General features: G+C 39.3%; 1 protein-coding gene across 1 annotated transcript; it reads right to left on the bottom strand.

Moving 5' to 3' along the window:
- Positions 1 to 32,501: 32,501 nt before the first annotated feature.
- On the bottom strand, positions 32,502 to 62,549 carry LOC150080463 (uncharacterized). Its single transcript, XM_090380699.1, has 3 exons — positions 62,170 to 62,549; positions 50,326 to 51,247; positions 32,502 to 33,506 (listed from the first exon to the last, which is right to left on the bottom strand). Exons 1-3 carry the CDS (start codon positions 62,547 to 62,549, stop codon positions 32,502 to 32,504), a joined length of 2,307 nt encoding a protein of 768 aa, XP_090236825.1.
- Between the last annotated feature and the right edge of the window lie 9,540 nt (positions 62,550 to 72,089).

Below are 72,089 nucleotides of genomic sequence, written 5' to 3'. Positions count from 1 at the left end.
ACAATTTTGACTTTATACAGGTATATCTAGACTTTTGTAAACCTCTCGATACCGTTGCTCGTGAAAGGCTTCTTTTTAAACTGAAAGAAGCTACAGTTGGTAAGATCCTAGGCTGGATCGTAGCTTGCTAAAAGATAGGACGCAGTGTTGACGTAAGTGGCCAGTCTGTAGGGTTGACCGGCGTAACAAGTAGGTTGCACAGGACTCTGTGCTGTGCCATGATACTTCAAAAAATAAAAAAAAGAAATAATAATAAATAAACTCGGATCGTTTGCATATATGCTCCGAAAAATGGCAACTAAAGTTTAATACTTCTAAATGCAATGTCATGCATTTGGAGGAATCATGAAATCCTTGGGTCACGTATAAGAGAGGGAGAAAAGAAATAAAAAATAATAATAAATTTTCTGTTTATACTCCGGGACGACCAAACGGTCAGAGGAGTTCGCATGATAGATTGAATACAAGAAACAGTACCGTATTCAGCAGTCACGGGGAAAAAAAAAAAGTGGTTCAAGACGAGAAAGACTCTGGTGTTACGATTCCATCTGATGTGATATTTCCATGCAGTATAAAGCGGCTAGAGAAGCACATGGTGACCTGTCTATAATTTATAGAAACTTTGCTAGTGGGGACAAGGACATAATTATCCATATATACAAGATTATGGTTATACCGCATTTGGAATATTGGATTCAGGTCTGGAGTTCGCACCCGAAAAAACAACTTCTGCGAGAAGGTTCGAAGCAGGGCGACTAGATTAGTGAGTAGTGCAAATCGATACATATATGAACAGCTTAGGCATGAAATGCAAAGATTGACAAGTAGATATCTGATGGAGGCGTGTAAGGGGGTTGAGAAAAATGAATGAGAAAGGTCTGTTCGCCCCCGTCGTAGGCGAGACAAGAACTATGAGCATGATTTTAAAATTCAGGAAATTAGGAAGCTTGAATCTCAAGAAATTCTATGGGCAGCGAGACGAGATGTCGAAAACTAGGATAATCTATCTCCCAATGGGGCAGAGGCAATGTCAGGCTACATTCAAAGCGGAATTGGAGTATTAGTGTTAGCATATAGTGCAATGGAGCTGAAAATTTCTTCATTCATTTTACTAATCTCTCTGAGAGTGTTATAAACTTCAATCAGGTCATCTCTGACGCTTCTGGTTGCCATGTTGGGTAGTCCACATTATCGAAATCTTTCCTCGTACTGTCGCTCTTTTGCCGATCTCACCATGCGAGTTCCCCTTCTTTGGACCCTTGAAGAAGCTTGATGATAATAATGTGAGAAAACTTAACAAAAAAAAACTTAATGTTTTATTTTTGGCTGATGCACAAAAAGTCTGTTTCCTTGTATCATTTGGCTCTCACTATATATACAGTATTTTCTTGACCAGACGCGCTAATTAAAAACTGTTTCTGCAAACCTCAGTGTTTTAATCAAAGGTGCTTTTATTCGCTAATCTGGCAACAACAGCCTAAAATAAGTATTTAATTATTACCGATATTTATTAAAACGTCACTTGGACACAGAAATTAAATTCACTTTTTTTTTTTTCATGTTTTAAAAATAGGGTACGCGGTTTACTCAAGAGTAAGGAGTGTTTAAATAAAAGCAACGGATGAAGTGTTATACGAGTCAGAGTTATTTAGAAGTTTAACAACAAGTGTTCCCTAATCCTACATACGCAAAGTTGGAACCTCAACACGTTCACATTAAAAGTAGTACAAAAAAATTACTGCAACTGCAAAGAAAGAGTGGTTTGAAATGCGAGATGCCCTGCTATCGCTGACTTGGACAACATTCGAATGTAACAAAATAAGGACCGCGTAGTCGTCCAGCCAAAATTCAGAAGCAGCATAAAAAGAGTGGTGCAGTGAGCCCAGGAGCTATCAGCTACCGTTCTAGCTGCGGCAGTCGGTGACCTTGAGGATGAGATGATTACGGAAAGATGCAGAGTGAAAAGACCTGTCAAGGGAATATAAACAAAAACCACGCCTACAGAACCTATATTCACTAAGAGGTTTTGAAACACGAACCCTCCCCACCGCCTTTCCCCAACATCTGACCCGGGAAACGAATGCGTAAACAGAATGTTCACTTTTTCGTACACGTAGATAGGAAATATCTCAAAACTGAGAGAAATTACTCTCAGAGATATAGTTTCGTGATTTTTTTTTTTTTTTTTCTTGGTATACGTGATCAAATCCGATTGTGGTTAAAACCTTGAAGCGTTTAATTTTTTAAACGTTGACTGTTTTCACAATAGAAAGAAGGGTATTATAAATAAGAAAGCTTAGACCCGCTTATACAAAATGAACGAAATATGTAACCTTAATTTCCTTTTACATAACAAATAACCAAAACAGCTTAAATGCCAAGAATCCGTTCTGGTTGAAATATTGCTTGCAGCTTAATAACTACTTTCACACTAGAATTCCAGTGAACTGTGGAGACGATGGGATTAGAATGCAAGCGAAGATAAGTCGACCATAAAACGTTCTGTACCTTCAGATTAGAATCAAGTTACTCTAATGGGAATGGGAACTGTTCGCGGATCCCTTTGGATCCGTCAACAGTTTGGATTCAGTTGTTTACAATCTTATTAGTTGTAATAATGATAAATGGCTGGAAGTCAAGAGAAGAATAAATTTTGGATGGATAGCATTCAGGAAATATAGTCACATACTGAAGAGCAATATCCCAGTTTGTCTGAAACGTAAAATAATGAACCAATGTATACTCCCCACCATGACTTATGGAAGTGAAACTTGGGCACTCACCAAAAGAATGGAAGAGAAGCTGAGAACTACACAGCGAAGAATGGAACGAATTATATTCGGAATCAGACTGTTAGATAAGAAGAGAAACACATGGATTAGGCAGCAAACTCAAGTAAAGGACATTCTTATCAAAACTAAAGAACTAAAATGGTCTTGGGCAGGACACATAGCTCGAAGACATGATGACAGATGGACTAAAAAAATAACAAATGGTACTCAAGATGAGCTAGAAAAAATCCTGGAAGACAAAGGCGGAGATGGATAGATGAAATTCATGAGTTTGTGGGTAGTAAATGGATGGCCAGTGCTCAAAACAGAAGGAACTGGAAAGTTTCTGGAGAGGCCTTCATCCTGCAGTGGATTGAAAATGGCTGATGATGATGATGATGATGTCTACAATCACTTCCAACTCTAAAGGACTTTGTGAGACGAAAAAACAGCACCATTCTTCCCGCTAGTAGCCTATGAGTTATGATTGGTTGTATACTCAAACAGTGACAGTTTATTATTCAGTTATTTTTGTATGTCTGAAAATGGCAGATTGTAAACATAAATCAGTTCTGAGATTTAATTTTGGATACCTATCGACCGGACACCCCATATTTAAGTGAGCTAGGATGTAAGGATCCGTGGTTATTTTTCGAAGCCAAAAGGATCCGCGAGCAAAAAACTTTGGGAGACACTGTTCAAACGGATTATTTCTTTCTCAAAATTCTCTTCTCCTAATTAAACATCTTTTTTTTATGAACTACCACTAAGAAACAATGAATACTTCCAAGTTTTACAATAATTGTACAAAGAAGACAGCGCCATTACTGTTCTAAGAGATTGAGCAGTTCTTGAATCGGGAATTTTAATTTTCTGCTCGTCTACCATCGTGTCCAAAATGTGCATTAGCACTATTACATCCGTTAAGTTAAAAAGTTCAATCGTTATTGATGCCATGTGACCGATAAAGGTTTTTTGCATGACAAATTACTGTTAGATATTAGTTATCGAGACTATGAGCAAATGGTTGGGTAGAAGTTTTATACAATAATCGAACCCCGGTTTGATTCTTGAGTGCTGCGATCAGATTGCTGTATTACAATAATGTAATAATACAGCAGTTCCCAACTTTTTTTGACTCGCGAACCTCCTTTCAATGTAATATTTTTATCGCGAACCCCTAAGCCAATATTCTCTGAAATCGTATAATAGTTCTGAATTTTTAATATAAAATATTTCCAGTAGTACTACGTTTTTATTAGCGACAGTAGTAATGGGATAGGGTATGAACCGATTTGAGCCAGAATCCTTTGCATAGGGGGTTGGAGTACACATGGGGTAGAAAAAAATCAGTTCATATTTTTTTGGCATATTTTTTTTTTCTTTCAATAGATAGCGATAGCGGTATTTTCAGATTTTAATTTTAAATTTATTTTTCGGGGCGCTAACTGAGGTCGTTATGCTTGGTTAGCATTGATCTTACCTGGTGACTATGTGGGTTCCCCTGTTAGACTTGGGTTAGATGTAGTCTTTGAATGTATCGATTGTGACGTAATGGTGAATTTTTGTGGCAATGCATTGTGGGTCGCATTGTGGCAATGCATTGTGGGAAGCTCTATTTTGGGGGTAGTTATGCTGTGGGGGAGGGTCGTCCCCAGGCAATATCGAGAACTAGACTATTCGATTTTATTCTGATTATATTGCTCTTCTTTGGAATTAAAATGGATATTTTTCCCTTGAAAAAGTTATAAGAATATATATTTCTATCGTCAACAGTTTATTTTAACAGATCTCTTTCTACAGTAATTAAATTATCTATATTCTTAAAGTTTTTTCTTGACCAAAGTTCCACCTCTTCTTGAAAAGCTGAAAGATTAAACCTGCGTGTTATCTAGTTTATTTGCAATGATTGTAATTCTTTTTGAAACCTCTGTATGTACTTGATTAGTGAAATCTATTCCAAGGTAAGATTTAAAATTAAACTCTTAAAAAGGTTGTTTTTCTCTATAATGCTAAAGAATCACACAGACACAGATAATATTTGCAAAAGAATAATTTTTATTGGGTTAAAATAAAAATTGCAACGAGGGAGGAATGTTCATTCTTTAAAACAATCTGAACAATTTAAAAAATGTTGTTAGATAACATGTACAAAATCCTTTTTGCTGGAGCCCTAGTGGTTCTAACATCCGTTTGTGTTCATTTTTGCAAAACAATTTCTCAGTGACTGCAGATAGTTTTTCCTTAAGATTGTAATTTTGCCGTTTTAGTTGTTAGCAACAGGTGTTAATGAGAAAATTGCCAACATTATGTTCGACGTTTTAACTGTCATAACAACAATAAAAGTGTATATTAAGCGACATAAACTTTGCTTAAATGAGTTTAAATAAAAATTACCAACGTTAAAAAGGTTGGCATTTTAGGTTATTTTCGGTGTTACCTGGAGAATAAAACTGCATATTTTAGCATTATCAAGTGTGGCTTTTGACTGCTTAAATTTCCAAAAACAAACCAAAACACATGTTACGATTAACCATTTAGTTTTCAATCAATTAAAGTGTGTATGCAAAGCCAATATGACCAACAAATAACATCGTTTTTTTCTCAAAACTTAAAATTAACAAAATATTAACATTGACATCTACTTCTTAACAGGCCAGCAAATAACGTGAACAGTTTAGCAATTAAAAAATTATTGTGCTGATTTGTGTATGTTTTAAATTTAAGATTGAATTTAAAATCGAATTAAGCGTACTCTTAGTAAACATAGGCGCTGATAACATTTACAAAAGCCAAAAACTATTTAACAACTTAATAAGGGTATAGTCACTAAAGCTTTTGTTTTGGAATCGCACTGTCAAACTGAATCAAAAACTCACCAAGACTGCTCTACTGTGGAAGCAGAATTGTGCACTTGCTTTGCAAAGCACAAACATACAAAACGATAATTCACAGACATTTCAAGATTTTAGTATTATTCACTGGAAATATATTCATCTCCAGGTCAACTGTATCACAAGGCTACACATTGTCAAGTCAACAAGAAAACACATTTTTCCACTTAGTTGGATGAAAGCACAACACATACAACTTCAACCGACAGACAGAATGAAGTTTCTTTTAATTCCTCTTGTTCACATGAATATCACTAGCGAAGATACGCGTGTGGGACTCTCAGCTGACTAATTTCCTTTTGGCAGTTCCCGAACGTAGCTTTTGAAGTTCTACCGACTCGCCCAGAGGCGTCACCTGTTGTGAGGGGTGAATATGATCAAGTTATTTTCCAGACATGTGAATACGATTACTGATATATCCAAAAAGGTAGGCTATATGAAAAGTACATTCTTTCCTAAACTAAACTAACGCTTTTTCATTTTATTATCTTAATAAATTGATATTTTTGCTCTATGACACAACACGAAGCTGAGTAGAATCTGCTTTTCGCCTGTCTGAAAAACAGGGTTGTTTATATCGGAAAAAAAACACGAGGGTCTACTTTAACTGTTCACACGTCTTTACAGTCTACCGAGAAACAGATAGTAATCACATATACATCTTAACTCCACACGCAAATAGAGAAATACAGCTTTTTAAACCCATATATTGCTCGCACATTCCCAGAACTAGTTCTCGGAGCTGTGACTTTGGAACTGATTCTTCTCAAAATTCGGAAATACTACTATCACGAATCACGCTGTAACTATCGCGCTGTGGAAATTATGAAAAACTCATTTTCAGGGATAAATTTTCATTTCTGATGGTTTAGTTTTTGTTTGTGTAACGAATAGACAAAGACGTTTTCCTACTTCTAACTTCTCCACTAATTGTGCTGTTCCCCAAGGTTCAGTTCTTTCCCCCACTCTTTTCCTCTTGTATATTAATGACCTTCTTCAATTGACTGGAAATCTTATCCATAGTTTTGCTGAGGATAGCACATTCCATTCCACCTCCCATTTTGAGAAATCTCGTCCTGCTGAAACAGCTTCAACTTCTCTAGTAAAAGTAAAGTGCAGCCATTATCAACCCACTGCAGGATGGAAGCCTCCTCAACAATTCATGCTGAGGGAAATGGACCATAATCTGCCACGCTGGTCCAGTGCGGGTTGGCAGATCGACCGTATTCAGCAGTCAGGGGCTTGAACCCCGGTCTACTCAAAGAGCGTGTGCCGCTGCACTCCCGCTCCTGACCACTCGGCTACGGAGGCCTTCATTAGTATCCACTGCCAAATCCTTAAATGCTGATCAACAGGTAGTTCTCCAGTGGGGCAAAGAGAACTGAATTTCATTCCTTCTAAAACTCAGTCCTGTCTTATATCTCGCAAAAAGGATTCCTCTGCTCATCTTCGATGATGCTCCGATTTCTAGGCAAGACCTTGGGGATTACTCTGACTTCTAATCTCTCTCTGTCTCTCTGTCTCTCTCTCTCTCTCTCTCTCTCTCTCTCTCTCTCTCTCTCTCTCTCTCTCTCTCTCTCTCTCTCTCTCTCTCTCGGCATAAAGCATATTACAAATATTGCTTCCTCTGAATCTAAAAAAACTTGGTTTTCTCTTTCTCTCTTGGCAAAACTTTTCATCCAAACAGTTGTCTCTGTACAAATCACAAATCCGGCCTACCATAGAATATTATTCCCATATCTGAGGCGGTGCCCCCAAAACCTCTCTCAGGCTTCTAGATTCCATTCAAAACATGTGCCGCTACCAACCAACATCCATATACTGTCCAACTTCAAACTCACAGAATCAACTTTTCTTCTTCCTCAGGCCCAGAGTGCCAGGCGAATTGTGACCAGGCAATTATCTGTGCAATCTTTCAGTAAGTGATCTTTATTAAGCGACTAGTAGTTCTTTTTAAGTTCCAACGTTTTCAAAAATTGTTTATTTCATAGAACTTTCTACCAAAACGTTTTTGTAGAGAGTAGGAAAGGAAATCCACCTTTCTTTTATATTTTTCTTTACTAAGTACTAATCCTTACTAACCTCTGCTTGGTCACACCAGGCACTGCTCCTACCTCCCCATGCCGGGGCCGGAAACTTTGGCAGAAAAGTGGAACTGCCAAGGGCTAAAAAGAGCAAAGATGGAGCAAAATGTGTTCCCACGTTTAGAGCTGACAAGCTCTCGGCCACAAACTGAATCTAATTAGGGCATATCACAACCCAAGAAGTTGAAAAATATTCTCCAACAACAGAGCGTCCTGCATTTCTTATTTTGCATTCACTTACAGAACAACCTCTCGGTAAATTATCTCCTTTCCTCATCCAGAAACACCTGAAGAGTATTGCAGGATCTCCTAAGACTGTGAAGAGGCTGCAATCTGGAGACCTACTATTAGAAATGGCAAACTGTAGACATTCCGAGAAACTAATTTCGAATTTTGCTGGGATACCAGTTAAAGTATCTCCCCATGCTACCCTAAATACATCTAAGGGTGTTATATCCACCTGGGATCTGTTGAATGTGACGGAGGCAAAAATAACTCAAGAGCTCCAAGATCAAAATATTATTGCAGAAAAAAGAATAATGATGAAAAAAGGTGATAACCTTACACCTACCAAAAATATTACCCTTACGTTTAATTCCCCAAACCTACCGTCATCAGTAAAAGCTGGTTATCTACTTTGCAGTGTTCATCCTTATGTACCCAATCCCTTGAGATGTTACAAGTGCCAAAAGTATGCCACTCTCAGACGACATGCAGAGGAAATCCAGTATGTCCCAACTGTGGACCTTCCGATCATACTCAATCTGAATGTTTGGTGACAGAGAAAACTTGTCTCAACTGCAAGGGCAACCATCCTGCCTATTCCGAAACGTGTGACAGATGGAAAATTCAGAAAAAAAATTGTTAAATTTAAGGTTGAGAACATGGTAAGCTGTCAAGAAGCCAGGAAAATAATTGCTCCTACTATGTCCAAACGTACCTATGCCAGTATTACACAAAAACAACAACAAACAGTGTCCACCCAAACTGTTGTTACCGTCCCCTCAAACATATCAATCTCAGATTGGGCTCGAGCTGTTCTCTCTGAGCACCAGTCCAATATCCCTAAGCACTCAGAACAGGCATGTAACGCTTCTCTTACAATACCAGTGACACCACTTTCCCCACCAGTGATTGCTACTGCATCACATAGTAAAAGTTCCGATTCAAAAACAAATATCCAAAACATCTCCATGGATACTAATTACTCATCCAACCAGACGACCCGATTTAAGAAATATATGTGGAGGAAGAAATGAACACTAGTCGGCTCTATATTTCCAAAAAAAAGAGAAACCGAAGTCTGACCGACATAAAACTGCCTTACTGAAAGAGCATACTCATCTGAAGTAATGCCTTATATTTTATAGCGGACTTCGAGGACTTCGCAGCAATATCGACGATATCCATGACCTTATTCATCGCTACTCTCCAGTGGGTTTCTGCTTGCAAGAAACCTATTTAACTTCCCAAATTTCCACCTCCATAAAGAACTACTCTATATATCGAAAAGATCGCAATACATCAAATGCTTCCCGTGGTGGTGTGGCCATCTTGATCAACATGCAGATCCCAGCGAAGCAAATTGTTCTTCAAATAGAAATTGAAGCTGTTGCTGTACATTTCATTACGCAGATTGCGATAACACTAGTTTCAATCTATCTTCCACCAAATTATACCTTCACTTACCAAGATCTGGAAGACCTTCTACTGCAGTTACCTTCCCCTATCTGTCTACTGGGGGATTTCAATGGTCACCACCCTTTATGGGGATCTTCTAAATAGATACAAATGGCTGACTGATTGAAACCTTTCTGGAGAGGCAAAATCTTACCATTCTTAATACAGTTGGATGCTCAGTACATCCAACAATCAAGCATATTTTTGTTGACTGTCCTCAATATAACCAGGACAGAACATCAGTCCTTTTTCTCTGACTAAATTGCAAGATTTAGTCAGACATTAATGAACTTTTCTGTTTTCTGAAAAAAATGGGATTATATCATCGCTTCCGAATAGTTTTTAAAATGAAATTCCTTCAATTCTGAAATATTTCCTAACACATCTCTATGGAGAGGCGCACTATAGCCAGTGTAGCTTATGCGCCATTAAACACTCATTTTCCTCGTTTATTCATTCAACTGCCATTTTCTGGAACAACCTTCCTTCATACGTATTTCCTGAAAATTACAGTCTGCAGAAGTTCAAGTCTGATGTCAACAAGTGTCTTCTTTCATCTTTTCAACCTTCAATCCATGCACAGTACTAAGTTGTTGTTGTTATTTGGTTCTTAGGAGCATTAGCAACTAAGGCCATATTGCTCCGGGGATATGCGGTGGTCATTCCCTGACCTTTCCACATCCTCCGTATTTGGTGGTCACGGGCTCGAACCCCGGTCGAATCAAGAAGCGTGTGCTACGCATTGCTGCTCCTGCCTTTTTGGCCATGGAGGCGCCACAGTACTAAGTACTCTTGGTTCTAAAAAAAAAAAAAAGACCTATGCATAACAATGGTCATTGAGAATGAAAAAAAAAAAAATTGCATGGAAAACAGATTTATTTAACATGATATACTGTAAGATAGAAAATTAATTATAAGGAATTATAGGAAATGTGGTTTCTTTCTTTGGAAATTCTTTACTTTTTTTAATTTTATTTTACTTTATTGTTTATTATTAGTTACATTTCATAGTTTACAATAATATACTTAATGTAAATCTAAGCAGACGCCATTACAGAATTTTTAGTGCGAACCCCCTACAACACTTTCGCGAACCGCTGCATTATTATATACACTGAATGATCCCTGAATTATGACCACCCCTATGAAAACTGAATGCGACCCGTTGACCACGTGAAGTACGAGAGTGCGGAGTTAGTCGACCTACGTAGCATAGATAAGGTGTCAGTGGTTCAGTAGGGAGTAAAATTCCGAGCGTGGTAGGTAAAAGGAAGGATTTATCGGACTTTGATAAAGGACAGATTGTGGATGTTCGACGAGCTGGTGCCCTGATTTCCCAAACGGCTGAACTGGTGGGGCGTTTCAGAGCCTCCATAGTTAAAGTGTACCACTACTGGCGTCAAAAATTGTCAAACAACGACCCGACGGCAATACTGCAAAGGTCAGCGAAAGGTTGATGTTAGAGGTGAGCACCGGGTCCGACGACTCGTACAGACGAACAGGCGCAGCACTGTTCAAGAGTTGACTACCCAATACAACAAAGGCCAACCCGGAATAATATCTGGCATGACCATGCGTCGCACGCTCAGACGTATGGGCTATATCAGCAGACGACCCCTCCGGCATCCTCTCCTAACCAAGGTTCATCGGCGTAAAAGACCTGCCTGGTGCAAAGAGCATGCAAGTTGGACGTTAGAAGACTGGAAGAAGGTGTGCTGGTCGGATGAGTCGCGTTATTAACTCCACACCGTGGATGGTCGTGTACGGATTTGGCGTCAACAACACGAGGCTTTTGATCCATCATGCATGGTATCAAAAGTGTAGGCCGGTAGAGGCGGTTGTATGGTGTGGGGCATGTTTCACTGGCAGGAACTTGGACCCCTGGTGAATATAGAACAACGTATCACTGGTCGCCGCTATCGTCAACTGCTTGCTGACTGTGTACACCCCTCTATGTTACACTTTTTCCCCGATGGCGATGGTGTCTTCTAAGATGACAATGCGGCGAGCCATTGGGCACTTGTTGTGCAGGAATGGTTTGAGAAACACAGTTCTGACTTCCAGCATATCGATTGGCCTCCGAACTCCCTCGATATAAATCCCATACAGCACTTGTGGGACACCATGGAAAGGCATATCGGGCGTATATACCAATCACCTCCATACGTGCATTGCTGACCGCATTATACACATCTTGGTTGGCCCTACCTCCCGAATGCTTCCGAATCTTGTTGAATCAGTGCCACGTAGGATAGCTGCTGTACTGAGTACAAAAGGAGGACCTACGAAGTATTAGGTATGTGGTCATGATTCAGTGATCACTGTGTATAAATTGCTTTATTTATTGTAATTTATTCATTCTCCCCATTCCTTTTGTAGCTCTATCTCTCTATTCAACAAGTCTGCTTCCTTGCATTTTTGATTTCTCCTCCTGTGGTCACTATTTTCCAACTTTGGGGATTTATATGTTCTATTTGCACCCGACGTACCCTCCATAACTATTCATTAAGTATATATCTGTCATCGAAGAAATCCTCAGTGTCCAAATTTCCCAGAAATTGTGCAACGTGTAAAAAGACGCAATCTCTCGATCATTTATTCTTTGAAGTCTCTCTGTGTTACCTTTGAATGACAAACGCTTTTAGATAAAATTCGGTGGATATTTTCCTTTTTCAATAAACTAATTACTGTACTTTTTGTTATTACGATGACCGAAAAAAAGAAAGAAGAAAAGGAAAAGCACGAGACTCGCCGCCAAGTGTGTTGCTGGGTTATCTGTAATGTGTAGTTATCGTGTAGATAAAGACTCATCCGTCTTATTCTCATTTGTGACCTGCCAGAGATGAACCAATTAGTCTCTCTTTGAATTAACCTTGCCGAAGTTAGAGGTAGTGATTAGAAGCAGCGTGACGAAATTCTCGCTACATTTTCTTACTCGCAGCACTTTCGATTGAAACTCCTAACTAAAAGGCTGCTTCCAAACATCCTTCAGTTAAGAAAACCCCAATTTGAACGCCCCTAACAAACAGCTGCGCAGTCACGAACTTTTCATGCGACTTTAGCGCAGATGTTTAGAATATGAAATAGTTTTGAAAATAGAAAAAGTTAGTAATTACTGATATCTGAGATAAGTGGTCAGTTTTCGGGGAAGTTGATGACCCCTTTACGTAGAATAGCATTCAGTTTAGCATTCAGATGTCTTTAGAAGATTTAGGATTCGTATAAAACTTCTGGAAGAAAAAATGATTTTTCGTAGTCGCTTTAAATTGAATCAAACAATAAAAATAACTTCATTGCGTACAAAGCTATAAAATAATGACCTTTCTTTTCTGTTTTTTTTTTTTTTTTTTTTTTGCTTCGAAGTTTAATGGAGTGATATTTTGAACGTTTCCTATTGGGGCAGTTGTTCCGTTTTTGTGTGCCAACATTAAACGCGTAATGCTATCTTGATTCAACAAGTAAAGTGCTATAATTTTCTTCCATTACCTCGTTGCGCATGAAAGACACCACAGATCTGATTTTGTGAAAACAGAGGGACTACATTAGACCCTGATTAAATCACGATGTTTAACAGATTTAGATAGCCCGGGTTTATTCGCAAAGTGAGTGCAGTTGTTGAAGTGGGCTCATTATACGATGCATTATTCTGTTGAGTTCCCATCACGCAAAGGCTTAGAGCAGAATGGGTAATTATAGTGGGCAAACAGTTTGCTGAGTGAAAATACGTGCAGCGCTGAAATGAGGGGTGGGGGCGAAGTTCACCTCAAGCATTGCTGTAAAGAAACGTAATGTTAGTAATCTCGAGGAACTTCAACGGGACAATGGTCATCAAGGCTGTTTTGCCCTCCATCCCTAATCTCGTGAGCGCCTGACAGTGCCAAGAAATTCGCCTTCGTTGATACATTTCCGTGTTCAGGCTGTCTGGGGGAGATTCCTTACATCGTATACTTTTTAATAAATCTGTTTTTCCAGCTTGCGAAAGAAATATGTCCCATTTTGGGAACAGAGTTCTAAACATTTGGACATGTGTTTTTGCAAAGGGCGGCTCCTAGAACGTCTGTTCAACTCCGCCTTGTATCTCTGTGAAGAACAGTATCACTACAAATGGGCCAGATATGTGTGTGACGCAGGTTTGTGTGTGTTCTGTTGTTGTGTCTGGCCGCTTGGCTACTCAGAAGAATCAGTCACCTGGACAGTTGATTCTGGGTACTCGTCCACACCACGGGAAGGTGGACCAGTCCCGGTAAAACACGTATCGTCTCAAAAGAGACTCTGACTCACCTGATGTTGTCAAAAGGTGGGCCAGGTTTTTTTGGGGCCCATTCCAGAGGAAGAGAGAGAAAAAAAAAGAAGAGAGATAGAGAGAGAGAAAAATTCCCGTGGTGTAATAAGAAAATAAAAAAAAAAAAGAGAGAAGTTACACTAGTGGAGAGGGGAGAAAAAAAGAAAAAAAAGTACGCTAGTGCAGAGCGCGAAGGAAAATTAGAAAAATTAAAAAAATAAATAAAACTAAATTAAAAAAATAAAAATAATTAATAAAATAAAAACAAATATGGATAATTAAATTTTAAATTAGTAAAATAAAATTTTTAAGCTGCTGTCTGGGGATCCCCATTCGTAGCCTGTGTTATTCTGTAGGAGGCTTTCCTGCTCGTGAATACTTGTGTCGAAAAGTTCTGGAAGGCAGCCAGGTTCTCTGGTGTCTGTAGCAGAATGTCCAGTTGGTTTTCAGTGACAGGGATAGTATTTTCTAGGTCTTGCCTCAGGTCCTCGTACCGAGACCACTTGAAGAGAAGGTGGAACTAATCCTTCTTGGCCTTGAAGAAGCAAACGTCTATGGATTTTAGGCCTAGTTGGAAGAGCTTCTCGTTCAATGAGAATTTCCATAACAATGGGATAGAGTTCTCATCTCTGAGTCCCGTTTTAGCCTACAAACAGATTCTAAACGTTATTTCATCTAGAGACAACGAGAAATGCTGAACCATCCCACCAACATTCGAGAATGGGGGGAGGAAGCGGTGTTCTCGTGTGAGACAGATTAATGATCAACAGCCTCATTGTCTTCATGGTTTTGATAGGGATACAATATCAAAAACTGAACTACAATTAAAACAACATGAATCCTGATAATGTTCTGTCTCCTGAGGCCCAACGGTTCCTATCAGAAAACTTAGACAATGAACTAGATAGAGTAACCTTCGGCAAAGAGACAAAGAACTGAAGAAATATCAGGTCCAACACCTCGATTCCTGATAATTCACTCTAGCATCGAGAAGCCCTTGAAAAAAATGTTACTCTGCTTTACACAGAAGCGTTTGAAAGGGTTGGCAGGCTCTCCTAAATCTAAAAAGCGGCTTCGCTCAGGCCACATATTTGAAGAGACCGAAGTGACAGACATTCAGAACAGCTCCTCCGAGCAATGTCTGTCGGGAGAAAGCCTATCACACTTACCTTCACAAGACATTAACTCATCTCGTGATGGCATCGCCGAATGGGATCTCATGGACGTGTCTGAAGAGGAAATCTGTTCTCAATTAAAATCCGAAGGTGTTGACAGCTGCGAAACGAATATTCATGCATAGAGATGGGAAGCTTGTTCCCAAGAGAAACATTCTAACGTTCAATCCACCAAAATCTCCTAATGAAATCGAAGCTGGCTATATCAACTGCCCAGTGTTCCCGTATGTCTAAAATTCTTTATAGTGCTGCTTTAAGTGCCGGAATTATGGGCACTCACAAATGGCCTGTCGTGGTGCCCTTTCATGCGCTCGATGTGCTGCAAAGGACTACGAAACTACATTATATTCAGTTACAAAATCCACCTGCATTAACTGCCAAGATAGCGTTTTCACTGCTGAATTATATGCTATCAAGTTAGTAAAATTATTGAGCTATCCATCTCACCTGCCATAATTTACACAGACTCCCTCAGTGCTGTGTCTACCATAAGGAAGAATTTTTCACATTCCCATCCTATCTTGAAATGCATTCATTCCCAGTTAATCTCCTGCAGCGTGTCCAATCAGTATTTGCTGGATCCATATTCATTCTGGCATTCCAGAAAATGAAAGTGCTGACATTGCCGCTAAACATCCTTAACCCGCTGTCTCACAACATTCTCAGGTTCCTTACAGCGACTATAAGCTTATCATTCGCAAAGCATGCTACGACAATTGGTCACAGATCGGGAAAAAGACCAAGAATAAACGTTACCAGATAAAACAAGATCCAAAGCTGTGGCTCTCTAGCTTGCGACCAAACAGAAGAGAGGAAATGATTTTGGAACGACTCAGAATTGGACACACTCATCATGCACATTTCTTCCTACTATTGGGAGAAAACCGACCTCAGTGTTCATCCTGTCTGACGCAACTTACGGTCCGTTATTTTCTGGTTTATTTTCCCTTACATTCAACCATCCGGTCAAAAACTTTTCAATCGCTCTCCACGTTGAATATTTCTCATAATTTATATCATTTCATAGGAAATTAAGTTAATTTAAAGGAAATTAAATAAAAAATAATTTAATATCTTTAACGATATGTTGCCCGTAAATAAACAACGAATAGACACAATTTGGCCTAAGTAGCCCTTGTATCGTTAAGCCCAATACCAACAACAACAGCATAACTGCCAAGAAGAACACTGTTTACTCGCGTGCATGTTAGAGGTGGAAGGAAGAAAAAGAAATTCAAAGTTGAGCTGAACGTATTATATCAGGAGGCATCCTGATATAATACGTCGCACGCTACCTGTTAAGTTCAAGAAAATCCACGCAAGGAGATCAATCAACTGTAACAAAAGAAATTGGTGGCGAAATTAAAAAAAGCCTGAAGCACTTCCTACTTCTCAATAAAAAATCAATGTCGAGGGGAAGGAGGTACAGGACAAAACAGTCTTGGATCTCTTTGCGGAGGAAGAAATTGACACAGGACAGCATCCGTACTTCAAAAAAAGAGATAAATCCAAGACTGAGAAAAGTTAGCTCTCAGCATTTCGAAAGCCGCATGATGAACCCACCAAGCCAAAATAATGGCCAAATTTCTAGAGTGGAATTGTTGTGGATTCCAGTAAAATGCTGATGAAATCAAGGCCTTCCTGCACAAGAATGAGCTAGTTTGGTTTTGCTTGCAAGAAACCTTTTTTCAAGGCTAATGAAACCTTTCCATTCACAACAATACTATCATACTGTATGTAATGATGAATCTGCCCATGGAGGAGTTGCTATCCATTGAGCAACTAGACCCCGTTCCAACCTGTAACGCTTTCCACTAATTTAGAAGTTGTAACAGTTCTCCTTACGGTTGGGTTTTTATTAACAGTCTGCTCGATTTACTTGCCACTTGGGGCTGACATCTCCCAGAGAGACCTTGATGATCTCATAGTGCAGCTGCCTTGCCCTGTCCTACTTGTTGGATATCTCAGTGGACATATCACCCTGTAGGGTAGTGCTGACATTAATGGAAGTGGAAGTCAACATATTCTCATTCACAGTAACTTCTCTCTTCTAAATGTGGGAACAAATACCTTCTTCCACATGCCAACCGGTAAGTTTTCTGCCTTTGAACTTCTGCTCCCCTGTCTCTTCTCTTCACTTATTAGGGAGGTGTAGGAGAACCATTATGGAAATGAACACTTCCCTCTGATAACCACCTTCATTAGTGGGAGACTGTGTCTTCCTTTTAGGTTACCGTGGTGGAAGATTGATCACGCTGACTGGATGCCTTTCAACGTCTGGAAGAATTCGACATCACTACAGTCACCCAGTCATGATGCAGTCATGTACATCACAGAAAGTGTCGTCCATGCAACTGCAATTGGAATTCCACAAACATCTACCCAGTTTTCGCCATTTCCCAAATAATGGTAGAATTCTGAATGCACAGCAGCAAAAAAGGCGCTAAACAAAGCCTGGCGGATATTCATACGATATCCCACCACAACTAATCTCAGCTTTTAAACACGCACGCGCCAAATCACGTTTTATCAGACATCAGAGCCAATGGTAACCTTGTATCCGTTTTACATATTCTATTACTCAGGGAACAAGCTCTAAAGTAGTTTGGGACAAAATCCAAAAAATGAATTGAAAATACCCAGCACTCCCATCATCGATCCTGAAAAATAACAGATGTACTATTGCTGATCCAACTGCAATAGCCAATGGTCTTGAAGAGACTTTTTTTTTTTTTGACATCTCAGCAGCATCAACTTATTCTTCAGAGTTCCTAGTCCTTAAACGTAAAACTGAAGCCTTGAATTTTACATTCAAGGTTGTTTACCCATACAATGGGCCATTTACCATCGACAAACAGAAAACATTCTCGCCCTTACGAAGGCGACCCCCGTTGGACTAGACTATATTCGTTATGCAATTATCAAACACATTTCACCAAAATCTGTGGATCACCTGCTCCTTTAACAGCAGTTTCCCGATATCACTTATTCTTGCCGTTGCTAAGCCAGGAAATAATCCCAAATTTCCAAAAAATTATGGACCTGTTGCTCTAATAAGTTTAGTGCAAAATATTAGAGAGAATTGTGAACACTCTCTTTTATGTTGCTTGGAATTGAATGGCGTTCTCTCCCGCATTCAGATGCACGTTGGACCACTTAATTAAAACATTCGAGATGCTTTCCTAAAAAGAGTGGACCTGGTGTCTATCTTCTTTGACATGGGAAAAAGCTTATGGCACAACTTGGGGATTTGATGTTTTAAGAGACTTTTATTACCTCGGTCTAAGGAGCCATCTTCCCAATTTTATAAAAACTTTTTTACCTGTCTCTTTTCCAGGTTAGAGTAGGATCCACCTCCTTTCGGTCCTTTTATCAGGAGGAGGGTGTATCACAAGGATCTGTTTTAAGTGTTGCGGTTTTTGCCATTAAAGTGAACTCCATTACTGAACAACATCCAACCATTAACAATGCACTCTATGCTGATGACTTCAACATATTTTCCCAGTCATGAAACGGGAGGATTAGTGAGAGACAACTGCAACAAAACATTGATGGCCTCAGCTCCTGGGCATTGGCCAATGGTTTCAAGTTCTCACCTTGAGACTCATATTTGACAAAAAGGTGACATCTCTCCATCATATTCTTCAGCATATGCACCAAATGGATGAGAGGGCTGAACATTCATTTCTCTCGTTCTCTTTGGCTTCTTAGGTTGCACATCAATTCACTTTTCTCCGTTTGTAACGTTCACTTGTACGATCAAAATTAGATTAAGGGTTGCAGGTGCTTTGCCCGCCAGAAATAGGTTTCTTCGGCCGCTTGACTTCATCAGGCTATTCGTATTGCTGCTGGTGCTTTCAGAACATCTCCTTTCCAAAGTTTATATGTCCAAGCTAATGAACCATCGTTTTCGCTTCGCCGGAAACAGTTGTCTCCGTAGTGTGCTGTCAAACTGAAATCCCTGCCAGACCATCCACGTGGACACCCGTTTTTGAGCCAGGCTGAGAAAATCTGTGCAGCACTCGTCAGACTGCGTAGCATCCATTCGACATTCGCATCCGAGGGATATTCAAAGATTTGGACATCACGGTAGATAATATTGCCCCATCAACTAGAATCCCTTCCACCTTGGCATGCTCGTATTCCCACCTACAACTTCTCTCTTAACGATTGGAGGAAGGATATTACTCTGTCTGCCTGCAGCTCTTTTCAGCACACTGATCTGAACAATCTGACTTCGTGCCAGTCTTCACAGATGGTTCGAAGTCAGATATCTGGATCTGCAGCTGTCTTCTCCAATGCTACGATATCTGAGCAGATCACTGCCGAATGAAGCATATTTACTGCAGAGCTGCACGCAATCGAACTAGTCTTGAATCACAGACAAACCCACCACCACCACCACCAAAAATGCGTTTGGTGGAACCGATTCTCTCAGTTCATTGTAGGCTTTGTTATCGATGGGGTTCAATCCTCATGGAGTCCTGTCCCGGGTACAGCAGAGGCTACATTTCTTTTCCAAACTGGAATTTGATATTCACTTCTGCTGAATCCCACCCATATTGTGATCTTGGGGAAACGATTCGGCGGACGCTGTAGTCAAATCAATGACTCTTGATAACTGTTGTCTGTTAGTTCCCTATACAGACTACAGGCATATAATGCGAAAGAAAGTGCTCTTCCAATGACAACACTTTTGGCATGGACATGCTGCAAACAAGTTATATGAGATTAAGTCTGTAATCGAAAATTGGCCGTCTAGCCTGCGCAGGGTCTGTAAAGAAGTTGTTTTAGCTCTGCTCTGCATAGGACACAGTTATCTGACACAAGCTTTTCTACTGAGGTCTAATGACCCTTCTATGTGCTAGCATTATGACACCATTTAACTATGAAAATACTGTTAAATATTACAGCTGTCCGCAAACCACTTTATCCCCGCGGATAATGCCAGACAACGGTCTAGCTTGGTGTAAGCCCAGCCTTTCTTGTACCATGAGGCAATGGAAGGCTGTGCTTTGGAGTAACAAGTCATGGTGTATGGTCTATCAGTCTGACAGTCGTGCCTGAATGTAGCAGACGTCCGGAGAAAGCTACCTGCCAGACTGTATCGTCCCGACAATGAAGGTTGGCTGAGGCAGTGCGATGATCCGTGTCTGTTTTTTCATGGTTTGGCTTTGGGTCATTAGTTGTTTTGGACAGTATCATTACCTACGCTGTGGTGGCACGTTGGGTAAGGTCCCACAGCTGCATTTTTCTTATCCAAAACTAAGGAACCAGCGAATGGCTAATGATGCTGAATACTGTGATAGAGAGGTATGTGTTTTATATAGAAGTTCATTAAATTATGCGAATAAGTTCGCTTAAAATAGGAAAATTTTAAATGTTCAAAAAACTTTACTAATGCCATTTGGTTTTCGTGAAATTATGTGAAATTAGAAGGGATGTCTTTTTCCTTTCATACGGTTTTGTGTCCAACAAGATTTAAACTTCTTCAATGGCGTTATATTCTCAACAAGTTGCCCTGGTTTTGTACTACATTACTTTGAAACAAATTGGTTTGCCAAAAGGTCAATCTGAAAGTATTTTAAAGATGAGATTTATTATTTTTCTGGATTTGCTAGTCCATCAGATATCGGGTAGTCTTTAGTTCCGAAATAACGCTCAAAAATATCTCTTTCAATATTCGCAGTAACCATTGCCAACAATCCGTAATGGCACTCAACTTTCATTCCAAATTTTTGGTTCGTGATTTTTCATATGCTATTTATTTTATGTAATAAAATAATAGATTACATCGCCAAGAGTCTAATCTGCCATTCATTTAAAAGATGATGAATAGTTCGAGGATTACTGATTCCTCATACACATATCGGGTGGTTTATTTATTTTTTAAATAAATCGTAAAAACCTTTTAGCGATGGCACTTGTTTGAAAGTGGTGCAGTATTAGGGCAACTCATTGTGAAGGCAAAGTTTGTTCCGCGATGAGCATTAATTAGGTAGTTTAAATCTTCCAGGGGATACAAATTCCAGGACAGGTAATATCAAAGATTTGAAGAGAAGAATGGAGTGACGTGGGTTTCTGAACATGTATGTTTGTCTTCCTATATTAACTGACTTGTTAAGATTGTCTGTACTCGTTTTATTTCTACGATATAACGAAAGTAAATATACATTATTTGATAACGTCAGAGTGACGTCACTGCTTCAGAGAATCTAAGACAAACAGAATAATTCCTTCCTATAAGACGATTTCTTTCTATAGAAAGTAGAGAGGCATTTCATGTTTACTAGTAATATTGTTCTCGAATGAGACTTAGTTATGTGGCGCCATCTTTTGTTGTTTATTGCAATTTTTAATAAGAACAGCAGATTGAATGCTATGAATATAGTTGTAGGACCCGGATTTTTCATCACTAAAGGCTCCTTTTATCGTATTTTTTCCCATTAAATATCTTTTGAAGGTTTTGTTTAGGTAATAAAACAGTGATGGGCAGACGAACTGATAATTAACTAATATGCAGACTTTTAACTAATAATTAACTTCACTTTATCGTTCTTTCCTATTAAAGATTAGAATTTCGTCCAGATTATAAATTAAAAGAAAAAAAAAAAAAATAAATAAAAATCACGCGTGGGTAGTCTGCAAACCGTGTAGAAAGATGTGTGCTTGGTCAAGTAATCTTGTTGTTAAGGTATTTGTGAATGGCATTCAACTTATTTTTATTTTATATTCGTTAATAACACTTAATAAACAATTATAGTACTTTTGTTCGGATAAACAATGCGTGCCACAGTCCTTAATTGCCCTCCCAGAGGAGCATGTGACCCCCTCGAGATTTTACACACTGTTTTCGATCCCAGCTCGATCCAGGAAATTGTATGTACGGTATATATAATCTTATTTAATCTCTCTCGCGTATTCTTACACTCGTATTATGTATTTAGCTAATACTTAATTAAACTGCTGACATTTCCAAATAATACACTAGATGGCAGCACAAGCAACTAAGTTATTTTTGGAATTTGTTTTTAGTTTTTTTGGATTTTTAAAGAAAGTCCAAAAATCTTAAAGTTCTAACTTTACCATACGAATAACAACACTTATTATGATCAACCAATTCTACGAATTGTTTTTATTCTTGAAAGGTTGGCTTTCTGAATTTTTAAGGTCCTGTTGGTTCGGCTTGTAATTCTTGTCTATCTGTCTTTCTATTTCAATGTATGAAGACCTTGAGATCATCCATATTATGTCAACGATAACATATGTTATTATGCTATTGCATTCTTCTTTGACATAGCTCTGGAATCTTTCCTCTAGAAAGATTTCGGAGAAATGGCAAAGAAGAACTTTAGAGAGAACTCCTCTTTGATGTTACCCTCAGTTAACTTTAATGTTAGCCTTCATATCATTGTGGTTAAATTTCATGGTTCTGTTAACAGTTGCTTTCATAAGCATCTCCAAAAGTTTTCCATGTATGTTGAAGTATTCGCAGCGTATCCAACCAGTTGCAATCGTGGACCTGCCTTCGAGGGCAGTGAGTACGGGCTGTAGGATGTAGTCGAAGCAGAGATTCGCCAGTATGAACTTAATGTCTTTCTTGGTCGGGTAATCACTTGTTTCGATACATTTATTGAATCTGTAACGGCTGCAGAATTTGTTTATGAAAAGTGGGACTTGTCCGTTCCTGCCGTCTGCTTATTTGGTAGTTTGTTTATGATTTTTATAAGTTGGTCTTTGTTTATTTTTATGGATGTATTTGTCGATCTTCCGTTCACTGCGAAGGGTGTTCAGAGAGACCTGTACATTAAATTTGAGATGACAACAGCTTTAAAGGGACTTTTTCAAAGAAGGGGAACAGTCAGCTAGAATCCGAAATCCGGGTGGGTGATTTCACTTTTGGTATTGAGGCCTTAAGATTTCCAGTCTTTCTGTAGAACAAAATTTTAGTAGGGATATGGTTAATTATTTCAGAGAAATCAGATTTATTCATTTGATAGTTAGTCAGAGAGAGAGAGAGAAAAGGACATTGAAAATTGACACAATCGACTTCATCCGAATGATGACAAACAATAAATTAGCCCATTTCTCCAAATAAAACCCTTGAGGAAGGTAGGAAACCGACTCTTACAAACCTGTTTACCCCTCTTTAACTTGCTCTTAATGAATTTTGCAACACCTTCCTCTTTGAAATTAACTTTAACCAAGTAGGCAATCTATCGATTATTTGTCCCTCTCTGATCTAGATTTCATAATTATCATCTGTGCGATTGATGTAACATGGAAATATAAGAGGTATCTTCTCTTAATTTTGCATTACGCTTGCCAAATAGAATTTTAAAATATTTTCCTAGTTTTTAATATATTCATCCAAAATAAAACAAGGCTTGTACGCCCTTTTTCTTCTATTTGTACCAGAAGCAAGTGCCGAATTCGCTAATTTTCCTAAGTGCACAAATAATCTCATGAGTTTTTTTTCAAAAAGCTCCAACTCCAAAATCGATTTTCATAAAATGCTGTAGTATTATTTTTCCTGTAGGTCCTTGAAGCCATCCATTGCCACACAACTGGCTCAATCAAAATAAACAGAACCCCGGTTTAAAATTCGTCATTCGACGACATGATGGCGCGTTTCATACTCAGTATTTCTGTTTATATCTTCAATTCCAACCTTCGCAATAGGTGTGTCTCTGTTCATTTCCCATAGAGTTACTGTCACGCGATGCACCTAATTGCCTGTCATGTTTTTAACGGCGTAACAATGGTTTCTTGGACCGCTTGAACACTTTTAACAAATGGAAACTTATTCAAAATAAAGTAAAAATACCACTTTATTCTTGTTTTACTGTAAATAATGGATGTACTTATATATAATAGTTAATTCATAGTGAATGATTGAATCACAAATACGTCACAATCTGTTATGTACCAAATGTTGAGCACGATGTAACATGAATTTTAGTAGCTGAAGATCATTGTGCAGTGAATGTTCTCTGCTTTGTTAAGACCAACTACACGACACGACCAACTACAGTCTGGTTTCTGCAGCATCACCGGATTTATAGTTCACGTTAACAGCTTCTGAAGCATAAACTCTATCCCATTGTGTCCTGTACATGTCTAGCACAGATTTCCTTTTAAAAGGATCAACGGTGAACAGTAACAGGCACTGAAATTTTCTGAAGAGAACTCTAGCGTCAGCCATCAGAATCAAACGACTCTAGCTCCCACACTGAGGCTTGTAAGTTGTTTGGACCCAAGAAAGAAGCAAGCATTCAAAAAGACCTAGATGCACCTCGTGCAATTTCCGTGGGCTAATTTATATCTCTAAAGGAAGACGCCAGTGGAATAAAATAATATGAAATCGTATCATACTCTAATCACGACTGGAAGTGGTGGTGCGTAGTCATGAAGTAGATGATCACAAACATTCTATCAAAACTAGACAGCTGGAACTGTCACAACAACACATCACCAGCATGGTCCACGCAGAAGAAGAAGCCAAGGTGGCAGGTTAGATCTCCCATGACCCAAACTTAACAAGGTCGATCGCTTACGTAACATGATCAGAGTATAGTCTATGAATAGTGCTGAGCTTATAAGAGATATAGGAAATTGACCGTCCATAATGTTTATGGGAGGATTCAAAAATATAAATATAAAGCACATTTCTATGAAAAACTGAAAAAAATTCATCAAAACCACAGACCAACCAGTACAGTGGGTCTGTGGTCCTAATGAATTTTTTGATCAAGACTTCAGATTTCTTTCTGCAGAAAAATTAAAGATTACATTGAGCGGACCGTGTTTGGCATGGTCGAAGTGGGGTCAAGTTCATCGGTGCAGGATAACTCCTGGAAAAGTACGATGGCAGGAGATTATCGTTAAACAGAATGACGGATGAATTACTGGCGGATATCCGTCATAGCCTGTACGCGACGTTGCATGGATTCTAAGTTGTCTCCGGAAGTCTTCCTCCAGATTCGACCAGTCTTCAGTTAGGTTGTCAGCTACTATACTGTGGCTGGTATAAAATTACGAAACAGAACTGCCCTTTCCAACTTAACTGAGACATTCTCGACTGGGTTTATATGGGGAGAATTAGGTAGCCAGAATAGGTGTTGAAAATCTTGAGAATGCTCCTCGAACCATTCGGATACAATTTTTGCACAGTGGATAGTTGCTTTGTTATCTTGAAAGAATCCCTCGCAATCTGAGTAAAAATGAAGCATCGTTCTTGGAGTACCGACTTTCTGCTGCTGCATTTTTTCCTCAGAGCTGCATTCTCCCTGCGTCTTCCACTAATTGTGTTCTTTTGAGATGGTTGCTTTCGACATACCTTTGATTTATTTTGTTTTCTCCTGCTGAAGTACTCCGACAATAACACCTTTCTGAAAATCGGGAATATTACCCGTCTTCCCCATGACTAGGTAGACTAAAAAGCCCAGGAAAGCGTATATTAATTATCTGATAAGAACTTGAAATAATACCATGTGATAATTTTACATTTATCTGATGATACAATTGCAAAAGGTTTCTAATTTTTTTGACTAGTGAGTGCAAAGTTGCAATTACTATTTCGACAAAAGAAATTTCCTAACAACGTGGATGAGTTAATTTCAGTTGCGGGTAGTATGGTTTTTTCTCCCTGAAACTAGATAGCCATCCAAGCCCCCGTGGGTAGCACAATTGACAGAATTTCTGTTCTGCCTGAATCCGAGTCCCGTCGATGAAGGGAGGAAATTTTATGGGTCTTTTCCACACGATGGTTGAGTTATTCGGTCTCAAGCGAGGATAGCATGGTTCCCCTACCGGAAACTCGAATTTTTTGTCCAGCAAACAGCAACTTGATCACAGAACATCCCAATTTATATATACGCAGCAATATGCCCTTAGTCACTGATGCTCCTAAAACCCAACAACAACTGAATACTTTTGGTAGTGTAGTCTTAGGATGTTGATTTCTCTGTTCCCCCTAAGTTTTTTTAACTTTGATTTTATGAGAACACCTTCTGAAAACGAAGAATTTCTTCAGAACTACGGAAAAGTTGTTTGGATCCTCTTCTCTCAAACTGGGCAATATTTAAAGTACACGAATTAAAGCTTTATATAAACTTTAGACTGAAGTCTAAATAAGAGTGGGCAGGAGCAGCAGTGCGTAGCACACGCTTCTTGATTAGACCGGGGTTCGAGCCCGTGACCACCAAATATGATGCGGAAAGGTCAGGGAATGACCACCGCATATCCCCGGAGCAATATGGCCTTAGTTGCTAATGCTCCTAAAAACCAAATAACAAACAAACAACAAGAGTGGTAATCGATTGATATAATGTTACTGTTGCTATTACTACCATGGTTAGTGTGTACAACACAAACTAGCAAAATTATCCTCGAGCTCTTTGAAAGAAACCTTTTTCAACAGAAAAATACAAGTGAACGAATGTTTGACTAATAACCAATTTTGTCATCGCATTAACCATCCAATTCGAAGTAGAGCAGAAATATCTCCGCCTGGTATGCCCTCCTTTCTAAATCATCGAACGCGTAACTTCGTTTTACCAAATCGATAACAATCTTCTTATTCAGCGCGAAATAGCCAGTGAAGTCTGTTCTAACAGGACCTAACAAACACAGTTTGAGTGCACGTTGCAAACATGCATTTCGGTGTCTTCAGCTCGGCCATAATTTTCCAAATTGTTCTGTTATTTAAGTACAGTAATTAATGACTTGCATAATATTGCCATATAAAATTACAGTTAAAGTCCTCGTAGGTAGCACAGTTAGTATAATCATCGTCCTACGCAAACCGAGTGGAAAAGAGCTGAATTCGATTGCCGTCAATGACGAGAGGACTTTCAATTGGCCTTTTTCACAACGTAGCTGAGTTAGTCGGTTTCAGACGAGGGTAGCATGGTTTTTCTTCCGTAAAAACTCGAGTTTTTCGTCCAGCAAGCAAACAGCAAATCGACCACAGAACACACACAATTTACAGACATCATGTACGGTGCAATATTGCCCAAGTTGCTGATGCGCCTAAAGCCGTCCAACAAACAAAGAAAGAGTGCAGCTTAACTTTATCAGTTATACAAAATAATCCAGTACTAAAAGATATATTCGTAGTGAACAAGAACCTCAGCTTGGAGAGAATCCAACACGCTCACAATCAGTAGCTGAATTGATTTTTCCGCTGTCTTGAAGAAGGAATGGATCAAAATACAGCCTTCCTCTTATCAAAAATTGGTTGGGAGTCTGCCCCCGAGGAAACAACGCACGCCAGTTGCCACAGAAGATGTGCCGACACATTATTAAACATTGAATCAATGAAAGGTTCTTTGAAATATGCAGGTTTCCGGTTACTTTTGGCTGCATAGTGTTTACATATGTATTTCGAACACAGTGCTCAATTTTTAGTATAGGGTTTCAATAAAGGAATTCATACGAATCCATTTGCAAACACCAAGGGTATTCCGTTATAATTCCTACCATGTAATGCCTTTATTCTAGTGTCGTGATATTTTGCTAAAACCTATCACTCTGCTCTGTACTCACTAGATGGAACTTTACTCACTTTACTCACTATGTGAAACTCTTGTGAAACAGCTGTTAATTTTTTCCAATGCACGCCACACCTGTCACTGTGCATACCATACAAACGCTGCTTTTGATTACACGCAACACACTATATTTCGTGTAAGGAAAGAGAATATTCTTCATCTGTGTACGTGGACAATTTCCTGTCACCAGTTTTTTTCAAACCTTGCTCCTTTCTAAAATGATATTTGTCTCTGTCGCAATACACTCCACCTGGCTCGTTTTTCACTGTTTTGTTTCTCCAATTTTCAGTGGTTGTATTTCTCCAAAACATTTCTTGTTTTTGTTATCATTAATCTGATAATTTTTACCAAACATCAACGATATTAAATTAAATATTTTAATGTTTATAAGATCTGGAAATATATAGAAAACTGGTTTTGCATTTCGATTATTATTATTTGGTCCCAATCTTTCACAGAATGCATGCAGTTTACAGATACCATACACTAATGCCTCGTGTCTACAGTTATCTTGACGCAAATCCAAACAACATCGAAAGCTTCCCAGTTTGGTGAATATAAAAGCGAAACGTACTTTTTTTTTTCATTATGCACTACATTTACACTGCCCTACCGTAAATATCCGAAGACCCCTTCATTTGATAGTTGGTCACATCCTACCCAAGCACCACGTGCCACACACAATTATGGAAAATTCGTAGGTCTTCGAGGAGACAGTTGCACGATTATGAATGCAAAATGCTGCGATCTTTGGAGTTAACAGACTTCCAGCCCGGAATGATAATAGGATGCCACATAAGCAATCGGTTTGTACGCGACTTTTCAACACCACCGAAGACCCCTAGGTCGACAAATGATTGGCTGATCAACAAATGTAGACATCTGGTGCTGAAATCCTTTCGTGACAGTTTCAGCACCAGTCTCTTCATTTGACCAGGAAAACCTCCGAATCTGACCGATCAGAACCATTACAGAAGATCCCTACAAAAATTCATCCGCTGGAAAAGCAGGTGGATGTTGTCGTATCACACAGTGGTCCTTAGTGAAATGATTGAGTGACATGTCAGCATCAGTACAGTGCGCAGGATGCTACATTATGTGGATTACCACATCATGCTTGTTAAGCCACTAATCATCAATCCTCCATACTAAATCCAGATGCAGTCTGCCGTGGTGTAAGACCGCCGTTCTTTGATCAATAAAAAGAATTACTTTGGAGTAACGAATCATGGTGCACAGTCTACCAGTCTGATGGTGGTACCTAGGTGTAGGGAATGTTGGAGAAAGCTACCTATCAGACTGTATTGTCCTGACAATGAAGCGTGGCGCAGGTAGCGTGATGGTCTGGGATTGTTTACCATCATTTTAACTGGGGGAGGGGGAGTTAGTTGCTTTTACAAAACCACGAATAATGAAGCATATCTAGACGTCGTGGACAATAATGTTTTCACTACAGGTTTTTATGTTGTTATTTGGTTTTTAGGAGCATTAGCAACTAAGGCCATATTGCGGTGGTCATTCCCTGACCTTTCCGCATCCTCCGCATTTGGTGGTCACGGGCTAGAACCCCGGTCTAATCAAGAAGCGTGTGCTACGCATTGTTGCTCCTGCCCACTTGGCTACGGAGGCGCCTTAACTACAGGATCTACTTCTGAAGTTGACTTGTCAGATTGTTCACCATCCGTCTTCCCAATCATGATATGATCGGTATTATCCGACCCGTTTAACAGCGATCATTTTCCAATTATTTGCTCAATAAAAACAGTGGTAACTTAAAATACCGAACAACGATCGAATTGGAAGTCTAATAAGGTGACTTGGGTTGGCTATTCTGCCCAAATGCTTTTAAATAGAATTTTTATGTTCAACAGAAACCCAATGATGTAGCTATTTGCATAACCAATCGGATTCTGATGCTGCTAATACTTTCATTCCAAAATCCAAGACATATCGCACTCACCGAAATCACTGGTGAAATACAGAGTGGTTCAATGCCAAGCAGGAGAAAAACCGTGCTAAGAATAATTTCCATAAGTGTCCTACCACCAGTAACTTAATTGATTATGAAAGACTTAAAGCTAATGCAAGACAGATTAGACGTTAACCAAAAACGCGATTAGTGGATTGCTTTTGCATCAACCATCCAAAAAGACATCGACACACGAATCATCCGGAGAAGAATGCAGCCTCTAAATGGAAAATTTGTTTGGCTGCCTTCTCCGATACTTCATTGGAAAGGGAAAGGCGTGTCTACTCCTGAGGAAGCTTGCTAATGCACTAGCAGAATCGTTTTCTTGAATCTCAGCTTCTGCATCCTATGCATCCTCTTTTCAGAAGATCAAAGCAGGCGCAGAACGGCATAAAACTAACTTCTTCACGCACTGCTCCTTGACGTACAACCAACCCTTTACATTAATATAACTGAAAGAATCATTAAATAGATCTTCCAATAATGCTGAACTCCAAGATAGTGTTTATTGTATTATGCTGAAGCACATACTTGAAGCGCACTTGCGCACCTTATTGATTTACTATAATCGAACGTTCTCAGAAAATGCCTATCCTTCTTCCTGGCGCCTTTCTTTCATGATCACCATAAAAAAACCAGGCAAAGGTCCTTCCCAGGTTCAAAATTATAGGCCAATATCTCTCACCAGCTGCGTAGGAAAATTTTTAGAAAGGATGGTTCATACAAGGCTCACTTACATCCTGGAGTCACAGAATCTCCTTCTAGGTCATCAGCGTGTCTTTCGGAAGAACAGATAAACGCTAGATGTGCTCATAAAAGCTGAATATCATATACGCCAATGCCTTTGTCATGAAACAACATCTAGTGATGGTTCTAGTCAAAGGTCAAGCAAGCATCAAATTTATTTTCGCATGCCACAAAGTACATGAAGATATGATTGAATAATGTGAACTGCAGTATTAAAAAGCAGTAATGTTCGCATATCCATACCAGAACATATTTGGCAATGTCGAAGGGTTGAAATGATGTAAATGTATTTCACTTGTAAAGGAACACGACACAGTGGCACAAACACTACGTCTTTGAAACAAAGGAAAAGGAGGTGGAAACATGGTGCAATAAACTTCGAATGCCAATCAGGTAAGATCACTATAATTAAATAGGCAAGAAGCAAGCTGGGATCAGTTATCATCAGCTTGCTCCTTACCTCTTTAATTAGGATGGCTTCATCGGTTATTGGAGAATTTAAGTTTAAAATACTTAAGTACATGTTCTCTGAATTCTTATCAGGTTTTATAAGTTTGTGAGATAACAAGGATTTCTGTCTTTACTTTTGCAGAAAAATAATGTCCCAGAGCATCAGTATACTTAGTCTATAAATTGTGTGTATTCTACTCTCGGCTTGTATGCTTTTGCGATGGAAAAGACCAACTTTCGGAGAGAGGAAACCTTGAAACCCTCGTTCGCAACGAATTCTATTCATGGCATCCAAAAATAAAATATCAATTAAGGAAGTGGATTGACACTCCATTACTACTGAGTCCTGATCAATCTAATCCCTTGCTGGTAGAGAATTATACGCATCGGAATTTCAAGCCTGCTCTACATCATGAGACTTAATGCTTTGAGGCAACATGTGAGTTTGAAGAATGATCGTTGACTAACCAACCCTTTATTAGCCTTCTGTGAAGTACGGTATTAACTCTGTTTTTTTTTTACTGATTTCACGCAAGGATCGTGCGATCAGACGATGGGGTCGGACAGATAATGCCAACCATTCAACGACGTGTAGCGCCGAATCGGTACCATCCAGTACCGACAAACCACTGGAGGATGACTCGCAGAAGCAGGCTACCATGCACACCGCCCATTACATTCCTTGCTACTGTTTTTCCAGTATCCGATGCTCCACTTCATGCGTTGTCGTTTTCTTCCTTCCTGGGTAGTTACTAGTGCAGTTGCGCAGGAAACTCTTCCAGTTGAATGAACTGGATGGTCTTGTCCTTCTCTTGTGGTAGCCATTCGGCGGACAGCGCCACCTCCTCTACTGTCTTCCTTGGAGACAGTCTCCAAGGAAGACAGTGGAGATTGACTTTATCCTGCGCCACACTCGATGCAGTACGATTATTATTTCTCTTCGACATCATACATCTATGGATTTTTATGGAAGGTAAATGAGATAAACTGGATAGTACTTGATACTGTTATATCAATAATTTGGTCCATCATCTCCGATAGTGTAATATCAAGAATTTGGTCCATCACTTACCTTTAATTGGTTCCATTAATCGGTCATAATAATTCCATTAGTCCCTCATCACTTGCAATCCCTCATCACTGGTACAAGGATCGAATGAAAAGGGAAATGGTGTGGAGTTTTTCATTCTTGATAACATATTTTGAAGTATTCAAGCCTCCCTTTTCATTATGTCTAATCCAATTTACATATTACAAGTTTTAAAACGAGTTGCAATGCAAAACTCGTCGAATACCGCATAAATCAAATAGTTGGTAATAAGAGAAAACATTACATTAATACCTAAAATCTGAAAAATACTATTATTACAATTATGATTGAAAATGTAGCGAATTCCATCTTTAAAAGCCAGATATTAGGAATAAGTTTTAAAACCACATTTTTCTTATAGTGTAATAACTGCGTATGTTCTTTTCTAATTTTTTTTGGGTTAAATACTTGAGATTCCGAGAAGGATAAAATCCTACAATCCTTTCCCGAGATGAGGAGAGATTATATATGATTTTAATTCAGCTGTTCTGCGAAAAAGAGTTTATAAAAAGTTTTGGCCTCGTTGACAGGATTTGAACTCAGGCTTGTCGAACCATTTTGAGAGGAGGGTGGTTATAACCAATTTTTAAGCGGAAAGACAGAACAGAATGTTTGCGTATGTTTTACAATGGTATACTTCTTATATTTGTTTGCAGTTTTATGATAATAATCTGGAATTTCTCAATATACAATGATTACATTGTGGATATTTTCTTCTTTGTTTAATGTGCGTTGGGATGACAAGTTCTAAGAATAAATTTAAAATACTGTACAAATTGATCGTTACTGTCGATATATGCGTGTGTTAACTCCAAAAAATGGGAAACCTGAGCCAAGAATGGCAAGACAAAAACGGATCTTGTAACTGTATCCATAACTTTCGAAGCTCTTGCGATGTCACGCCGTGTGCTGTGATAAGAGATCTGAGAATGCACGGATTAGATTTCTGTCTCAAGGTATAAGAAAAGTTAGAATTATGTAAATGTTTTAGTTTAAGTTTTTCGGCACAAATTCCGGTTAAGAAAACATCTTCTAAGAAAAGGAATGGAGTGTTCAAGGCGGTGGAGTATAATCGAAGGATAACACTCCCTGGCATTATATAAGATGATCCATCCAAATAGTCTGGATAATACCAGCCGGGAAACATTTTCGTGGGCATATACCATTTTGACCTTTTGGATCTGATTGGCTTGGGATAGGAAAACATTTTCCCAATTAACAGATCTTGGCGTTTTGTCTTCCACAAGAAACTTCTTAAGTTGGCGACATTAACAAATACGTCATCGTCACTCTTCATGATGTATTTAGCATCTGAACAGAAATTGATAACCCACTTTAGTAACCAGGTGGACTTGAGAGTTAAGTTCCTGTATGAGTCTATCAAGTTGTACTGTATAATATCCGAATATTTTCGGCTCTCTTCGGAAACCATTAACTCTGTCAATGCGTTTATTGATTTCCCAAGAACGAAAAACACTAAAATGTCTTTAAATTTCTTGGTATCCCGAAGCCACGTTTGACGAATGGCTCTGCGTAACTCAAAATGGGAAGGGTTTGAACAGACAGCAATCAACAAATAGGGTTTCATCTCTACACAAGACACTTTAGGAAATTTTAAGATGTCGTTCGTTTTATGATTAACCAAACGAGAAATATTCTTCTGCAAAAGCATCCACTTCCAGTCTGCTTCTTTGTAAAGAGTGTTCTCACGCTCCACTAATATATACATTGAACACAAGAAGAAAAGTAGAATGCCTATGACCTTCAAGAATATTAGTTTTCTGTGCCTCATTTCGAGTCCCTTTCGTTCCTATTTAATGAAGAAAAAAATTCAAATATTACTTAAACTTGTCAGTGTTAACTTCCAAAAGAAAAATTTTACTACTCTTTAGTAATGTCATATACAATATTAATCCGGGGTTCGAGCCCGTCACCACCAAATACGGAGGATGCGGAAAGGTCAGGGAATGACCACCGCACCGGAGCAATATGGCCTTAGTTGCTAATGCTCCTAAAAACCAAATAACAACAACAACAACATACAATATTAATGTTACCTTAAAACAAGCATGCAATTAATCTTTAAGTTGTTTCCATTTATTTGCTATTGTGCTAAATTAGTGGGAAAATGATCTCCAATAGGTTCTCGAGTATGGGAAATTACTTTTGGAATGACATTCCTTATTGTACTTCTTAAAACAATCATTTAAGAATGGAGATACTTTCATTAATCTCCACTTATTAAGAGATCCTGGTTAACGTTTGTTATTGTACCGACTGATTAAAAATTTGTACAATTCAAAACGGAAGAGCTTATTTCTCTGATTTTGTTAGCTACACAATTCTTACCAAGGAAGAAATAAGCATACAAGACTTGCAGTGACAACACCATATACCTTTGCATTCAGCACCGTGGTTTATTAAGTTACACAAACTAATCCTTACCGAATTGTTCTTTACTGCACCATCATGACAGTGTTCATAGTAATATTTGTTCAAAATCGTATGTGAATTTCAACACCGAAATGGAAGAAAATATAATGATTCACCATTACCAAATAAATACAGAGTTTGACGACTAGTGATCCTTTTTCATAAAACAGTGTTCGTGAGAGTGAAAAAACCCCCAAGAAAACTTGATGTCCGTTGCTAAACGAAGAAAAACTCGAACCTGTATCAACGTTTATTTCTATCACCCAAAATTCTCTGAGAAGACTTGCATAGCAAAAGAGTTCTTCTTACTCAAGTACACAATCGGCAGTTAAAAATTAAACCTCTATCTCTGAGTCATACAATGCTCGAACTTAGAGCTTGATAAAACTAAGATCACATTATTGTTGCTGGTTTCGAATGTTGCTGATTCGAGTGGAATTGGCATTTTGGACTGTTCCAGTGACGAAGCTTAGTTCTATTGAGTGGTTATCTCAATGTCTCCTTGTGCTCTACCATTACCAAAATCGAGCGATAAAGAAACAGTAGAGAAAAGTCAACCGCTAACGAGAGTACAACAAAAAATAGATGTCGAAACTAAGAAGGTGCCTGATGAAACAGTTTTGGAACTCTTTGAGGAGGAAGTAATGGACGCAGGACAGCGTTTATACTTCGTTAATAAAGATAAATCCAAGTCTGAAAGAAGTAACTCCTTAGCACTCGGAAATCAACCGAAGGAACCACTAAGCACAAGTAATGGCTAAATTCCAACAATGGAATTATCGTGGACTCTGGTGAAATGCAAAGTGCATCTGGTGAAATTTTGTGCGATACATAGTGATCATTCTTAGCGGATTAGCTATTTATTTTCCAGTGTCTCTATTATTCTTGTTTTTCATAAGTGATTCTTTACTTAAAAGCTTTGAAGCAGAATCCAGAAAGGAAATACACCTTTCTTCCTTGTGTATATATTTATATAATCCGTACTAACCTAACTAACTTTCTAAACCGCTTGGTCACTGGTGGCACGGCTCCTGCCTCCACGTGGCGGGGCTAGAAACCTGGGAGAAGAAAACCACTCTCCCGGAACAAAAGGGCAAAAAAGGAGCAAAAAGGACATAAATAAACATGCCACTTACGGATCTCATGATCCAGATCTCTCAAACAGAGAGATGCATCTAATGCATCTAATGCAAAACGGCAGAAAAAAGAAGGAACAGTAACTCCTGCTCCTCTTTTTCTGACACTACATTCTTTAACTGTCAATCCTTTGAGTATGCTCTCCCCATTCCTAATACAGAAATGTCTTGAAAATGTGGCGGGCCTCCAAAAATGGTTCGGAGATTAAAACCTGGAGACCTTCTAGTGGAGATGAGTGAGAACAAGCACTCAGAAAGACTATTAAAAGTCGACTTTTCGTGGAATTCCCACAAAGGTTACCCCGCATGCCACCCTAAATTCCTCTAAAGGGGTAATAGCCGAGTAGGATCTCCTTAATGTATCTGAGGAAGAGATCGTTCAGGAATTAGGCGATAAAAATGTAATAAATGCCAAAATGATAGTCATTAAGAAAGATGGGGTTCTTACTCCTACCCGAACGGTCATTCTTACATTTAAAACACCCATTTTACCTCCAACTTATAAAGCTGGATATTTAAGGTGCAAAATTCAACCAATATATTCCAAACCCAGTCCGGTGTTTTAAATCCCAAAAATTTGGACACTCGCAAGCAGTCTGCAGGGGTGTAATCACTTGTGCTTCCTGTGGTTCGAAGAGCATGTTCACACAGACTGCACCACTGAAATGCAATGCTGCCCAAACTGTAAGAGAAATCATTCAGCATTTTCAAAGGAGTGCATCCAGTGGCAGACTAAAAAGAACAAAGTGGAACACAAGGTGCCATACCAAGAAGCAAAAAGACATTTTTCGATTTCAAATAAATTGCCATCTTATTCTTCAGTTGTAAAAAGCAACGATCCATAACAGTACAACCAGATTGTTTAGTTCCGCCAAGCATCTCAATTTCTGATTGGGCAAGGTCGGTCCTCTTTACAATAAAAGAACAGCCTACCCAACAGCAATCAATTCATTCGGTAAATACACCATTGACAATACTGCCAGATAAAAGTGCTGTACAATAGTCAGTTAATCAAACAAGCTCAAAGAAATAAACAAAAATCGAGTACTGATTCCATGGACATAGATAGACATGCACATCTAGATGAACCACTTCATGAAGAAGAGGAGGACATGGACGTCACTAGGCCAAATTTCTCAAAAAGGGAAAAAACAAGACTAGACAGGCGCAAACAAACCACATCCCCTAAGCAAGTAGACACACCCGATAATCCTCAATAATGCATAGATAATCCTCAATAATGCACTGAAAAATGCATAGAATGGAATTGTCGCGGACTCCGAGCTAACTTAGACGATGTTTATGACTTAATTACCGAATATAAGCCTGCTGTTCTTTGTCTACAGGAAACAAATCTGACCCCTAAAATATCTATGAGTATAAAACATCATATAATGCTTAGAAAGGATAGGAACGACTCTTAATACAGCATATGGAGGTGTAGCATTTCTAGTAAACTCTAGATCTCCTTCAGACCTGTCCCCTGCAAATAACTTTTGAAGCTGTTATTTTGTTATTTGGTTTTTAGGAGCATTAGCAACTAAGGCCATATTGCTCTGGGATATGCGGTGGTCATTTCCTGACCTTTCCGCATCCTCCGTATTTGGTGGTGACGGGCTCGAACCCCGGTCTAATCAAGAAACATGTGTTACGCACTGCTGCTCCTTCCCACCTGGCTACGGAGGCGCCACTTTTGAAGCAATCGCTGCTAGAGTTATGGTTGAGATAGCGGTAACAGTTGTTTCCTTATGCCTTTCGCCCAATTATTCATACACATTAGCAGATTCCGATGATTTAGTTACCCAGCTGCCATCACCTTTCTGTATCTTGGGTGACTGGAATGGGCATCACCCCTTATAGGGTTCATCGCACGTTGATAAGAAAGGTCAGTTAATTGAAACATTTCTTGAAAGGCACAACTTAACATTATTAAACAATGGGACTCACACGTACGTGCATCTTTCCTCAAGGTCAACTTCTGCAATTGTTCTTTCAATATGCTCGCAAAACCTCTTTTCGCTTATTGATTGGACGGTCACTGATAACCTTCGGAATAGTGACCACTTTCCAGTAATATGCACACTGTCGACTAACTCTCCTCCTCAAACTGAAATAAAAACTGTTTGGAAATTCGACAAAGCAAACTGGAAGAAATATCAAAAACTGACATGTCTAGATATTCAGACCATTGAGACTCTCACCTTTGACTCCGCCCTAACTTATATAACTCAGCAAATAATAGCAGCTGCAGAAACCTGTATACACAGATCATCCATGAAAACCCGCTGCCACCCAAAAATATGGTAGAATGAAGCTTGTAGCAATGTTAAAAAAGAGAAGAATGGATACTGGAACTTATTTCATAAATACCCAACCACAGCTAATCTCATACAGTTCAAGAAGGCTAGAGCTAAATCTCGTCACATACAACGAATAAGCAAATAAGAGGCATGGTCCAAATATGCCTCCGCTATAAACAGAACCACAAATGTCAGAACCGTTTGGACTAAAGTTCGAAAAATTAATGGAAAATATCCTCCCCTAACCACTCCGATAATACTTCTAAAAGGCAAAGAAATCTGCAATCCTCTTAATTTCTAATACATTAGGTGAAACATTTGAAACTATCTCAGCTGTAATCGCATTTGAGCCAAGTTTCCAGGCACATAAAGTACAAGCAGAAAAATATAATCTCAATTTCAATACTTCACGACAGCTTCCATATAATGTACCCATTACCATGGCAAATTTACCTAGTGCACTTGCAAGATCCAATAATAGTGCTGCTGGCCCTGATGGAGTGTACTATGCCATGATATATCATTTGAGTGAAGCTAAAACTGTATGATAGAATCTTTGATGAAGATTACCCTACCAGTTGGCGTCATTCTATTATATTAGCTTTGCCAAAACCAGTAAAGGACCATTCAGATCCAGCAAATTACCGACCGATAGCTTTAGCTAGTTGTATAGGGAAAATATTAGAAAAAATAATTAATGCCAGATTGACATGGTTCCTAGACACTGAAAGCATTCCAAGTCAAAATCAATATGGATTTCGACGGACTAGATCAACACTTGACCTTATGGTCAAAGCTGAAGGAAACATCCGAAATGCATTTCTCAGGAACGAACACCTAGAGATGATATGTCTTGATATCGAAAAAGCTTTCGATACACCCTGGTGATATGGAATTCTTCACGATCTCTATGAATCTGGTCTTCGTGGTCATCTTCCACAATTTATCCAGAACTTTTTGAGCAATAGGTCCTTTCAGGTACGATTTCACTCTGCTCTCTCGCAAACATTTGTGCAAGAAGAGGGGGTCCCTCAGGGTTCTGTGTTTAGTGCCACGCTCTTCTCCCTGAAAATTAATTCGATTACCAAACGTATTCCCGACACAGTTGAAACATATCTGTACGCCCACGATCTGGCAATCTCATACCACTCACAAAATATGCGTTTCATTGAAAGGCAACTTCAAGACACAATTAACAAGCTTGTTCAGTGGGCAGAAAATAATGAACATAGACTTTCAAAACAAAAAACAACAGCAATTCATTTTTGCCCTAAACGAAATTTACATCCAGATCCCGATTTACATTTAACTCCAATTACTTTTCAACAGAGTATTAGCTTTCTTAGACTAATTCTGGATAAAAAACTTAGTTTCTTAGAGCATATTAAGCATATTCGTACAACCTGTCTAAAGCAGCTGAATCTCCTCAGAGCAATTTCTGCTGTCATGGGGTGCGAATCGGTACATGCTACTGCACTTATACCGGTCGCTCAAAAGTTCCAGACTAGACTATGGGTCTCCTGCATATGCCTCAGCTAGAGAAAGTGTATTAAAATGGCTCGACCCAGTACATCACAATGCTCTCCGAATTGCACTGGGATCTTTTCGTACATCGCCAGTTCAGAGTCTCTATAGGGAAGCACACGAACTACCCATATTTCTTCGTCGGCATGCTCTGCTATTAAGATATGCAGTTAAAATCAGAAGTTTTCCACACCATCCTATAAAGCAATATCTATTCACCCCAAAATGGCATAATTTGTACCAAAATAAACCTTTGCAGAATAAATCATGTGGCATTAGATTAAAAAGCATGACTCTGTGCTGGGAACCAGTGGTGGGATTCAGCCGGTTCGCACCGGTTCGGTACAACCGATACCTAATTTTTTGTTGAGTTCGGCGAACCGGTTGTTAAAATTGCACTTGTGATCAGGGTTCTCTCTAAGGTGGGCACCTGGGCAGCCACCCAATGTGGAAATCACAAATTTACATTCCTTACTCTTTTTTAACGTTCATCTACGCAACAGCGTATTCCAAGTTCCCGTAGTAATGTTCATTCCGTCCATAGGTGAAAAAAATTAGACGGAACTATGCTTGTAATATTTATTTATTCATTTCATAAAACTCATCATACCTTTGATGAAATACTACATTTTTATTTTCTCGCGTTTGTAACTTAAGTAAACAAATATATAACGTAGGGAGAAAAGTGCCAAACAACTAGGGGGATGACACACTGTCATTTGTTTCAGCTTTGTGTTACGCCCTAAATTCACACGAGATATTATGAGTGCGTTGGTGTTCCCCGATCAATAAAAACAATAGGAAGCTAGGACACAACGAACCAAGAGAAATATAGACAATAAGAAACCAAAATCAGAATTGGCCTTGGATGGTACAAAACAAGCACAACCACTCCAACTTGAAGAAAGCAGCACGTCAATTATTGAAATAAAAAAACAATAACAACTCCAAAATTGAAAATAAACTTCCTGAGTGCTGGACAGTGCAACAATATAACAATTTTAAAGAAAAATATGACGGACTGGTAATTTTTAACAAAAAGTTAGGTTGCGAGTATTGTGCAAAATATGACTTTATAAAAGAGAAAAGTGTTCATGTGTCAAAAGAATGGAAAAGAATGGCATCAGGGAAAAATAATGATGTACACCAGGCTTCTCTAAGGAAAAAATACGAAAGAACATTTTTCATCAAAAGCTCATAACATTTGTAAAACGAACTTAAAACAATGTGAGCAGGAGTCAATAACAAAAGTAATAGATACGATGAGCGAAAAATATTTAAATGCTACTTGTAGAGTGTTTAATACAGTTTACAGGCTGGCAAAAAGATGTAAACCGTTTTCAGACATAGAAGATGAGATAGAAGTGCAAATTAAAAATGGATTAGATATGGGAATAGGATTACATTCTCGTAAAACTGCTGTGAAAGTAGTTGATTTCATTGCAAAGGAAATTAAAAAAGAAATATTTAATAAAATTATTGAAAATAATCTGAAAATATGTTTGATTATTGACGAAGCTTCAACGATATCCTGCAAACTAGTTATTATACTTTTCTTAAAAGTTGAGGATTCAGTTACATCACCAACAATTTTCGTTGAACTAGTTGAATTGGAAAAACAAGATGCAGAGACAATATGTTCTTCAGTTATGGAAAGTTTAAATGATGTTGGGCTTACTAAGAACTACTTAGAAAAAAATTTAATAAGATTTTGCTCCGATGGTGGCAGAGTTATGCTTGAGAGAAAATCTGGAGTGAGCACAAGGATTTCAAAAGAGTTTCCAAACATAATAATATGGCACTGTTTAAATCATCGCCTCCATCTTGTTTTAGATGATTCGATAAAGGAAATAAAGCAAGTAAATCATTTTAAAATATTTATTCATAAGATATATACTATTTTTCATCAATCCAATAAGAACCAAATTGAACTTTCCAAAATATCTGAACAACTTGGAATTGAAATTATAAAGACTGGTAGAGTTTTGGGACCAAGATGGGCTGACTGTAGTTTAAGGTAAATCCTAGCTGTGACGCGCTTATCCAGCGCTATATCACTATTTTTATTCAAATAAAAAGGTACTTAGGTATGGCTGCCCGTCTTGAAAATATATATTTTATAAATGATATGGCATTGATGATTGATATTTTAAACGAAATTTCTCTTCTTTCAAATACACTGCAAGCAAGAAACATAGGCATACTAAAGGCTGAAAAACTCGTGATAAGATCTATTAAAGCATTTCAAATGCTCGGAAAGGAAAAGAGTCCATTCGAAAAAAAAAAAAAAAAAACTGATGAATTAATTACTTCAGAAACCTTCAAATATATAAAAATTTGTATAAAATCATCGATTTTTCAGGAAAGACTTTTAGAAAACATCGTAACGAATTTGAAAAAAACACTAATGGGTTGTGAACATTTAAAAGCAAGTTGTAGCCAATTTCAAGATAGGAATAAATTACAATTTCTCAATTTTTTGGAGACAGATTACTGGAATATTGAAGAAGTACTGGTTTTCATGGAAAGCAGCTGAAGAACAATTGCTCGTATCTATTGACATTTTTAATTACCAAATTGATTTTAATGATTATCGAGATTTCGTCGAAAACGTTTTAAAAAATTCCCAGAATTGTGCAATTCCTGAAAGTGTTCAAAGAGCTAAAAATATTGTCAGAACATTTACTGTAAGTTCAGCAGAAGCGGAAAAAGGTTTTTCAAAGATGAACATAATATGTTCAGAGAAGAGAAGTTGCCTAACTGTTTCTAATAAATCAAACACAATGGCTATTAGTCTAATCGGCCTACCTCTAAAGGAATGGGATCCTACTCCTACAGTGAAAAGATGGTTAAGGATAAAACACTCAGCCGATGATGCTCGGATAAAAGCGAAATTGCAAGTGAGGACGCCAATCAAGAAGCAATAACAGTTTCATTGTTTTTTGTCATGTATTATTTAATATTTTTTCATTAATATTTTAAAACTCTTTCTTATAACATAATCTAGTTTTGTGGACCTTTTTTATTGTTCTTATTTAAGTATTAACTGCATGAAATAATAAATTACCTTTCCATATATAGTTTTTTTATACCTAGAAAGGTCATTAGGGCAGCGAACCGGTTGTTAAATTATCTGAATCCCACCACTGCTGGGAACTAAATATGAATAACGTAATTCTAGATATTAGCACGGCTACACCACCACGGCAAATACCCTTGGCCAATGTTGAACAACATTTCCAACAATGGGGAAGATTGTCCTTCCAAATTTCAGTATTCAGCAGATCCATACAACTCACTCTTTTCAGTTCTCTAGTTTTACCCAACTTTACACTGATGGTTCCAAGACAGATAGTAAAGTTGGCGCAGCTGCAGTTCTACCAAACATTACAATATCCCAACAGCTTCTTTGGAGTGCAGCATTTACAACGCAGAACTGTATGCTATCCTGGTGGCTCTAGAGAATATAAAACAGTATATCCTGAAATCATTATCTACACCGAGTCCTTAAGCGCTGTATCTGCTCTTCAGTGTAAATTTCCTTCCAGTCATTCGTTACTACAACAAATTAAAATCAAGTTAGTGCAGATTCTTGCAAACAGGCAAAAATTAATTTTCTGTTGGATACCTGGGCATTTTGGAATCATAGAAAACGAACAAGTGGATTTTGCTGCCAAGAACACCAGTCACATACCATCAGACATGTAGATACCTTACACAGCTTTCAAACACATCATACATAGCACCGTTAGAAAAAAATTGCTATCGATTTGGCAGGAACAAAAAAGTAATAAGCTTTTTCAGATTAAAAACGATCACAAGCAGTGGCTATCAAGCCTAAGAAGCAATAGAAAGGAAGTAGTACTTGCCAGAATGCGAATAGGTCATATCCACCTAACTCATAGTTATTTACTCACTCAGGATGACCCTCCACTATGCAGCAACTGTCAAACTCAACTCACAGTAAACCACTTTATCATTGAATGCCCATTATACTTGAGAGAACGACAAACAGCTTTCTCTTCACATCTATATTCCTCTAATACAGTGGTCGGCAACCAGTGGTCCGCGGACCACCTGTGGTCCGTGAGAGAATTTTGGTGGTCCGCAGAGTAATCTGAATATATTTGCAATTTTCGTGTTTATTGAAATGTTTCATTATACAGTATTCTGATTCTACTTTTTTGCAATTTTCGCCTTATTACGTTGCATGTTTATAAAAGGCCCAGTGCAATATCCAGTATTAGCGATGCTTTTATTGTAAAAAAATATAGAAAGCTATTTCTATTTCTTATCGATGGCCTAGCCTGGGCACGGCGCGGTTCGCAGTTCTTAGGTAAGTGAGCAGTGATATTTTTATTTTAACTGTGCACAGTGTGATATTTAATGGCATCAAACAGCTTGAGTTTGATAACTATCTTATTTCTTGTTTGATTTTAGATTCATATAAAACAACCCCAATGATTGAGAAAACACAAGCAAGCATTTTGCGCTTCTTAACGTCGCGTTGTCATGAGTTTGTTAATGAATCAGAGCCTCCGCAGCCACCGCAAGGCATCACCAGGAAGGATATTAGAACTGGAGACGGAGAGAAGAAAAAGTTCAAAGTTTCAAGAAAATATGATGCGGACTACTTGCAGTTTGGATTTATTCAAGAACCTGGAAGGGAACTGGATCCACGGCCGCTTTGTATTATATGTTCTGAGCGTTTATCCAATGATGCCATGAAACCTTCGAAACTCGGCAGGCACTTGCAGTCAAAACACCCAGATTTAGCTAAAAAGCCAGATGAATACTTCCAAAAGATGCGTGAAAATTTGCAAAAGCAAAAAAGTTCATTAGCAACAATGATTGTTGAGGATAAGTCCTTAGTAAAATCTTATTTGATAGCACTTCAAATTGCGAGATGTAAAAAGCCGTATACAATTGGAGTAGAATTAATTAAGCTTTGATTGTTACAAGCCTGTGGAGAAGTTTTGGGGAAACAGGCTGTCCAGAAACTGAAAGGAGTTCCTATGTCTACTAACACTGAAGCGCAGAATTGAAGACATGGCCGAAGATATTGAAAATCAAGTGATTTCACTTGTGAAAAATTCTACGTTTTATTCAATTAAACTTGACGAATCAACAGACATAACTAAAAGGCAGTTCTTCTTTGTTTTGTGAGGTTTGATTGCCAAGGAGACTTAAAGGAAGAACTCCTCTGTTCGCTAATCTTGTCGGATTGAACAACAGGCTCTGAAATTTTCAATGCACTTAATGGTTATTTCCTGAAACACAGTATTGAATGGAAGAAATGTGTTGGGATATGCACAAACTGTGCCGCAAGCATGACTCGACATCGTTCAGGAGTTGTTGCAAAAGTGAAAGACGTTGGACACCCAGACATCTTGTTTACTTATTGTATTATACATCGTGAGCAACTTGTGGCGAAAAGATTATCTCCAGAACTGAACGAAGTACTCTTTGATGTAATTAAAATTGTAAACAAATTCGCCACAAAGCGCTCAATTCTCGAATATTTGAGGCACTTTATGAAGAAATGGGCTTTAAGCATACTGATGTTCTTCTTCACGCTGAGGTGAGATGGCTGTCGAGGGACAAAGTACTAACCCGATTGTTCGACCTGCGCCACGAATTCAAATTATTCTTCCAGCAGCAAAATAATTCGAGGTTCCATGATCTCTTGTCCGACAATGATTAGCTAGCCAAGTTTGCATACCTGCCAGATATTTTTTCTCTGTTAAACGAGCTGAACACGTCCTTGCAAGGACAGCTTACGGACGTGTTCACACTGCGAGGCAAAATGGATGCGTTTCAAAGAAAGATATTGCTGTGGCAAACGCGGTTGGCTGAAGAAGATCTGGAAATGTTCCTAAATTTTGATGATTATATGAAACAGGAGGATGTCAACCGACAGGTAATAACTCTTGTTCGATTGCACTTACAGTCGCTCACTGACTCTTTTGGTTGTTATTACCCAAAGGAAGAGGACCCCAGACACGGAAATACGTGGATAATAGATCCATTTTCGGTCGAGGATAGTAATTTGAACATGAAATAAAAAGAAAGCCTAATCGATCTATCATCCGACGACAGTCTCAAAGGTAAATTCCACTCGTCCCTAACAAGATCTCATTTTTGGCTTACCGTAAAAAGTGGGCACCGAGTGCTGAGTGAAAAGGCCATCAAAATTTTAATTCCATTCGCAACTACGTATACACCTCTATGTCGAGGTGCACTCGACATAGAGGTGTATAAATTAATATTAATTATTTCTGTTAATTCTTTTTTAATAAAATGAAATTTAAAATGTTTTTTTTTTGCATTTTTCATAATGATTATATGAAACAGGAGGATGTATCTGCGTTTATTTATTATACTTTTTTTTATCATTATAAGGCCATTATATTATTAATTATATTAACATTAATGATATCCAATTTTTTTGCAAATAACTTGGAGTGCAAAAACAAGTGTAAGTACCATTTCATATTTAGAATGTTACTGTTGTGGAAAAATCATGGTAGTGGTCCGCGGGATTCAAAATTTTGAGTTTAGTGGTCCGTGAGGTCCGAAAGGTTGGCGACCGCTGCTCTAATAGACTTACGTTACAGCAGATTCTCGGAGACCGACAAGATATTGATGATGTTTTTACCTTCCTCAATGATAAAAAAATATCATCTGATCTGAATCCATTTATTAATATAACAATCATGTACCAAATATGATTGTAATAGCATTATGGCCTTAGTAGCCCTTGCACCAATAAATCCAACAAACGACAACAACAACAATCAAGGCACTTCTGAAAAAGCACAAACCAGCCTGCTTTTGCATATAGCGGATTTATCTAAAGGCAGTGATAATCCCACCACGCGTGGTATCACAATTATTCTTAAGGTTCTACTTAACTTGGACAGTCCTGTTCATGGAGGAATTGATATCCTTGTAGGCAACCAGACTATTTCATCCTTTCCTGTTTCCAACCAGCATAGAGGTTGTAGCAATTTACTTTACAGTGGGATTTTTGTTAATTGCCTGCTCTATTTATTTGCCATCTGAGACGGACATCCCCAGAAAGACCTTGCTGAATTTAAAGTGCAGTGGCCTTCCCCTTTCGTACCTCCTTGGGGTTTTTATATGGGCATAACTCCCTGTAGAGTAGTGCAAACATCAGTGGAAAGGGACTAGTTATAGAGTACATGCTCACTGACAATGACTTCTCTCTCTCTCCTCTAAATGTGGAAACAAATATCCTCTTCCACGTGTCTTTTCGTACGTTTTCTGCCATTAGCTTTCTGTCTGCTTCCCTTTTCTCTTCCCTTCATTTACTTGTGGAGGAGAATCCGTATGCAAATGATCACTTTTTCCTGATGACCACCCTAAATAATGGGAGACCGTGTCTTCCTCTTATGTTTCCGCGTGGAAGATTGATCTAAGAGGTCATTTATCGAGTTGTTTTTTTTCCAAGTTCGAGAAGAATCCACACTCTTAGTCCTTTTGTCGAGAGGAGGGAGTGCCACATGGAACTGTTTCAAGTGTTACGATTTTTGCCATTAGAGTAAGCTCCATTATGTAAGAACTTCCTCCAACTGTAAACAATGCATTCCACGTTGATGATTTCAGCATATTTTTTCAGTCATGAAAAATTAAGGTCATTGAGAGAGAACTGCAACAAGTCATTGATCACCTTGACTTCTGGGCAATGGCCAATGGTTTCAGGTTCTCACCGGAGAAGACCGTTTGCGTCCATTTTTGCCGTAAGCGTCACCTTAATCCCGAACACGAATTAAGACTTGGACAAAGCAACATTCCAGTAGGAACGGAAACTAAATTCTTGGGACTCATATTTGACAAAAAGTTGACATTCCTCCTCCACCTGCGTATAAAATGCATGAGGACTGAACCTTCTCCTCGCTCTCTCTGCCACTTCTTCGGGTGCAGTCCGGTGCACTTTACTCCATCTGTATCGTGCCCTTGCGGAGTTGGAGGGGGATATCCCCAAGACATTTAACATTATGTATCGTGCACTTGCGAGATCAAAATTAGATTATGGATCTGAGGTATATGCGTCTGCCAGAAATAGCGTCCTTCAGTGACTTGACCCCATTAAACATCAGGCTATTCGTATTGCTAACGGTACATTCAGAACATCACCTGTCCAAAGTTTATATGTGAATGCAAACGAAGTATCCCTCTCGCATGGACAAAAACAGCTGTCTCTACGGTATGCTTTTAAACTGAACTCCCTGCCAGATCATTCCAAGTGGGCATCCGTTTTTGAGTCACGATGGAAAAATCTTTACAACACTCATTTTGCCCGATCACCAAGGCATCCCTTCCACCTCGGCATGCTCACACTCCAGCATGTGATTTCTCTCTTAAGAACTGGATGAAGCCCGATATCCCGTCTTCTCTCTACCTTCAGCTCTATTCAGAACACCGTGCTGAAAATTCTGACTCTTGAAGTGTGCACAGACGGCTGGAAGTCGGAATCGTGTGTGTATAATCTGATGCTGTTTTTTCAGATCTTACTATATCTGAGCAGATTCCCCTGAAAGCAGCATATACACTGCAGAACTACACGCTATAGAGTTAGCATTGGATCACATAAGAACTCGGCAATACCAACGGTTTATTTTATATGGCGATCCTTTGAGTGCACTACAGGTTTTGTGAGCAATGAGATCACTCATCCAACCCTCTCTGAGATTCAGCAGATGAAATACAATCTATATGCTGCAGCCAAATCGGCAGCCCTGACAAATATCTTGACCTGCCAGTCCCTTATACCGACTACAGGCAAGCAATCCCGAATAAGTTGTATTCGCAGTGGCAAGATTCGTGACATCGGCAGGTAACAAACCAACTATCAGATTGAGTCTGTAATAAAACCATGGTATTTCAGCCTGCGTAAGGGATCTTAAAGAAGAATTTGTTTTTGTTCGGCTTTATAGGACACAGCCATCTGACACATTCGTTTCTGCTGCGGTCTGATGACCCTACTATGTGTGAACAATACGACACCGTTTTATGTATTCAGCATGTTTTAACATACTGTATGGGAAGTTCACGTTTCATCGCTTTGAACCACATGACTGAGCCCTAATACACCCAGTGAGTTTTTATCCGACAATGACTGTGTCAGCAGCTTTTAATTTTTTATAAGATCTTCATATGTATAGATGTACTGCCCTACCATTAATATCCGGACACCCCTCCATGGATAGGGAAACAGGTCCTATGCATGCAACACGTCACAGAGCCTGCTATAAATATGCACACTGGGCTTCGAACAGACAACAGACAATTGCAAAAGTGGGCATGCAAGTTGACACGTTCAACAGAATTGATCACGTCAACAAATGCTTGACGCCGATTAACATGATGTAAGGAGCGCGAATCCTGGACTGTAGAGCAATGGAAAACTGCTCTTATGGTCCTATGGACAGACGGGTCGAGGTTCGCACTGTACCAATCTGATGCCGGTTCCTGGATTTGGCGATTGCCATGGAAACAATTCCTTCCTGATTGCATCCTCCCAACAATGAAGTTTGGTGGAGGTAGTGTCATGGTGTGGGGCTCCTTTCATGCTTTGACTTCGGCCCATTAGTCGTTATCGACAAAACCATAAATGCTGTGCAATACCAGGACAGCTTGGACAATTATGCACTTCCGAAATTATGGAGCAGACCCATACCTGTATCAGCATGACAACGCCCTATGCCATACTGCTCGGATCGTAACAGTGGTTTGAGGACATGGGTGTAGAAAAGTTTGATTGGCCAGCCTAGGGTCCTAATCTAAATCCTATCGAGCATCTTTGTGATGTATTGGATCGTCGGGTACTTGTACGTCGAAATCGCCCAAAGAAGAAGGCCGAACTGGTGGCTGCGTAAAAAGCCGAGTGAGGAACATATCACCTGACATTTATAAAAAGCTGGTTGAGAGTATGCCGCGAAGATTGAAGGCCGTCATAAAAGCAAAAGGTTTCAGCGCAAAATATTAAATGACACAATAAAAGCTCTTTTTTCTTTTGTCTAAAGGCAGGTGTCTGGATATTAATGGTAGGGCAGTGTATATAAACTAGGACATTTATTTTTACACTTATACTGCATTTTATTTGTCGATGTATATATTTGAGATATATATATAGAGAGAGAGAACGTTTGACGAGGTAACTTTTTTAAAGGTTACCAAAACCTAAACCTTTTTTGAAATTTAATTTTGTCCTGAAGCATTACAACCCTGGTCGTTTTTGCCCCATTAAAACCGAAATCATATCAAATCAAATCTGAACTATGCAGCTAAAATTCGAAGCCTGCTTAAGCACCTCATTCACCAGATATTTAGTGATGGGCAGTTTTAATGTACTGTAGAATTAAACCCAGGACAAGTCAGCTTACTCTTATCAGACTGCAAGACTATTAACAAACTTGCAATACATCCTTGAAAAGTCCTCCAAGATCCAAATAGTTCAGATCGCCAATGGTCCACTATTATACTTTCCTGTGACAGTGAGACTTCTCGAAAAGTCTCATTCATTTTCTACCAAATCTTAAGGAACCTTTAACGCTTTGCCACAACATTAGGAATTTTTCTGCTTTTTAAAATAGGTACAATAACGTGGTTGTTTCTGACTGTTCTCAGAACAGTCACGATGGGCGCAATATTGCTTAAGTTCCCCTTGCGCCAGAAATAATAATAACAGCAGTTTCTACTTTTAATTAATTTTCATATCATCTGCAAAATCACCTTTACATCATTATTTGCGTGATTAAAATAATGAAATCATTGACATAAATTACAGTACAATCAGTCCATGTATTGTTTTATGTATATGGTATGCTGTAAAAATAATTTTATAAGTTGTTAATAAGAATTCGCTTATCAATTGGAAGCGTTGTGGAAAAACTAAATCATAGAATTTAAATCGAGTTAAAAAAACGTACAAAATTTCATAATTTCAAATATTTGGATTTCATAAATTTTATTTAAATGTACAGAAATCAAATATCGATTTTCCTTACAGGTATCGAATATGCGCAAACCCAGCAATTCATTAAAGTCAATTTACAACCGAAGATGGGAACAAAAACAAACTTTTACAAACGCTCACTGCGAAATTCAGTCTCCTGAGATACGGCTATGCAAGTTATCTCGGAAGTTGTCATCCCAACCATCCAAAAAATGCTTTAGAAGAGCAAGAAAGATTTGGGTCATGTAATCGTACCCATATTTCTTCCAGTTCCCTTGATGACATTCTATGGGCTGAGATGAGTGATCTGAAAATACACGGTTCTAGTTTCTGTTTCGTATATGAAAATTTAGGATTGTGTATTAGCTCCACACCAAGGTTCTCAGCACAAGTCCCGGTTATGAAAACGTCCTCTAAATAAAAGAACTGAGTTTTTAAGGCAATTTCATATAATCTTGGGATAACATTAACTGGTATCACGTAAGCTGAGCCAGAGAGATAATCCGGATATACTGAATCTGGAAAAACAAATTCTGGAGTGTACCATTTTGAGGTTTTATCTCTGATAACAGGAGCAAGACTGTATTTGTATCCTATTAGGACATCCCGACGGTTTATCTTTCTTAAGAAGTTCAGAAGATTGGGGATGTTTACAAAAACATCGTCGTCAGTCTTCATAATATATTGGACGTCCAAACAGGTAGTATTCGCCCATTTCAGTAGCCAAGTGGACTTCAGAGTCAAGTTCTGGTATGAATCTAAAATGTTACACTGTATGATATCAGAGTAAACAGCACTCTCCACGCTGATCATCAAATCTGTGACGTTGTGTTGCGATTTTCCCAGGAGGAAAAATACAACTACATCTTGAAAACTTTGGTTGTACAAAGCCCATGACAATCGAATAGATCTACGAAGAGCAAAATTTCCAGGATTCGAACAGACAACAATGACCAAATAGAGTTTTGAATGTTTGCATGATTGCAATGGAATGCCTTCTTTTGGATTAACAAAATGGGATATATTCCTCTGGAGGAATACCCAGTGCCACTCGCGAATCTCATCCAAATTGGTTTTATTCACTGCAGGAAGATGAGAAAAGCTCCACACGAAGAGAAGAATTGCTAGCAGACACAGCAACCACCGTCTAGTCATGCGCATCACTGGTGTTAGAATCCTGTTGGAAAGAGTCATAATATTAGCTACACATCAGTATGGGTTAAAAGAAGTTCGAAGGGAGTGGTATGTTTATGAAGTAGAAGAGCAGTGATTCTATGTGAAACAGTGCATCGTGAACTATTTTTCCGAAATAAGAGAGAGTGTGGGTGGGTGGATTTATACAGAGTTCGTGCTTCAGTTTAACGTAAGGGTACAAAAACAAAACAACACTAAACACTTGTCGAACCTGCAATGTGACAGTGAGGTGCATAGTAAGCGTGCGAATCGTGAACTCGTGACTGCCAATGTTGTGCTTTACGAACTCGTGAGTATTGAGAAATATATCATATAACACAAGTAGTCGAAGGAAAGGAGCATGCTGATCTTTTCAATTACGAACTTGACACAACATCTGCAAAATTGAGAGTATAGGCAGAATTAGACGTGCTTTTGGCATAACCCGACATGACTACAAAAGTCGAGAAATATCTATTAATTGATTACCAAGGTACATTTTTTTTTTACATCAGATTGCGACAAAATTTTGGTTTGTATGTAATGTACGTAACATCTAGCCATCGATCCACCAAAAGCAAAAACGGACTCGCTAAATCTGATGTTTTCAGGTTTGCACACAATTTTACTCTAATGGATTAAATGAACGAAATCAAGAATATTATTTCATTTCCCGATCACATGCCAACAGTTTGATTGGATCAATATAAATTCTGAGGCATAACTGAATTAATTATGTTGATATTAAGCAATGCTAAATCATAGTAAATTAAACGTATTAATTTGGTTGTGCAGTCGACTGCGCTACTAATTGAATAATTCTTTTATTAGATAAGTCCTTGGAAGTCGGAGACCGCAAAAGATTTCTTTCATCAACCAACACGAGACTTAAAATCAAAACTTTAATAAAATAAATAATGATTATTTTAAGAAATGAATAAAGATATGCAACACGTATTAGTAATGGCCCCATGGTGCAAGAAAGCCTATGGCTTATGCTGCACCAGCCAAAAAAAAAATCCAAACAAAACAATGATAAAAACAAATAAAATAAAATAAATAATAATAATTAATAAAAAAAGTAAATTAAACCTATCATCCTATGCGCTTCCCTTACCCGAAAGTACTATCCAGATGACCTTTGAATTTCCCCAAACTGTCGGCCTCTACCACCCATGTAGGTAACTTAATCCAGTAATTCATAATCCGCTGGCTAAAATAAAACTTCCTGCAGTCCAATCTAAACATTTCCCCCCGTAACTTGAATTTATGTCCCCTAGTTCTAGTATCATTTATATATCTTGAAAATTTCGTCCTCATTCATTTTACTGATGCCTCTCAGAGCCTTAAACACCTCAATCAAATCTCCTCTAAGGTGTCTAGTTTCCAAACTCTGCAACCCAGATATTCGAAGTCTTTCTTCATAAGGACGCCCTTTGGCCGATCACGAACGGGTAACTCACCAGGCGAGTTACCCTTCTTTGCACCCTTTCAAGAAGCTCGATGTCTTTCTTTAGGTGCGGTCTCCATACTTGAACACAGTATTCCAAGTGTGGTCTAACAAAAGCCTTATATAATGGGATTATCACGTCCCTATCTCTACTTGCAAAAGTTCGATAGATCATCGATAGGACACCATGGGCCTTCCTTGCAACCTGTTTACAATTCTCAAAGACTTTCATGTCTGACCGTATCGCCCCTCAACGTGGGCACTTGTACATGGTGAGGGGACCTCCCAGTGATGCTGCAGGCCTTCCAGATTAGCATCACTGGGATCTAACGCCCATACCTTGGCTCCAGGGTTACATCGTTGGAATTCGGCGTGAGCAGCGGTGCACCGCGACCCGTGGAAATTCAGAAAGGGGGATCCTGGTGGTTGAGGGGCCCAGCCTTGGTACACCGCTTTGGCCCCTGCTTCGGCTAGACGGGTGGTCTCGGACCGGCCCGACTGGGATCAATCGCCGGGTGGTTCTTACTGCTAGGGTCAACTGCGTTCCAATAAGTCTCCCTCCCTTTGGTCCTAGGACGGGATCAAGGCTTATTGGAAACTTGGGTATGGGGATCCTAAGCGAACTTGGAGTCCCATTCGTGTACGCAGCACCTGCTAGTTCACGAGTAGGCGTCCCCTCGTAGGGCTGCGTGGTGGGTGAGGTACTTAGGGCATCGGAAATTTTTATCTTACTCCTATGAATAATTTAAATCCTACTTCTTCTGGGACCCCAACGAGGCCCCTACCTAATCGATCATTAGAGGATAATGACACCAATTCTGTTAAAAGAGCCAGAACTGAGGAGAAAACGCCATCTGTGACACCTCTTTTCCTCATTCTCCCTTCCACCGGAGAGCAGTCAATTGGGAAAATGTCACCACCCTTCTTTATCCAGAAAGGATTAGAAGGGATGGCAGGATCACCTAAATCCGTAAAACGGCTACATACTGGAGATAATTTAGTAGAAGCATCAAATACAATGCATGCTGAAACAATTTTGAAAGCCACATCTATAAGGGGAATACCCATCATCGTAACCCCTCACAAAACTCTGAAGTCGTCACGAGGTGTCATATCAGAGTGGGACCTTCTTCACGTTTCTGAAGAAGAGATCTGCTCTGAATTAAAAGAACAAGAAGTGACAGCTGTCAAGCGAATATCCATGCGAAAGGATGGGAATCTCGTCCCTAACCAAGTTCTCATCCTAACATTTACCGCTCCTCGGCCTCCAAGTTCCATCAAGGCGGGGTAATTAAACTGCCCAGTGAGGATTTACGTTCCAAACCCATTGAGGTGTTTTAAATGTCAAAAGTACGGCCACTCACAAACAGCTTGTCGTGGTAACCCTGCCTGTGCTCGATGTGGTGCTAAAGATCACGAGAGCAAGGAATGTCTAGCTCCTAAGCCTAATTGTACTAACTGCCAAGGAGAGCACCCTGCATACCCTCGAGCATGCCAGCGGTGGAAGGACGAAAATGAGATTCAAAAATTAAAAACGGAGCTCAACATCTCCTACCCAGAGGCCAGAAAACGCATTCAACCAATAAATAGCGGGAAGCCTTCATACGCCCAGAAAGTTTCTGGTAAAAGTACCATTGGGACCCAAACTGATAAGACTGTTCCCCCAAGGGATTCTTTCACTGCCATTGCCCGCTATTTATTGAGTTCAATAAAGCCCACTCGAAAATCGCAGTCAGCTGCCACTCCAATATCTGTACCTCCCAGTGCTCCAGCATTACCAACAGCGAACACTAAATTAACATCACAGAAAAGTGAGCTGCCTACTTCAGGGCAAGAAATAATGGATGTCGAGACCAAGGAGGTACATGATGAGTCAATCTTGCCACTCTTTGCGGAGGAAGAAATGGACACAGGACAACGTCCATACTTCCCCAGGAAAGAGAAATCCAAGACTGACAAAATTAAGCCCTCAGCACCTCGGAAGCCGCCTAATGGACCCACCAAGCCCAAATAATGGCTAAATTCCTATAGTGGAATTGCCGTGGATTCTGGGAAAATACTGATGACATTGTGGTGGGTGGAATTTTGTGGTGGTTTTTTCTTTATTTTTATATTTATTCATTTATTTATTATTTTTTTTTATTATTGTATATTTTATTTATATATCCCCTTATTAACCCCTCCCACTTTAACACCTGACTTGATTGATTTCAGAAAATCCCAGACTCCAGGGGACCCCAAATATAATAGGTATTTTTCCACTGGACTGGCTGATGTTCGGGATGACAGACAAACTCATGAGTGTTGAATATAACAATGTTTATTGGCATATCATATATAATAAAACTTGCTACAACTTCTAATTTAATACCATATTTAGTGGGAACTTGTTATCCTACTAACGTTTAAATGTGTATATATCGTGTAATCAAAATCAAAGTATATCATCAACAACTACCCAATTCTAATATATATATATATATATATATATATCATTGTGTCTCTTCATGTTCTACATAGGTTTCAGTAGGTCATGGTATTCACCACACACACAATCCGTCTCTCTTTACTCCTAAACAGTCCGTATAAATGAATAATCAACTACCAGCTAATGAACAGGCTATAAAATTCACTAAGTGTTCGTTTCCCAAAATTGTTAGGAAAATACATATATTCAATCACCTTTCCTTGTAGCCAGGTCAACAATAATCAACTAAATTAATTAGTTACCTTCCTGTTCAGCCAATCAACAATCCCTTAATGGTCTACCTGTTTAATCAATCTCCACTCCAATAAGGTATACTCATTATAAATCAACATTCACAATAATTCAAATTTCAACTTCTAACTCCACACTAGTTAGTAATCCATTACCCAGTTGTTAACAATTTTTAGTTACTTATTAGATCATTTCTATCAATCAAATATTAATACAGAACTTCACTTCCAATTACAGATTAACTTATACCTTAATTACATTACTCTTATTCCCTCCACTAGGTTGTTTATCTTTCTTTATGTATTACAATGGTACATTTATATATATATATTTATTACTTAGACATTCCCTCCTAAATTTTATAGCGTTCTCCTATAGTCCTTTCCAATATTAAATTAGGTTCCTTTATTTTCAGTAATTTATCTAACACTTACGTAATTGACTAGGCATTTCTCCCTGCTCGGTCTCCTTTCCTATCTGCCCTAGGCGTGGACTGGAATGCAAAAGGTTGCCCATCCGGGGAACACAATAATCTATCAGCTGTTTCCCTACCGGGTACTGCGCTGCTGGATTTAAATTAGGATCCTATATTCTTTCTTAGTCTGCATTGCGTCCGTGGACTGAAGTACTTTCCGAGTCAGCCAGTCGCTCGACATCTCATTTGATTAAATTTGCCTCCAGGATTCTTTGTGTGCGTTTCTCCTTTCTTCCTCCATACTGCATTAGCTTTTACAAGTGAACTTTCCTTCCTACTCTAAACTTACACAAAGTTCTTATCACAAATTCTCCCACTACAGCTTCCATCTACCCCAGGACTGCAGCTACCACCCAAACTAGACCACGACTCTTTCACGAATACCCCTACAAAACTCCTCTCTTGGCTCTCTTCAAAATTCCCCCCTTTTCTTACTGACCAATAGCTGATCTGCACATCATTTTCCCTGTATTCTCATTTGTCTCTTTCTTCTTCCGTGGGCATGTCTTCCCATCCTTTTAGAGAGAGACTTCCGGTTTTCTAGTATTCTCTGGAATCTTCTAGATTTTCTTTGTGACCTCATATCCACCACCCACTACTACGTCGCACTACATCCGCCATTAGACGCACCGTGAAATTTTTGAGAGCGCACTCCCGTACTCAGTGCCCTTTCTATAGAGTACTTTCTTAAGTGGGATTTGTTTCGGTCTAATTTCAATTAACGACTCACTTAAGGAATCCTTTTCAAACGAGAGATATAACTAAAGCTGGGAGTGTCTGGAATAACTTTCAAATTCCATTGTTTCCTAACACGTGATATTTGAGCTGAAAACTGACTATTTACTACAATTAACTCTCTCAATAATTAACAAGACTTTATTAATTATTATTGTAAGGATGGGTCCTTACAACATCAAGGCACTCCTGCAAAAGCACAAACCAGCTTGCTTTTGCATACAGGAGATTATTTAAAGGCAAATGATGACCCCGCCATGCATAACATTACCATTATTCGTAAGGATAGAATTGTGGATGGTCCTGCTCATGGAGGAGTCGCAATTCTCGTCGGCAACCAGATCCCATTTCAGCCTTTGCAACTTATAACTAGCATTGAGGCTGTAGCAATTCGCCTTACAGTGGGGTTCTTATTAACTGTCTGCTCTGTTTATTTTCCACCTGGGATTGACATCCCCCTGAAAGACCCTGATGATCTTATCACGCAATTGCCTTCCCATTTTTTCATTCTTGGGGATTTCAATGGACATAACACTCTGTGGGGTAGTGCTAACATCAATGGAAGGGGACGAGTCATAGAGCATATGCTCGCTGACATTTGGGAGTGGACATGTGGACATGGACATGTGTATATGTAAAGGGCGGCTCCTAGAACGTTTGTTCAACTCCGCCTCGTATCTCTGTGAAGAACAGTAGCACTACAAATGGGCCAGATATGTGTGTGACGTCGGTTTGTGTGTATTATGTGTGTTTTGTTGTTCTGTTCTGGCCGCTTGGCTACCCAGAAGCATCAGTCACCTGGACAAATGATTCTGGGTACTCGTCCACACCACGGGAAGGTGGGCCAGTCCATATAAAGCACGTACTGTCTCAAGAGAGACTCTGACCCACCTAATGTTGTCAGAAGGTAGGCCAGGATCCTCTGGGGGCCCATTCCAGAGGGGAAAAAAAAAAAAAAAAAAAGATCACCCGTGGTGCTGGATTTGGAACCAAAATTATTAAAATAAAACATTTATGTAACTAAATAATAAAATAAATAAAATTAAAAAAAAAAAAAAAAAAAAGGAAGAAAGCACTTAATTGTCTGCAGGCCGAGGAAAATTTCATTTCTTGAGGATTTGAGTTTATGTATTATTAAAGGAGATCTAACCAGCTATGCATCAGCAGGACCGTTGTGCTGCATCCTGTTGAGATCTGTCGACACTGAACGCCTTCGAAGAAATACGCCTTGAGCGAAAGCCTGAAGAATCTGAAATGACTCCGAGCTTTGAAGCAGAGACGACTCCTGTCCTGATTGAAAATTAGTAAGTGCTTGAAGAGGAAGTCTGAGATCGTCATACAGGGAGCAATGAAACAAGATGTGATCCCAACTCTCTGGTGATCCACATGAAAAGAGGTCTGTTTGTGATAAATTGAACCTAAGAAGACTCTGGTTCATCGATCCATGTCCTGTCAACAGGTACGACGTGAATATGTCCATGCAGAACCACAATCGAACACGTTTATCAAGGAGAAATGAAACTTGTGGTATAAATTTTCTTGTTGTTGCACCAACGGGAGCTGTATCCCATCGAGACTGCCAAATGTTTACTAACTCGTTCCACAGTCTCCTTCTTTCTCTTTTAGCATCTTCTTGAAGGTTGATGGTTATTCCAAGAAATTCGGCCTCAATCTGCCTTTTCAGTCTGTATAAAAAGCCTCTATAAGTAACTTGCAAGTCTAAAGGTAATGTTCCGGTTAGTACTTGCAGAGCTTGCGTCGAGACTGTCCTGCATGCCTTAACTAAACACCGCAAAATGGTTCTCTGCAATGAGGCGAGTTTTGTAATGAAGTGTTTGAGCCGTGCCCTGTGAAACCATGCACCGGCAGCATACGTGATTAGAGGGAGGAAAACTGCATTGTAATAAATCCTTAAAGTTTTTCTGGAGAGCCCCCATTCAACACGGGACACCCTAACAATTGCACCAGTAAATCTACGTATTTTAGATGATAAGTTTGTCAAATGAGGAATAAAATTGAGACTGGAATCAATTACCACTCCTAGAACCTTGTACTCTTTAACTATGGGGAGACGAATGTTGTTGATCTTGACCAACGGAGGACGAGTGATATCCAACTTTGATCCAAGAATCATCATCTTTGTTTTTGACAAGCTGATTTTAAGCTTATTGGCCACAGTCCAATCGTAGAGATCCCGGAGAACAAAATTTGCGGTATTTTCCAGATCGGCCCTAGAGTTACCATTTACCAAGATGGTGAGATCGTCTGCATACGCTATTATTTTGACGTTACCGAAAGATCGGGAGAGCCACTGCTGCAGCACCATGTTCCATGTAAAAGGACCCAATATAGAGCCTTGTGGGCACCCTCTAGATACTGATCTTGATACTTGGATATGTTTAGCCTTGACTATTATGGTTCTATTAGCAAAGTAATTGCGGATTAAAAGGTAAAGGTGGTTGGAGCACCTAGCCGATCGCAGACGCTCCAGGACGCTCTCCCACCAAAGGGAGTCGAAGGCACCCTCGAAGTCGATGAAAACAGCCAGGGTATATTTATGTACCGAGTTTTGAAATGAAGAGACAAAGTCCACAAGAGCATCCTCGCAGGAACGTCCGGGACAGAACCCATATTGACTTCTTGAAAGCAGATCCTGTTCTACCAGTAGGGTATTCAATCTAATGGCCATTAGTCGCTCTAGCAATTTACCCAAGTTAGCCAGCAGAGCGATCGGCCTGTACGATCTAGCCGTTCCAGGAGGCTTATACGGCTTTCTGATCAACTTAACTAGAGCGACCTTCCAAATTTCCGGAAAAGTTTCTTCCTGAAGGCATCTGTTGAATAAGTTTAGAAGAACGTAAGGTTTTAATTTCAAGACTCTGATGATAAAAATGTTTTCTATAAGATCTAGTCCTGGGCACTTCTGAACATTAACTTTATGGGAGACAGCCTGCAGTTCATCCAACGTAAAAGGTTCGGTGGTTGTTGAGGACACATAAAATTCATTGTCTCATCGGATTTTAGAGTGAATAGGTAAGTCTGAGGTAGGATCATCCAACGGAAAAAGAGCATCTAAGATTGCATTTGTAGAATCATGCCAGTTCAGTGTTTCCACGGAGTCTACCACAATTGAGCCAAATATGTTAGAACTAGAGGTTTTTCCTCTTACAATCTTGTATAGAAGACCCCAAGGGTTAGCATTTCCAGAGGTGTGAACGAAATTCATCCACGTTTCACGCTTTCGAGAGGCAATGGCCTTCACGTAGCTTTTCCTCAAAGAAGAATACTGCTGGTAAAAACGATTAACGTCGGCTTGGGGCCAGTCTCTATGCCTTTGGTAGTACCTACGGGCTCGATGAACTTCCCTTCTTAACTGCGATAACTCCTGCGTCCACCATGAGCACGTCTTCTGGTTAACCCTCTTTTTCCTAGAAGACTTATATGACGCTTTTATTATATCATTTTGAATATAGTTCACTTGATGAGAAATAGGTGAGGTTTCAAAAGAAGCAAGTTTCTGTTCGTCAAGGTCCAGAAGAATGGAAGAGTCAAAAGTATTCCAGTCAATGTTTCTGATGGAAAATCTTATTAATTCTGGCTGTGAGAAAGTGTGTGAAGATGGAACGGTAGAATCAGGGGTAAGCATATAGTAGATGACTCTATGGTCACTGGTGCACCAGTCCGTATACACGGTCCAGTCAGTAAGCCGCAAATCGAAGTGAGAGTTTGTCATCGTTATATCTATATTAGATTCTCCTGCATAACTTGAGAAAGTATGAGGGTGATTTGGCTTGTTGTGAATTGAAACACAATGATTAATTATGAACTCCTCCAAGAGAAGGCCACGTGCATCTGTAGAAGAGCTGTGCCAAAAGTTTGATTTTGCGTTGACGTCCGATGAGATCAATATATTGCTGTTCGGTCCCAAAGTATTTATGACAGTCTCTAGGTAAGCAAGAGAGTGATTAAAGTCCTCCGATGGAGGGCAGTAGAGAGAAATTAAGTAAAAATTCATTACGGAGTGTGTGACAAGAACGCAGGTAGAGAACTGAGTGCAAAAACCATGAAGAACCGTGATGTCTAAAGAGTCATTAAGAATTAATATACAAGATTTGGGATTCTGGTCAACGGGTTGTATTATTCTCATTTTTAACGAGTAACCCAGGATTTTAGACTGTGGTCCAGACTGGACGCGTGCAAAATAAGGCTCTTGTATAGCGACAATGTCGATACAATTTGTCTCGGCAGAAAGCCTAATCTCGTCAGGTACTGCCCGAGATCGCTGCCCATTTATCTGCATAATCCTCAGACGGTCTTTCTCCCTCACAGACGAAACTGGCGTAGAACCGTTTAGAGAGGTAGTGTTGTTTACATTATGTACAGAGTAATGAGTCAAATTACTCATAAGCGGTCCTTATTCTTGCGGTTTCTAATGCTCTTTTATATTCAGGACATTCACTGTCCTTTACAGAATGGCTGTACTCCCGTTTACGTCGCTTGCAGTTTACGCAGCAAGCCGCCTCTTCCTTATGAGGGCACTCAGAGAAAACATGACCACTGCGGGCACAGTGACCGCACGAAGGGGATTCGTGGGAACAAAACTGTGTAGTGTGCCCATATCCTAAGCAGAGGTAACACTTGGTTACAATTGTAAACCGACGGAATTTGTGAGAACTCCAAGATAAGAAAATCCTTTCTTGGGACAGAAGGTGTTTGTACATTCTTGGCGGGAAGCTTATTACCCAATTCACAAGTGACGACGATCTTGCACGTGTAGTAAATCTGAGAGCAATTTCCTGTTTACATTCCTCTAAGGAAAATCCATAGTCAGCCAAGTTTTTCACATGAAGATTTTCGATTATTTCTTCTTTAGTTAAATCTTTTGGAATGTCGTAAAGAAGCAAAGACGGGTTTCCCATGCGAGGGCGACCGAGAGAGACGCCAGCCGAAGTAAGAGACTCAGAAGCAGATAAATTTTCTAAGTCTGTCTTGGCAGCAGTTTCTACAATAACTCCTTTATTTCGTATCATGCGTAGGGACTTAATTTTAACAGTTTTAAGATCAGACTTGAGGGTCTTAGTAACGAGATTTTTAACATCGCCACTTGTTTTGCACCCACTGGTGTCTGAAGCTCGAAGAATAATAACATTATCAGTTTTAACTTTCGGTTGTCCAGTCTTTTGTACCGATATTCGAACAGTGTCTGCATATGATCTAGGAACAGGAGAAGCAGGTAGTAACTCAGAATGATTAGGTTCTGGACATGACAAGTGTGGCTCCCTTATCAGCTGAGAATCAATAACCTCGGATCCCATCAGATCCTTTGATTTCTCTTGTCTGGCCGTATCTGAATTCATCACGAATGCCGGGCAGGTATTTATAATTCCATCAAGGAGATCTGTTCTGTTTTGTACCTCCTGATTAAGCGCCTTTAGTTTTTCGTTTTCAATGAGAAGTGACATTGTCACGGTTTCCAAATTATGCCACTTTTCTCTTAGGATGTTACCAGCTGTTTTAGTAATCTTGTTTCCCTCTTGGGAGAGAAACCCAGAAAAATCATTATGCAGTTTCGATATGGTACCCAGAATGCCAGGTGCGTCCATTTCATTTAGCTTTGTTTGTAAGTTCAATTCATCTTCGGAGCCTGTATCCAACTTGTAATTCGTTGGCTCCCCCTTTGCGATATCACTATCCAACTCTGACTGTATATTTTTAGCCAGTGTTTTTTGCGTTGCAGAGTCCTGCAATGAGCCATCCAATTCCATCTGCTCAGTGGAAAGAGATTTCCGACGAAAAGTTTCATCTTGCGAAGACTCAGAATCATCCGATCCCTCGAGGGCAACTTGTGGATTTAATAACCCAGAATTTTCAGCCGTAGATACTGGCGGAAGAAACTCCTCAGTATTAGGAAGTTGTTTGTCATCCATGTATAGGTTTAAGTGGGTTAAAGAAAACACACGAACTAAATGCAGTTTAATTATATCCGCTTCAGATGTCTTCCAGCTAAAGTCTGTCCCTTAAGGCACACGAAAGGCCACAGATTCCTAAAATATCTCACAGCAAAGCAACTTATTGCCTGTGAGAATAATAGAAGCAAAGTTCAGTGGGGGTGGGGAGGGTTTAATCCCTAACTTTGTCGCCACGTGACGTAGTCCTTGACCTTGTAAGCACCGTATTGTCTTACAAGCGACTATTGCTGCATTCCGCTGCTGAGTCAACAATAGACTGACTGTTCATTTCAACAAAACACCGAAGCACACATGCCTAAAAATTAAATATTAACATATTACCTGTCCAGGATTCCTTTAGCCGACTCTATATCCAGATTCCGGTCATCATAAGCTCTTTGTCAATATGTAATTCGTGTATAATCCTTTTAGGTTTACTTTGATATTTGAATATTTTAACGGAGCACTGAATTCAATAACTCACTGTTCACCGCCACCTAGCGGCAGACATTTGGGAGTTGGAAGAAAACCCATATGGAAGCGATCACTTCCCCGTGATAACCACCCTAACTAGTGGTAGACCGTGTCTGCCATTTAGTTTACCGCGGTGGAAGATTGATCAGGCTGACTGGAATTCCTTTCAACATCTGGCAAATCTTGACATAGCTACAGTCAGTCAGGAGCCAATCAATGATGCAGTCATGTATGTCACAGAAACGATTCTCCAAGCAGCTGTAATTGCAATCCCAAAATCATCCAGCCGGTTCCCACTATTTCCCAAACTTTGGTGGAATTCAGAATGCACAGCAGCAAAAAGAGCACAAAACAAAGCCTGGGGGATATTCCGCCGATATCCCACGACTGAAAATTTAATATCATTTAAACGTGCACGTGTGAAAGCGCGTTATGTACGACATCAGAGCCAAAGGAAATCTTGGATTCGTTTTACATCGTCCATCACTTAGGCTGCTAGCTCAAAAATAGTCTCGGATAAGATCCGGAAAATGAAGGGAAAATATACACCATGTCCTTTAGTGATCTTCGAGCACAATGCATGTCCAATTGCAGATCGAACTGCAGTTGCAAATACTCTAGGGGAAACATTTGCAAAAATCTCTGCAATAACATCTTTTCCCGCAGAGTTTCTGGCCCTGAAAAAGAAAATTGAGAAAAACCCACTAAACTTCCATTCAAAAGGGCTTGAACCATATAGCAAGTCCTTTTCACAGGAAGGGTTAAATACAGCACTCTTTCTCAAGCATGCAAGTGCTGTGAGGCCCGATGACATCCACTACGAAATGTTGAAACACCTCTCACCACAATCCAAGGATCACCTTTTAATTTTGTTTAACAGAATTTTTCTTAATAAACAATTTCCGGATTCCTGGCGGAAAGCAATCGTTCTTCTTCCCAAAACCAGGAAAGGATCCTAGAAATCCAAGTAACTACCGTTCTTTTGCTCTGACAAGCTGCTTGTGCAAGATCCTGGAAAGAATGGTTAATTCTCGCCTTATATGGTATTTAGAAACAAATGTTCTGCTTTCCAGGACACAGTGTGGCTTCCGAAGAAACAGAACCACTTTGAATCACTTAATCCAACTTGAAACTTACATTCGTGACGCTTTTAAATCCGAGCATCTGGTAGCAGTTTTCTTTGATATTGAAAAAGCGTATGACACCACCTGGCGATTTGGCCTATTGAAAGACCTCTATAACTTTGGTCTTAGGGGTAACCTGCCTCTTTTTATTAAAAACTTTATCTCTGATCGCCAATTTCAAGTCCGTTTAGGATTCACACTCTCTCGAGTATTTTGTTGGGAGGAGGAAGTCCCACAAGGATCCGTCCTAAGTGTCATGCTTTTCGCAATCAAAATAAGCTCTATTTCCGAACAACTTCCACCCACGGTAAACAATGCCCTCTATGTTGACGATTTTGCTTTATTTTGTCATTCATGCAATATGAGGGTCATTGAAGGGCAACTGCAAAAAACTGTTGATCACCTTACAACCTGGTCATTGGCTAATGGGTTCAGATTTTCATCACAGAAGACCATTTGTGTACACTTCTGTCGCAAACGTAACCTGCATCCTGACCCAGACAAGAAGCTGACCTTTCGTCAAGAAGCTGACCTTTCTACAACATATTCGTCAGCTTAGGACAAGATGTGTTAAAGGGCTTAACATCCTTCGTGTCCTTTCATCAACTTCGTGGGGCGCAGATCGTACCACCCTTCTTCGTCTGTACCGAGCACTTGTCCGTTCCAAACTTGATTATGGGTCTCAGGTTTATGGTTCTGCTAGAGATAGTGTATTTCGGTGGTTAGATTCAATCCACCATCAGGCCATCCGGACAGCCACTGGAGCATTTCACACATCTCCTGTCCAAAGCCTTTACGTTGAAGCAAATGAACCATCTCTATCTCTTCGACGTAAGCAGCTGTCCTTACAGTATGCCTTCAAATTGAAATCCCTGCCTGATCATTCCACGTGGGCATCCGTTTTTGAACCACGCTGGGAAAACTTCTACAACGCCCGTCAGACTGCCAACAAACCTTTTGGTATTCGGATTCAAGGGCTGTTAAATGAATTAGACATGACGGTAGACAACGTTGTCCAGTCACCAAGGAAATTCCTTCCACCCTGTCATGCCTATTTTCCAAATTGCGACTTCTCCCTTAAGATCTGGGAGAAGGCTATTACGCCGTCCTCTGTCTACCAGCAACTTTTTGCATCACATAGACAGCAGTATTCTGACTTTCTGCCAGTCTATACAGATGGCTCGAAGTCAGAAGGTTATGTGGGTCTGCTGTTGTGTTTCCTCACAAAACGTTATCGAATAAGATCTAGCAATTATACTGCAGAGTTGCATGCGATAGAAATAGCCCTTGATCACATTACAAATAGCGATTACCAAAGGTATATGATATATGATGACTCGTCAAGCATGTTACAGGCTTTGTTATCCGTGAGGCATAACTCTCACCCGGCCCTGTCCCGGATCCAGCAGATGTTTTTTTCTCTTTTTGAATCAGAATTTGACATTCGCTTCTGCTGGATCCCAAGCCACATTGGGATCCGGGGAAATGGATTAGCTGATACCGCTACCAGGTCAGCCATTTCCCTGGATAATCATTGCCTGTCAGTCCCCTATACAGACTACAGGCAAATAATACGTTCTAAATTATATTCCCAATGGCAAGATTGCTGGCACGAACAGGCCACAAATAAACTACATCACATAAAGCCTGTGATCATGCAATGGCAGTCCAGTCTACGCAGGGTTCGAAGAGAGGAAGTTGTTCTCGCTCGGCTCCGCATAGGTTATAGTCATCTAACACATTCCTTTTTGCTGAGGGCGGATGACCCACCTATGTGTGAGATGTGTAATACCATTTTTAACTATTCGTCATGTTTTTATAGATCCACAACGTTTATTTTTTAGGGATTTTAATAATCTGGCTGAACCATCTACACTCAGTCAGATTTTGTGTGACAGAGACAATATGTCTGACGTTTTTAGCTTTTTACACTCAATCAATTTCTATAGAAAGATTTAGGTTTATATATATATATTTTTTTACCTTTATACTGGAGTATATCATGTTTACCTTCTTGATGTGGTAGCCAGTTTATAGGCTACCAATTTTTTTGTATCGGCTTTAATTTTGACTTGGCGTATTATGGCCTTGTTGACAATGCGCCATTAATCACTAAACCAACCTGACCGTACCGTAACACCCAAGTCCCTTTCCTCCAGTACTGGGTTTAGTTGAACTCCACCAAGTGAATAAGTTATTTTGATATTACTGTGTTCCTTACACTTTGTTGGATTAAAGCATAGCTCCCATTTTTTTCTGACCATTCCTGAAGTCTATCTAGGCCTCGCTGAAGAAGATCAGCTCAGCTTGACAGTGATCATTAACTACTCTACCAATTTTAACATCATCTGCAAATTTAGACATCACGCCCTCTATCCCTTCTTCGATGTCGTTTATGAAAATTAAAAACAACAGTGGTCCTAATACTGATCCTTGGGGAACTCCACTTCTTATATAAACCCAATTTGAGGATTAGCCATTTATCACAACCCTCTGCCTCCTGCCCTGAAGCCATCCTTCTATCCATCTAAGGATTTTCCCAGTGATTCCAACCTGTTCCAGCTTATAAAGCAACCGCTCATGTGGGACTGAGTCAAAAGCTTTGCTGAAATCTAAATAAACAATGTCGAAATTATTCCCTAAATCTAGATCGTGAGTGACCCTTTCAAAATAGCGAACCAGATTTGTTAAACATGATTTTCCCTTTACAAAACCATGCTAAGTATCCTTGAGAATTTCAATTCGATCCAAATGATCCTGAATTCCACCCTTGATCATTGCCTCCATGATTTTCCCTTCCACTGGAGTCAGACTGACAGGTCGATAATTTCCCACTTCACTCTTAGAACCACCGTCATGTATGGGAGATACATTTGCACTTTTCCAATCCAAGGGAATCCCCCCAGAGTCTAGTGATGCTCGCATAAAAGTAAATATCAGATAAAAGTAAAAGCTGATAAAATAGATATCTAAAATTTGTCAATTTAGAAGAGTTAAAGACATACAGTGGCTTAAATAGCGGAAGGGTCGCGTGACAAGTGATTGTCATAGGACAGCATAGACCGGGTGCGATAATGTTGGGGAAAATATGTGTGAGAAGGAAGAAAAACTGGAATAAAGATGAAGGAAAAGTAAAGGGCTAATCACTTTTTGTTTTAGTTTTTGTGTTTATCGGTTGTTAAAAGAAATCTTTCATATAATTCTTACTGAATGAGAGTCATGGTGTTGGCAGATGATAGAGGTCTATCTCTCGGATGGTGGGGGTGGGGGGCCGTAACTTTACTAGTAATACAGGCTAAATGGCCACGTGAATAGCAGTAATCTTACATTATTATTAGAACCTGCCCTATTATTATTATTTATTCAGTTTATTGCTTTCTACAATCACCACTGAACAGCATCCAAGCTAGAAGGGTGCAAAAAGAGTAGCTACAAATTAAAAAAAATATGTAAAATGACAGTATTGATCTACGAAAATATTTACAAATATTTGCAATTGTTAGGTGATAGTTACATAAATATAAGGACTTGGATAAATTGGACATTTCATTGGCGACTTCTGGAAATGGAAAGTGAATGTCAAGTGAGAATCACAGTTGGTTCTTTGTTGCTTGATATCCCATAAGGGTTTAGGCGTGGCTTACTCAAGGCTGCGATAAAGGTTCTCCTGGATTGTACAGGTAACCTCATTAGCATCCTCAGCGATCGTCCTTACTCAAGCTGAAGCATTTCTGCTCTTTAGTTGGTGGGGGGAATTGTCTTCAAGGATGACAACGCTACTCCGAACAGGATCAGTGTTGTTAAGAAGTGGCTCAAGGATCGCAAGGATGAAGTGTTCCCATTTTCAACATCTTTCCAATCAGATGATTTCAATCCCGTTTGGAGCGACGCCTACGACATATGTTTTATCACCATATAACTTGCATGAAGGATATAAGGATCTGCACTTTGATCTTAGACAAAAGGCCGAGAAGTGATAAGGATCCGACAAAATGTGTTAGATCCTTATAGGACACTCCCAGAGCCTTGTAAAGTTTTGTACCACACTGCATATATATGTTATCCGATCCTCACGCCTTGGTACAATACCAACTTGATTAATATTCAGTAAGTTTTTCCATTATTCTGTCCTCCACCTGTATTGCTTTACATATACTATTTATATATAGCATACCGCAAATAAATCAGTTTGTTTACTGCACGTTGTACACGAAGAGCTGAAGTACTTGGATGATGATGATGATGTATAATTAGGCTGTGTTTTCGATTACACAGATGCTATACCTTTCAAACATTTCTGTCGTTTGCATTCCCTGCTGTAGTATGAGAATATCACCAATTTGTCTCTTGTCACTCGTTTATAGTGGTCTCGGTTCGAGACTGAAGTACCCTTAGAAAGCTGAAGGGATTTCTAAAGGCCCTTCAATCGGGGTAGAGTTAGTTGATCTCAGGAAAAGAAGGCAGTATGTTTCCTTCCATCATTAAAGATTTCTGAACACGCATAATATGCAGATTAACACACACCTGAACGTAGACTTCTGTAATGCCCTACGGGGCATTCTCTAAAGCGCACCACTTGAACGTAGACTTTGGTCCGAGATGAGTGTTTGAACATGAGGAGATGGGCTTCATTTCTTGGCAACCACAATTTTGAGAAAAATCTGAAGGCGAGCTACTTCATTGTACCTCCAGACTGTGCTACAAAATCATGCCACCATTTAATAGGTAGCAAAACAAAGTATGAAAAATTATTCTTCAGGATTCTCTTCGTTCTTGTATTTGATTCTTCTAACGTTTTAGAAACAAACCAATTACATGTCTAGTCAATTAAAAATCATGCACTAAACTATCACACTATTATGAAACTATTAACTTATGTTACATGCTACTTATAGAGAAAGTAGAATCGAATTAGGATTTGAGATTAGATGATTTAAGAGTGTTTAAAATCAATAATTTTAGCAATAACAGCTCACCGTCTATTCTTCAAGGTTTCATTTCAAAAAATGAACAAAAACCACCGACGGTGGCGCGGTAATTACATCAAGAGCGACCTCTCGCAACCTCTCATAGCCAACGTTGGCATCGACACAGCTCGTACGAAAATATTCACTTAAATAAATCCTAAGGCAAAGAGCAACCAAGTTTGCTATCCAGTTGTATACAAAGATGTTGCTCTACAATTGCTTCTCAAAGTCTATATGGTACATGGACATTAATGTCATATCAAAAGTCACTTATTATATCCCCCTGTTCGTGTGTAACATAAAACCTTCGAGAAAATTTGTGCTTTAGATGCATTTAATATCACAATTAAAAGGTCTCTATTACGGCAAATTTTCGCTATAATCTTTTAGGAAATATTTATGTTACCGGTTAGGCTGCGTTAGATTTTGTGGGTGTTATTAGAAATTGTATACTTCCAGTCAAGGCCCCGGGTGCCAATCGATTATTAGTGTAACCAAGCTATTCCAAGTGAGCTCTATACTGCGTGTACAAAGCGAATAGTTTTCTTTTGTTTTGTTTTTAAATAGTTTTTACATTATTTAGTTGTATTGCGTAACTTCTGCACTACAAGAACTAGGCAGAGTTCCAGAGAGGAAACTCACCTTTCTGTTTCTCTAATAGTACTAACCGAACTAACTCAGCCGCTTGGTTACTCTTGTGTCACTGCTCTTGCCTCCCCGTGGCGGGGCCGGTAACCTGGAAAGAAAAGTTACCTTTCCAGGGCGAAAAGGAGCAAAATGATCTCTCCTACAGGACCTAAGGATCCTAACATGGCTGCTCATGAGATAGAAGACTCATGCAATGCCAAAAGACAAAAAAACTGACGCTATTAAGAGAAGAGCTCCACTGCATCTTGTATTGCACTCTACTCAAGAACAGTCTCTGGGTAGTCTCTCGCCTTTTAAAATACAAAAACACCTAGATACTCTAATAGGATCACCAAAAAGAACCAGTCGTCTTAGATCTGGTGACCTGCTTGTTGAGGTCTCAGACGAACGGCAATCACAACGGCTCCAAAAACTAACATCCTGTGGAGGATTATCCATCACTGTTTCCCCCTCATGCTACTCTAAACACCTCCAGGGGTGTGATAGCTGAGTGGGACCTCATAAATCTCTCAGAAGAAGAGTTGAAAAATGAATTGCAAGACCATGGAATTGTGCATGTGAAGCATATATACCAAACGAGACAATGCTCTAGTTCCGACTCGGAACATTATATTAACATTTGATAGCCCCAAACCTCCAACGTCCATCAAAGAAGGGTATCTCAATTGTCAAATAAAACTATATGTTTCTAACCCAACACGCTGTTTTAAATGCCAAAAAGTTGCGCATTCCCAAAACGTATGCAGAGGATTAGCCACTTGTGCTAACTGTGGTTCACGCGAGCACATTCACTCGGACTGTAAAGCAGAGCAGCACAATTGCTCAAATTGTAATGGCCCACATACTTCCTACTCCAGAGATTGTCCCTTATGGAAAAAAAGGAAAAAAAAAAAAAAAAACATACAGCGGATCAAAGCCGAACAAAACATCACGTATCAAGAAGCCAAAAAATCAGTTCAGACTCAATTTAACACTCGACCCACTTTCACTGAAGTTGTTCAAAAGCCAAGTGCATTAACCAGTACTGTGCAAAGAGCATCAACGACTGGTACTCAAAAAGAGGTAACATTTCCCCCAAATAAATCAATGTCAGACTGGGCTCGGTCAATTTTGGAAGCTATGCCCTTATCTAGTAAACCATCTAAGACAAACAAGGCTGTTAATACACCGATCACTGTTCCGCATACTAATAATAACCCAAATTACTCAGAAAGTGACGATCCCACTAAACCTGGCTCAATAGAAATGGAAACAGGAAGACCGTACTTCCCGAAAAGAAAATCTGCTCACCATAAGCCAACAGCCCCTTGGACAGAAGCTAAGGACCGCACTACACCCAAATAATGGCCAGTTTCCTTCAATGGAATTGTAGAGGATATCGCAGCAACCTTGATGACATTCGGGATCTTCTTCTCCAGTATAACCCAGTTGTCTTTTGCCTTCAAGAAACTAACTTAGCCGCTTCTGTTACTACCGCGCTTCAATATCATGTTATCTATAGAAAAGATCGAGTTTCTCATGTAAGCAATTCGGCTCATGGAGGGGTTGCATTTGTAGTCAGGTCCAATATCCCTTCCCGACCATTAATGCTACAAACAAATTTAGAAGCAGTAGCCGCTCGTATATCCTTTTGTTTTTCTCTTACCGTTGTCTCCTTATATCTTCCTCCTAACCGACACATCTCTTACAGTGATCTTGAAACTCTTGTATCCCAGCTCCCTCCTCCCTACTGTATCATGGGGGATTTTAATGCACATAGTCCTTTATGGGGTGATAAACGAGGTGATACATGATAAACGAGGAAAATATTAGAAAAGTTTCTAGATAAGCTAAATCTGACACTATTGAATACCGGATTGCCCACTTATTTTCACCTGCCTTCTGGGTCAAACTCAGCAATTGGCCTCTCCATTTTCTCACCAGTCCTCCTTCCCCTGTTTGACTGGTTTGTTCATGATAGTGTACTGGGTAGTGACCACTACCCAATAGTCTGTCGTATAGAAGCAAACTTACCACCTTACCATAATCAGACAGCCAAATGGAATTTTGCTAAAGCTGACTGGATAAAATATAGGCAGCTAGTGATCCTAGAAAAAACAATCGTTTCAAATGTATCAGTTAACACTGCTGTTACTTATATAACAAACCAAATATTGCAGGCCTCCGAAGCACCAATTCCAAAAGTGTCCATGAGTCATAAAATAAGACGAAAACTCTGGTGGTACAACGAATGCAACCAAGCCAAACGAGAAAAAAAATTAAGCCTGGAATAAATTTCGTAAAAACCCTACTGCTGCTAATATAGT

This window comes from Mastigoproctus giganteus, chromosome 9, assembly GCF_048544385.1.
Source record: "Mastigoproctus giganteus isolate SK-2022 chromosome 9, ASM4854438v1, whole genome shotgun sequence".
Lineage (NCBI taxonomy): Eukaryota > Metazoa > Arthropoda > Arachnida > Uropygi > Thelyphonidae > Mastigoproctus > Mastigoproctus giganteus.
The sequence above is the reverse complement of the archived record's forward strand: the minus strand, read 5'-3'. Positions and strand labels throughout refer to the sequence as shown.

Bases quoted from the DNA above. Each gene is read 5' to 3' on its own strand.
- LOC150080463 (XM_090380699.1), bottom strand. From the start codon at position 62,549: ATGGATGACAAACAACTTCCTAATACTGAGGAGTTTCTTCCGCCAGTA. The intron at 51,248-62,169 runs GTTTCTCTCCCA...TCTTTCCAACAG, and splicing joins CTGCATAATGATTTTTCTGG to GATTCTAACACCAGTGATGC. The intron at 33,507-50,325 runs GTACGATTACAT...TTCATTAAATAG, and splicing joins GGGAACTGGAAGAAATATGG to GAACGAAAGGGACTCGAAAT.